General features: G+C 35.4%; 1 protein-coding gene and 1 long non-coding RNA gene across 7 annotated transcripts; one reads left to right on the top strand and one right to left on the bottom strand.

Annotated features, from left to right (window-relative positions):
* Window positions 1–21,974: 21,974 nt before the first annotated feature.
* On the top strand, window positions 21,975–42,654 carry LOC127092831 (myosin-9). 5 transcript variants are annotated; one of them, XM_051031722.1, is made up of 27 exons: window positions 21,975–22,388; window positions 23,504–23,632; window positions 24,875–25,018; window positions 25,125–25,270; window positions 25,345–25,501; window positions 26,376–26,434; window positions 26,910–27,069; window positions 27,147–27,296; window positions 27,411–27,547; window positions 27,638–27,784; window positions 27,924–28,025; window positions 28,534–28,591; window positions 28,678–28,779; window positions 30,524–30,561; window positions 34,118–34,244; window positions 34,336–34,506; window positions 34,607–34,738; window positions 35,028–35,137; window positions 35,621–35,681; window positions 35,954–36,131; window positions 36,380–36,594; window positions 36,677–36,781; window positions 37,084–37,458; window positions 40,689–40,828; window positions 41,414–41,476; window positions 41,587–41,658; window positions 42,125–42,654. In XM_051031722.1, exons 1-26 carry the CDS (start codon window positions 22,386–22,388, stop codon window positions 41,648–41,650), a joined length of 3,273 nt encoding a protein of 1,090 aa, XP_050887679.1. In that variant the 5' UTR covers window positions 21,975–22,385; the 3' UTR covers window positions 41,651–41,658; window positions 42,125–42,654. The 5 variants fall into 5 exon arrangements, 4 of the variants coding, with proteins under 4 accessions (XP_050887679.1, XP_050887680.1, XP_050887678.1 ...); XM_051031723.1 differs by having other exon boundaries at window positions 41,404–41,476; XR_007792313.1 differs by having other exon boundaries at window positions 41,404–41,658.
* Window positions 42,655–66,637: 23,983 nt separating this feature from the next.
* On the bottom strand, window positions 66,638–68,806 carry LOC127092530 (uncharacterized). Of its 2 annotated transcripts, XR_007792200.1 has the most exons (3): window positions 68,356–68,777; window positions 67,481–67,549; window positions 66,638–66,956 (listed from the first exon to the last, which is right to left on the bottom strand). It is a non-coding gene; the product is annotated as an uncharacterized LOC127092530 (long non-coding RNA). The 2 variants fall into 2 exon arrangements; XR_007792201.1 differs by lacking the exon at window positions 67,481–67,549 and having other exon boundaries at window positions 68,356–68,806.
* Window positions 68,807–72,089: the final 3,283 nt, after the last annotated feature.

Here is a 72,089-nt window from a genome sequence, read left to right as displayed (position 1 = left end):
CAACATTTGAATTTTTGAGTACAAGTGTTCAAGGAAACAAGAAAGAGCGAAATAGTTGTCAAAGATTCATCATCTTCATCTTCAACAGTTCAAAATTCATCAACTGCACACAATAACTTTTGATGCGATTTGTGATAGTTTGAAGGTGATAAGGTTCGAGGTAGCGATTGAAGAATCGAGTTCGAGTTGAAGTCTTGGCAGGTTCTTTCTTGAATAAAACCATTAGGGTTTTATCCTCCAATACCGGTTTGCGTTTGGGGGTTTTTGGACGGGTTGCTTCATTATCATTCAGCTGAGCGAAGGTAACTGATAAGAGAAAGTCTTCATCAGTTTAGTAGCGGAGTCGGTGATTGAGCAGTGAAGAATCCGGGTTTGATTCGTTCGTGTTCGTGATCAGCCGGGCCAAGGGGTTGAAGAACGGAAGGTTCATCAACGAGCGGCAGGAAACGGAGGTCAAACATCAACAATCAAAGGTCTTGATTCATCTTGAATCAAGGGGCAAGGAGAAGAAGTATCATTCAACATATTGCGAAATTCTGTTGTTTACATACTCTGCACTCCTTGTAAAAACGATTAAACATCACAGGTTATATCTATTGATCATCTCAATTCTATTTTTAGAATTGAGGGCAGACGTACCCCGAAGCGAGGACGGCGGGGGAACTGCCTCATCAAATCTCTGTCTTCTTTAATTTTCTGCACAAGTTAATTTTCAGCTTAAAATTTAAGTGATTTTAGTTTAAGCAATTTTCTGACAAACATTGATTTAAGTTGAGAAAGTGTTGCAAACTGTTGTTGGAATACTAAGTACAATAACATATTGTACTAGGATAAATCGAAACACTTACTCAACTCAAAAATCACTTGGAGTGTTTGTGCACACCAAGTGTTTGTAAAATTGCCTAAGCCAAAATTGCCTTAAGTTTGCATTGAGTTTCAAGTTGGTATTTTGATTCATTGGAACTAGGCTTGCAAATAAGTGAACTATATAATTGATTATGCTTTGTGTGTAGTGAATTGTATCTCTTTCAATCAAATATCCATTAGCTTAACGCATATCCGGTTTTCCAATAACGGTTCGTTTTTAGACTAATTTTCCTCGGCCGCTTCCGCACCTAAAAACATTTTTAAAACCAATTTTTCTTTTAAATTGGTAGCGCCGACTAAAGTTTTTAATTGGGATCTATTCAACCCCCCCTTCTAGATCCGTGCCATAGTCTAACAACGGTTTTCCCCCAAACAGGAAAATGGCCCTCGAACAAATTGTCAAGGATCTCCAGGCTCAGAATGCTAAACTCCAGGAGATGATCTTGAACTTATCCAAGGGGCAGGAGGAACTAAAGGCTCTCACTACGCCAAAAACTGGAATAGACAGCGCCCCTTAGAGGGCGCTTTATTACAAAAGCGCACTCTAAAGTGAAGAGAAAAAATAAGGAGCGAACAACTTGAATAGACAGCGCACTTTAGAGGGCGCTTTTGTAACAAAGCGCCCTCTAAAGTGAAGCGAAAAAATAATGAGGAAATGAAGGGACACCAATAGAGGACGCTTTATTGAAAGCGCCCTCTAAGGGTAACCTTAGAGGGCGCTTCTAAAAAAGCGCTCTCTATGTCCATGTACATTTCCAGTTTATAAGGCGCTTTTTGGAAAGCCTTAGAGAGCGCTTTTAGAAGCGCCCTCTTAGGCCCCCTTTAGAGGGCGCTTTTGTCACTAAGCGCCCTCTAAAGTGAAGCCAAAAAAAAATGGAGGGACAACAATAGAGGGTGCTTTTGTGAAAGCGCCCTCTAAGGTTACCCTTAGAGGGCGCTTTTGAAAAAGCGCTCTCTAAGTCCATGTACATTTCCAGTTTAGAAGGCGCTTTTGGAAAGCCTTAGAGAGCGCTTCCAGAAGCGCCCTCTTAGGCCCCCTTTAGAGGGCGCTTTTTTTAAAGAAGCGCCCTCTAAGGTCCCCTTTAGTAAACATTAAAATTATAACATATACTGCATGTCTCTTTATTTTCCCTCTCTATAAGCTATTTCGTTTACGTAACTGGGTTTTCTCTCAACTGCGATTACTCTCTACTGCGATTACTCTCGTCCTCCGTTCGTTCTCCCTCCCTCACCGTCATCGTCGCCGTTCGTTCTCCCTCCCTCACCGTTCACGTTCACTGCGTTAACCTCTTCCACCGTCACTGTTCACTTTCTTCTCCATCGTTACCGTCACCTTTAAGGTATTTCTCTTCTCCATCGTTACCGTTCACTTTCTTCATGTGTTTGATTAGGGCATTTTCTAAACTTAGTTTTTCATTTTGTGCATTATGTTGATTAATGTTGTTTAGGGCAAACTGAGTTTTTTATTTCTGATTGAAAACTGATATATTTGAAGTGTGTTTGAGCTTGTGCTTGGAAGTTTGATGATTATGGATGCAAGTTTGTTCATGTTCCAAACACCATAAGTTTGCATTGGTCTTTTGCATGCAGTAGGTGTGTGTGAGTAAATGTGTATGCAGTAAGTTTGTGCATGCAGTAAATGTGTTCACGTATTGAATCATTGTCTTACTTGGGTCTTATTGAATCATTTCTATATTACAGATAAAATGGCTAACCAAGACGATACCCATGCCGCGAATGAATCACGTAATAATGTTGAAAAAGAAATCAAACGAGGATTGACTGTTATGAAGTCAATCATTCGTGCAAGAGACAAGGGTGTAAAATTTGAAGTACATTGGAGTGCTGAAGACCAACTAATTAAGCCTAACGGTTCAATGTTGGCAAGTTACATTGGTTTCCTTGTTCGCCAACATATTCCGATTACATGTGATAATTGGAGAAGTCCGGACTTGAAGGTTGGCAAGGAAAAAATATGGTCGGAGATACAGGTACTTACCATATATTGTTATATGTTTTTTTTGTTGACTATTTGTTAACCATATATTGTTATAATATTACTTTATAATAACACACTCCATTTGTATGTTTTTTAGAGATCCTTTCACATCGATGAAAGCCGGCAAAAATATTGTATTCAATTGGCCGGAAAAAGACTCCGAGGATTTCGATCCTTTTTGTGCAACAAATTTCTCAAGGATGAGGAAGGAAAATTTGTTGAAGGAGAACGGCCAATGAAGTATGCCGAGATTATTTCAGCCGATGAATGGGATAACTTTGTCGCCAAACGAAGAAACGAAAAATTCCATGTAATGTCTATTAATTATGGTATTATACAATTGTTAAGTTACTTGGTTCTAATATGCCTTAAACTTTTTTATCCAGGAAATAAGCGACATAAATAGGAAAAGGGCATCAAAACCCGCGTATCCGTACAAAAAAGGGCGTACGGGTTATGCACGGTTACAACAAAGAATTGTGAGTATATTCAAATGCTATGAGCTTATACATTGTCACAATATGTTATAATTGATGATCTTATAATCTAATTCAATGTGTAGCTAGCCGAGGAGAAAAGTGACGCAACATCTCTTCCGGACCACGTATTATGGAAGGTTGCTCGGGTTGGGAAGGATGGGGTTGTCGTTGAAGCGGTCCAAAATGTTTATGACGAATGTGTAAGTATATGTAACATTATTTCTTTAATTATATCGAAAATTTTGTTAGACATATAATTCATTTTTAATCTCCTCTAATAATATTTCAGGAGACTTTATCCCAAACCCCTTCAACCGAGGTCCAGGATTGCAGGAGCGTACTTAGTCGAGTACTAAATGTTCCTGAGTATTCCGGTCGTGTGAGGGGTAAGGGTTTTGGTGTGACTCCGTCGTCATTTTATAAAAAAACAAAAACAAAAAATCCTACCAACAAAGAGGTGATGAAGACCTTGGCGGAGTTAAGGGCACAAGTACTCCAACTGCAAAACGAGAATGCAAGGTATAGAGAGGAAAGGTGCGCTTCCGAGGCAAAAGATACTAGTGACCGAGCTAGTATCAATCATCAACCGAAATTTCCCGAGGTAATTATATATGTTATTATGAAATTAAAATAGCACTTTTTTACTTGACACATATACAAGTTAACAATAACATTTATTATTGGTTTAGGGCATTTCACCTTGTCAGCTGTATCTATCGTCACCAACTTATCGCATGGTTGGCAAGGGAAAAGTGCACAATACTTCGGGTGAATTACTTCACCATAATCCCCTCCCGGTGGGATTTATGAAAGTTTCGGTTGACCTCGTATTAGATACGGACGCCCGTCTACCATTACCCGACGTTGTTTCAGAGACAACGTTGATGCAAGATGCAGTCGGATCCTTTGTTGGTTGGCCGTCAGATCTAATTTTCCCTGATGCCGAGGTATATATGTTCTAAATGATTATGAATATTTAGAATTCACATTTCAATTCAGCTACAATTATGATATTTAATCAATCCTTATTACATGGTAATGTTAGACTCCTACAAGACCCACCCCTAAAGCTGGTAAAGGGATTTCAAGACGCATCGAGTCGGTTGCATCTCAAAAAGAGGTACAAATATATATACCCATTGAATTATATACACAACGATTCTTTTGCATCACAAAAAGTAATGATTTATTTTATATGAATTTTTAGGTTCCCGGTCGAAAGTTGAAAAGCGATGGTAAGGATATTCCAACGAAGGATATTCCAACGACGGCCGGGACAAAATCTCAAATTATGATGCGTCTTGAGAAAATGGTGGAAGAGTCCGATATTATGGACGGGTCCATTCGTAGTATAGATTTTGATGAAGGTGTTTTCGGAAAAGCTCATTTCGAAATAATTGGAAAGGAGGACATGCAACAACTTTTTGAGCACGACGAATTGGGCATCGCTATCATTCATACATACATATGGTACTCAGATCAATCTATAATTTACTTAGTTGAACAATTTATTTACACATTTCAATGAGTAGTCTAATATTTATTATGTTTCTATTTAAGGTATATGTATGACAAATTGATGCGGGGAACTGAATTGTGTAACCGTTTCAATTTTATTGCTGCTTCCCGTGTCAACGCAACGTTAATATCGAAAAATCCAACATCCGTAAAGAATGATCTAGTCGATAGATTCATGGCGACCGGCGATAATACTACACGCAGTTTGTTTTTTTTACCGTTTAATTCTGGCAACGGGTTAGATTTTCTTTCTAATAATTTCATTCTAATCTATGTATATCTTTTACGTAGAAAATTTTCATTCATCTAAATTTTTGTTTTATTTTACAGTGGCCACTGGGTGTTGGTTGCTATGGATCTTTCGAGACTAATAGTGTATTATCTCGATTCGTTATCGGGTGATTGGAGTAAATATCCGGGTTTGAAGAAGACGGTTGACACGTAAGTGAAATTCTCCTAAATATTCCTGTGTATTTCTATATTTAATTATGTCTGTCAGATTGATCTCAATATACGTTTTTATTTTGTTAGGGCAATACTAAAATTTAGATCGAAAAAGAATTACCGCATTAGGAAGGACATTACCTGGGTCAGAGTTCAGGTATATATTAAGTATCTTATTTTTGCTTATAATAGTGTTTGTTTTTTTGCTTATAATAGTGTTTGTAAGAAATTAACTATATATATATTGTTTGTTTTTCTGTGTAGTGTCCTCAGCAAAATAATTCGGTCGATTGCGGATTTTTTGTATTGAGATTTATGAGAGATATCATTGCATTGAATCGTATAGACATCCCAAAAATGGTATGGAATAATAACTTAGGGTTTATTTTAATATTATCGGATAACTAATCTAATTTGTTACTAAATCATGAATATGTTTTATTCTCTTAATTGTAGTACTTTGAGGAATACAAATCTTACTCAAGAGCTCATTTGGATGAAATGAAGGATGAATTGTGTCAATTCATTGTTGATCAAAGAATCATATAGCTAGGTTGTATATTGTTGTACATATATGTATGGAATGTTGTTGTTGTATGTTGTTGTTGTATATATGTTGTATATTGTTGTTGTACTTTTACTAAATCATGAATATGTTGTTGTATATTGTTGATCAAAGAATCATATATTAATGTTGTATATATGGAGGATTAATGTTGTATATAAATGGATTCATGTTGTATATATCAATGGATTAATGGTGTATAACATTGGATTAAAGGATGAAATCAATATGAATTTTACACTTTTGCAGCATGCGAACAGGTTACCAATTAAATATCCACTGTTTTTCAAACAAATTTTTTTAAAATAACTAACACTTTAGAGGGCGCTTTCTGTAGGAAGCGCCCTCTAAACACTTTACATTGAGAACTTTAGAGGGCGCTTTGTCCAGAAAGCGCCCTCTAAACACTTTACATTGACAACTTTAGAGGGCGCTTTCTGCAGAAAGCGCCCTCTAAAGTGTTAGTTATTTTAAAAAAATAAGCGCCCTCTAAACACTTTACATTGACAACTTTAGAGGGCGCTTTTTCCAGAAAGCGCCCTCTAAACACTTTACATTGACAACTTTAGAGGGCGCTTTTTCCAGAAAGCGCCCTCTAAACACTTTACATTGACAACTTTAGAGGGCGCTTTTTCCAGAAAGCGCCCTCTAAGGTGTCCCTTTATGGACCACTCTAGAGGGCGCTTTTTTCATAAAGCGCACTATAATGTGGGCCTTTAGACAGCGCTTTCTCCAGGAAAACAAAGCGCTGTCTTTACCTATGCCAGCGCCAGATTAGAGGGCGCTTAAAAGCGCTGTTATAGGCCAAAATAAGCGCCCTCTTTTCCCTTATTTGGCGTAGTGTCTATTGCTCGAGAAGAAAGACAAGAAATCTGTGAGTCACATTAACCCGAGAAGAAGGCAGTTTACGAAGATCAATATGACTTTAGCACAAGCACTGCAGGAAGATGCTGATAGCGATTGCGACTTGGATAACTGGATTTTCCCAACAATTGGTGGAGGACTCAATAATTGGAAGGCTGAAGACACTATCCTGATTTCCTTTAGTCAGGAGTAATTGTTATTGCTTATTTTAATGTATTAAATTTTGTTAAAGGTTTTGTCATTTTTATAAGCATATTCACATTCAATAAATCAATGGACTTTTTGCATTCAAATATTGCGCTCTTTATCTTTCCTGTCATCTTTCAAATAAGCTATGTTTTCTTGCACACACTCACGTGACAAATCGCAGATCCATATCCACTCTGGATCCTGTTGATAATAATTCTGCTACTGTTCATTATGACTTTAAAAATCCGATCTACCAAGCCGAGGATGGAAGTGAGGAAGATTGTGAAGTACCTGAGAACTTTCCAGACTGTTACTGCAAGAAGAAAAGACCATACAGCCGCAGGAATAATCAATTGAAACTGTGAATCTGGGTACTGAAGTAGACAAGAAAGAAGTCAAAATAGGAGCAGGCTTGGAAAACGGTGTCAAAGAAAGATTGAGTCGGATGTTACGTGACTATGTAAGAGGTTTTCGCTGGAAAAATCAAGAGATGATATGGAATGATGAATGTCAAGAAGCTTTTGACAAAATCAAGAAGTATCTCCAAGAACCTCCAATTCTGATGCCACCAGTTGAAGGAAGACCTTTAATCATGTATTTGACCGTGTTAGAAAATTCAATGGGGTGTGTGTTGGGGCAACATGACGAGTCTGGTCGAAAAGAGCATGCCATGTACTACCTTAGCAAAAGGTACCGACTGTGAAACAAGATACTCACAGCTCGAGAAAGCTTGTTGTGCTTTGGCTTGGGCTGCTCGCCGACTAAGACAATATATGTTGAATCATACCACTTTATTTATTTCTAAGATGGATCTTATCAAATATGCATTTGGAAAACCTGCTCTCTCCGGAAAAACAACAAGATGATTACTAAGCTCTGCACGCAGTTCAAAATAAAACACCATAACTCTTCTCCGTACCGGCCAAAGATGAACGGCGTCGTAGAAGCTGCTAATAAGAATATTAAGAAGATTATACAAAAGATGACAGTAACATACAAAGACTGGCATGAGATGTTACCATTTACTCTTCATGGTTATCGCACTTCAGTACGCACTTCGACAGGGGCAACTCCTTTCTCTTTAGTCTATGGAATGGAAGCCGTCTTACCTGTGGAAGTTCAGATTCCCCCTCTAAGAATCATGACAGAGGCAGGTTTAGACGAGGATGAATGGATTCAGACTCGACTCGATCAGATGAATTTGATTGATGAAAAGAGACTTGCGGCTGTTTGTCATGGGCAGATATATCAGAAGCGCATGACCCAGGCGTTTAACAAAAAGGTCAAGAGACGGGTGTATCAAATCGGCGACTTAGTTATCAAGCGTATCATTCTACCACAAAGTGATCCCAGGGGCAAATGGACTCTCACATACGAAGGGCCATTTGTAGTTAAGAAGGTATTCTCTGGTGGAGCCATGATACTTGCTACGATGGATGGCGAAGACTTCCCACATCCCGTGAACGCAGACATAGTTAAAAAAATACTACGCATAAAAGAGATCCGCTAGGTCGACGTACCTAGGCAAAAGTAAGGGCATCCCGGCGAACCAAAAGGGTTCGGGCAAAAATTAGGGATAAACATGTAAAAATGTACACCCGGCAAGTCAAAAACCGGAAAAGGCGGCTTGGGCAAAAAAGGGTATCCTGGTGGACTGAAAACCTGAAAAGGCGGTCCAGGCAAAAATTAGGGATTAAAGCGTATGATTATGTCCCGTTCTCAGTCAGCTTCATCCAAGTTCAAGGGACTGAACAAGCCAATCACTTCTATCCGACAGCCGAAGATGAGATGCTTGAAGACATAATGACAGTAGTGGAATTAAAATCAATAGGACTTTTTCTTCATAGCTTTTTCTTTGTGTTCTCGACAATTTCCTCTTACTAGGATTTCTGTTTCCTTGTACTCAAATTGCCTGTTTATAGGCCCTCTTTCAAAATCAATACAATTTTGTTTCCAAAAAAAAAAGCTTTTGTTTTACTTTTTCTGTTTTGTTTGCGTAAACGTCCATTGATTTAATTTGAATTAATATATGCATTTGAATATGATCGATGTTTACCAAAAACGCATGCATAAAATAGAAATAGCGATTACTACAAGACTTCAGGATCGAGGAGAAAGTCTAACCATGCTTTCCAATGAATCCGGTTGCTAATTCTATTCCCCAACAAAAACCAACTATTTCCTAGAAGAGGTTGGCATCCCCAGACAGACGGACCATCTCCTCCATCCCCCATCCAGGCTCTGTTAAATATTTCTATCATCAGACATAAATCAAGTATCCTCAGCTAAGAAAGGGTCATCGATACAAGTATCTCCAACCAGAAGATGGGGATTTATTTTCCCCAGGGAGTCGCCAGGAAAAACTTTTCAGACGCATAATTCATTCATTACATCATTTCACAGCATACGCATGCATACATTGTTCGCATTTATTTTCATAAGCATAAAACATCTCATGCATCATGACATGGCATGAGGCTAACTTTGTTTTTCAGGTTAATTATCCTGCTGATACAGTCAAAACAAAGGTCCATTCAGACGGACATCTGTATCAATTACATTCAAGATTCAACTACATCTCTCGGATACAATCCATATGAACATTCATTCTGACAAGCACTCTGATGGTGGCATCTTTAAGTCCACCCCAGATATTCATTGCAAATACAACATATACAAATACTATCAGATATAGCCTAGCGTACGGTTCATTCTGACTCAGCTCAACATATGACTCCTTCAACTCAGATACGATCTAACGTACGATCCATTCTGACCTTCAACTACTCCAATACGGTCTAATGTACGACCCAGTTGGACCTTCATCCCTCAAATGCTACCTAGCGTATGGTACATTCTGAAGTGTAGTCTAGCGTATGACTACCCCTTTCGTCATCAGAAACAGCCTAACGGACGGCTTATTCTGCAACTCAGATACGATCTAGTGTATGATCCATTCTGATCTTTCATCCCCAGTGAAGTCACCCGCGTAATGGACGACTCAGTCGGCTACTCAGATACGATCTAGCGTATGATCCGTTCTGATCCTTACCTCTCCAGATACAGCCTAACGGACGGCTCATTCCGCAATTCAGATACGATCCAGCATATGATCCATTCTGATCCTTTATCCCCAGCAGCGCATGACCCATTCTGATCCTTATCTCATCAGGTCCAGCTCACCCTAGTGGATGACTCATTGCACGGTCTACCGTACGACTCAGTATGACACCCATGCCTTCAGATATGGTCTAATGTACGACGCACTCTGAAGCTCTCATCATCAAACTTCCTGGGTGGCATCTTTAAGCCCATCTCCATCAAGACTAACTTTTAATTAACAAGTGCAAATTTTTGGGGCATTCTAAGTGTTCAATAATCTTCCACCTCCAGACCACGAATGGCGTACATACCATTCTAACTCTCTCGGTTTAAGAATATTGAACAGGGGCAGCTGTCATACCCCAAAATTTGCCCGTTAATTTTGCAAGACATTTTTTAAGGCACTCCAACTCATTACTCAAGGCATTGACCTTAAAAGAACAAAGACCCAGCACATAGATGGCCAAATCCAGAAAATGGCCTAAACTGGCTTGCTCGCTAGGCGAGCCATTCCTTCGCCTAGCGAACCCTTCGCTACTCCACTCGCCTAGCGAAGCTTGCGAATACCAGAAAATTCTGGGCTTCATTCTGAGCCCATTAGGTCACGAAAAAGCATTATAAATACCAACACTTCAGTCAGAAAAAGGAGAAAAAAGAAGACAGAGGCAGACAAACAGAAACCCTAGCAAGGAAACCCTAATAGAAGCAACACAGCAAACCCTAGAGGCTAACCCAGAGAATTCAGAGCAACCCTAAAGGAAACCCTGAAGGAAACTCATATGCACCAAGGTTACCTCCGCCCAACTCAATCCGACTTGCCAATTCAAGGTTGCAATTCATTTGCAAACAGGTTTGCATTACTATTACCGCTTTATGTTCTTAATTTACATGTGATATTATAATTGAATTCATAAATATATTTGAGGTTTCGCATGTGGATATAAATATGCCTGAATATCTTGAATGTTTAACCATGTAATTTCTGTAATGGATGCCATAGGGCGTGAAGCTTGCTGGAATCGTACTGTTCTAAAACCAGAACCCGCAGCCGCTCGCTAGCACATCGCCAAGCGAGCATGTAGCGAGCATTCGCTAAGCCGTCGCTAGGCGAGGCAGAAGCGAACGTGACAGTCGCTGATTTTTTCGTTCTGATTCTTGCCTATCTGATCTGTTTTATTGTAATCATGCAGTATTTGCCTAACACTATTTCTATTGTGATGCCTTTTGTTGGGTGCAACTCTTGACTGCACCCTGATTTGGTATTCTGACCTGTTTGCTGAATTTTGTAAGGGTTCACATACTCCCGGAAAAGGTAGCTGGCTAAGGTATTCCACTTTATTTGTGGGATACCCTTGTGGAGATTCATCCTAATTACCTAATTGATTTTAATGTGGAGATTCCTCCTAATTACTTAATTGATTATAATATGGACCTAATTACCTAATTGATTACAACTACCTAATTGATTATAAAATATTGCCTTTGAACATGTGATCTCGGACCTCTCTTTGTTGCCTCACGATATTACGGTATTACGGTCATGTCCCGCGAATGTGGGGATACACTTAGCAAAGACCCTTCGATTAAATCATCATGTCCCTATAAAATAAATCATTGTCCCTCGGATGTTGCCTGCGAATATATGATTTTGTCCCTCGATGACCCTTCGGTGTAGCCTACGGTTAAATGATGATCGTCCCTCCGAATGCTAAGGTATCCTTACAAATGTTGCCTTCAATGACCAATCGATGACCCTACGATGTCCCTTTACATCCAAAGGGATAAGATTACTTACTTCTCAATAGTAAGGACAGTTTTACCCTCATAAGGATAGGAAAGGCCCATAAAGACCTTGGGTAGGTATAACTCCTAAATGCTGGATCACAACTCAAAATACTTTTCACACCTCACACTTTGCAAAACATCTACTAGAAAATCACCACTTGGTATACATTCATACTAGAATCATTACCAAGTTATATTTTCTAAACAGCTTTCAAAGTTAAACGAGATAAATACTTTGTATACATTCGTACAAGAATCATTACAAAGTTAAACTCTCTTTTCAAAACATTTTCTAAGCAATTCACAAGCACTTTTTTTTCAGACAAGGAAAATAATATAAGTGATCAAGCAATTAAGAGCCCATGGATAACCATGGATACAAAGGGTGCTAACACCTTCCCTTTGTATAATGTACCTCCCGAACCCAAAATCTAATTAAGGTCTTTCCTGTTCTTTTCCGCCTTTCCTTATTGGATAAAAGAAAAGTCGGTGGCGACTCTTGCTATCCGCGACATTTGCTTTCCAAAGCAAAAACACACGAAGTCAGTTCACCGTATGACAGGGTGTCACACATTCATAACACACATGACCTGCTCCGTAACACGGGTTTCAACAGTAAATTTCAATACACACATTTGTAATAAGGATGTTTACACGACATCCTACTTATCTGAATCACACCTAGGATGTTTACACGACATCCTTCTCATCTGATCGGTACTATATATTTACAAAATAAGACATTCATAACTTGTCACTGCATGCTCACTTCCATTTAAAGTATCATTGCAGCGGAATTACCATCACAATTATGGAAGATAAAGCAAGTAATAACATCTAGTCTCAACTTCAATTGTAATAACAAAATAAGATAGTTGTAATCAATCGACTCAATATCTTAAGAATTCTCAACAACAAAATTATTCTTATGACTTCAACATAATCAGACATAAGGAATAAAATAAGCATTTAACCCAACCCGATGTTACATGATCAGAGCAAGGTACCACTAGTAAAAATGAAAAAATAAAGAAGTAATCCAAGAGCTACCTTCTACTTACTTCAGCAATACTACTCTTGAGTATCTGCACGATGCCCACGTAAATGCAACATTCAAACAGAAGGGGTGAGAATTCATTTCAATAATAATGATATAGAATGAAGAATAGAGTACAACATCTACATAATCATGCACAACAATATATCGCATTCTTACATCTAAATCATAATCAACATCATACATGACAACATCTCAATTATCGTCAACATCATCCGAAACCATATCTCAATTATCATTAATATCATATGCAACAACATCTCATCCAACAACACATCAACAACAACCAATACAAATGCAACACTTATGCAATGTACTCAACACCGACTCGACACGCATGTGGTACCAAATATGAACACTCAGGTTCATCTCACTCCATGATCCCCACCATAGGATTGATTCCCTCTTGGAACCGGAGCACACCAAAATCTCTACCATCACTACAGGTAACGCTTCACTAATCCTCCCATGATAGGAATTACCTACTCGCACTCGATCCATCACAACAGGATCGAGGCTCATCAAAAATCGTTACCATCAACATAGGTAACACTTAACTAATCCCTCATAATAAGAATTAGCTACTCGCACCCGATCCATCACCATAGAATCGAGGCTCACCAGAATTGGACTGACACTCATACACCAAGATACATGACTCTCAAATAACATGCATTACACACAACAAGGTTCACCTAAAGGATCCCTACACACATCTCTTTATTTATGCATCACATCATTCATTATGCAACAACCAATTCATGCTACCACATGAATAATATCAATAAACAGAAGCAACTCGTAAACATCTTAACATCATCGACATAACAACATAATTATCACACCACGATATTATAACAATGCAACGATTCATCAACCAAATGTATAAACCAATAAATTTATTAATATACTAGGCATGGTAATATTATTAAAACATCTCAACAATCACTATAAATTTATAGGTATGAGCATTAGCTTTCTAACGCTTCAAACGACATCAAAATTGGACTTACAGAATAAAAGTTATGACCAAAATCGTCGGGATATGTCAACAATTCATTAACCGAACGTATGAACAAAAACTTCACCAACACAGTATGCATATGAATAATACTCAAACAATTCACATATCACCATTACATTATATCTATTAGAGTCATATTTCTAATGCTTCAAACCCTAACCCAAAATGATTCACCAATTGAAAGTTATGATCAAAACCATGCACGAAGGCATTACTAAAAAGTTATTGTTTTCTAAAATTTCCAACACAATTTTCATCTTCTTCAACCCCAAAAACGTCCATGAAATATTCACCAAAATTATTTTATCCCTCAAACAAAGTTATAGCCCTTTATTTCAGATATTCAACGCTTCAAACAACACTCGATTTTGACTTATGGATCAAAAGTTATGGCCAAAACGATTTCGACCGAAAAACATAAAAAAAGCTCGCGATTGGGACGGACAGAATGCACATTTTTCTGTGTTTTTCATCGTTGGAGGCCTTCCGGCCCTCCGATTTAGATTCCGTAAAAAGGAAAATGTTCAGAAAATTACAACTCATGTAATATTCTAGTTATCTAAAGTTAATTTACAGTTTTAACATAATTAAATCATTTAATCACATTTTTAAGATTATGTCTAAAACCTTTGAAATTGCAACAATGGTGAATATAGATTCAATCATCAAAACACAAAAATACACGCATATAATGCACACGAAATTCATCATATAATCATCACATAATAACCATCATAGCATCTCAATTCAAAATTATGAATCAAAACACCTAATCCTAAGGAGGTTAAGTGTTCCTCCATTTTATCCTTCTATCACACCCTTTACTATTGAAACAAGTTCTCACCCTTACCTTAGATTTTCCAACAAGATGCATACTTCAAGCTCTAACAATGGAGTTTTCCTTTAGCCCTAACCCTTGCCTCTTCTCACCACAAAATTCTATTTTACGTAAAACCTTCCAAACTCTCTTACTAACCTTTTTATCATTAACCTAATCCCCCCTCAATTAGAAACTTCCACCATTACCCTCACTTATCATCTTATTTACCACCATACCCCTCTTGACTCTAATTTTCTTTTAATAAAATAATACTAATAATATTCTTCTTTTTCTCCCTACTATTTCTACTCTTCTATTTTATTCCAACCAATTAAATAAAATAGTTATAGGCTAATTATTAAAAATTCTCATTATCCCCATTAAATAAGTAAAATAACTAAATTTCATTATTTAATTAAGATGCTCATATTCTAGTTATTTTATTATTTATTTAATTGATTCGAATAAAACACTATTTATTTCAAACACTAATTAAAATTTCAATTAATTATCAACAACTATACCAAACTCTTACTCCCCCATACTTCTATTTCAAGGATGCCTACCCCCACAATCATATACAATTAATTTAAAACATTCATTAATCATATAAAAATCTAAATAATTCAAATTAATTAATTAATTAAATTCGGGGTGTTACAGAGGTCACACCTCATGGTTTTGGTCGACATGTCCATATTTATGGACAAAAGTGTGACCTATGTCGACGCTATTGACCTTAGACACTTCATTGACTTGGAGAGGATCTACAAGTATAATTGGGATGCTTCTTGTTTTGTGTACCTTTACTCCAAGTTAGCAGAAGGTAGTTTATGGAAGACGAGACAGTTGACAAGAAACAACTGCCTATTTAAAGTATTTTTTTTTTTGCATATGTACTGGTTTTAATTTCATAATACATATGATACCCATTTACTAATTTTCATATGAACCATTTCCATGCATGGATCCACCAATATTTTTCACGTCTCTCTAGCTGGGCATATGTGGAACACTACTCTAAGGCTTTGCCATGTGCGTGCTCGATCATCCCGCTCAGAGGGAATCAAGTGGTTGAGTCATTCTGAGTTGATCTTGACCTATTGTTCCAAATACTATTTACTTTATGTCGTACACTGATCACTATGAAACACGACCCTTGGAGGTGATATCCTTTTACTCTTGATGGTTGACCTGTGGGTCTCGACTTATATACCCCTATCTATCTAAGCGAGTCTTACGATAGTTCGGGTATATGTATGGTATATCTAGAGACCCCAACGATGTTGTTTCTACCATTCTCCCCTACATGGATGTTGATGGGATATTTGTAGAGTACCATGATCATATGGTCCCAGAGGATGTACATCATGTGATAACTCATTGTCTATAGAGTACGATATACAATTAAATCGAATGGTTAGTTTCAAGTACTAATCCTCTTTTGGTTTCGTGGTCTCTCAAGCTTCGGTTCTCTAGATCCTGCAATCAGCAGTCTGTTAGATCTTCTTGATTGGTATAAAGATAAACTAGTCATCTCAAAGTTCAACTCCTCGAAAAGAAAACCTACAAAACCCAAAGAAAACAAAAAGATCTGCAATAGGTATGAAGCTGATTCAATCTACTCAACTTCCAAATCTTCACATTCCTCTGAGCCAAATTTCTACAAATCAATGGGGTGGTAGCTAAGGAAAAATACATGTATCAATAAAAAACTAATGTCAATTATCTGTCCAATATCAATTCCTCAACAATTGAGCAACAAAAAGAAGAAGATGAAGACTATTGTGTATGGGATGAAGATGATATCAAAGAAGAATTTAAAGATAATCAACTTGCAATCGCTGGAAAATTCCTATCCATAAAGCCTATGCATAAGAGCTCCATATCTACTAGCCTAGCTAATAGTTGGTGCGATCATAGCAGAATTAAAATCAAGGAATTAGATTATGGGTTTTTCCACATCTTAATGGAAAAACAGGATGACATTAAAATGATTTTGAAAGGCAATCCATGGATTTTTAGGAATGTCTGGTTTTCAGTCAAACCATGGAACCAGGATTATTTGGACCAACAAGCTCAATTCTTTAAGGTTCTTGTAACAATTTGGTTCAGTTCTTTCAGACAACCATTTTATCTGATTCGTGTAAGGCTATAGATTTTAAAAATTGGACTATGGGAGGTGATTGTAACTTGATTACTATTGCTAACGAGAAAGATGAGGGTAACCCTATCGACACTAGGCTTTCTAATAGATTTATTGATACCATTAATAATTGTAACCTTAATAATATAGGTTTTTCGGAGAACATCTTTATGTGGGCTAAGCAGGGAAACTTCATCCAGGTTAGACTGGGTATATTTCTTACTTCCCACAAATGGATGGAGAATTTTAATTTTTACTATAATCATCATTTACTTTGTCATGCATCTGGCCATAGTCCTATCTTACTTCATTTTAGCACTCATAATCAAAACAAATATTCTTACAACAATAAAAGGAAGAAAATAAAATTTGAAATTTTTTGGACAGCTAAAGAGAAAAGTAAGCACACTATCAATCAAGTGTGGAGCCAAGCTAATACATAGTTGACCTCTAAGCATAACCTCACTCTTAAAGAGATTGATGATTGAGGGAGAGATAGATCACCATATAATGACTATGCGAAGATAAGTCATAACTAGGGATAAGTTTGAGAAAAACACTCTTCAAATGACCACTCTACATGCCATCTGCGTTGTAGTAAACGAGGAGGACATAGACGTCAAATATAAACAATAATTGTCTCTTCCTTTATATTTTGATATTAACATTTTGAGATTTTGTATTATGATTCTTTGTATTTTAAGAACATTGGTGTATAGTTTACCAACAATTTTTTATATTAGAAAAAAACATACACATATATTCAGTTTAATGATATTACTAATAGAGATAAACATAATGTATCATTATTACCATTACACTACCATACTAATATATATATATATATATATATATATATATATATATATATATATATATATATATATATATATATATATATATATATATATATATATATATATATATATATATATATACTAGCGTTCAGACGGGCACTCCCGTGCCCGTCTGTCCGCTCTTTTTAATGCGCACAGCAGAGAAAAATAAATGTTTATTTTTTTATGAGGTTTGTATTGTACGTCATATTAAAAATAATATTACTACACTTTGAAAATGATAGACAAAGATATTCAAAATTATATTGAAGCATGCAAAGTACTATTGATATTGTGTAATCAATGACGTTCTTTAAAAGGAATGCCGAACATGAAATCTTTATTCGAATAAAGTATTTTCCTTTTCATTGCAATTATTTTTCATAGTAAACAAAAAATGTAAGACTCTCAAAATAATTTTTTTTAGAGAAAAAGATAGTAAAATTAATAGTAAGTAGTGTAATATAGTTTTTTTACCTTATAAAGATTCAAATCAATTCTTCATACACTATTTTATTAATACATTCTTAAGATTTAAAAAACTACAAATACATAAAGAAATGTCATATCATCAAAGAATACATTCAAAATATATCTCAGCTAAGTAATGTGGGATCAAGAAAATCTAATTTGAGTCTGTGGTCATTTCCAAGTCTCCTTATTGCGCTACACCGAGTTTTTGTTTTTACTCCCGTGCCCGTTTGTCCACTTTTTTATTGTGCTTACGTGTGTATATCTTTTATGATGTTTTTCACATATGTCCTGTTAAAAAAAATATTACTTGGACACATTTCATAAAAATAAAATTAAGATGATATATATATTCACTTTTAACATGTTTTAGTAAATTATGATTTAAATTTGATAAATCAACATTAAAAAAGGTGGAACACCTCTCTCTCTCTCTCATATTTAAGTAATAATTTACTGCAACATATTGAAAGTGAATATATATCATCTTAATTATATATAAATAAATAAATAAATAAATATTCCTATCTTTTTCAACCAATTTTATCTTTTGTATTATTAAATTTCTCCCTATTTTCATTTGAATATCTATTTTTATTTTCTAATTTTTTTTCTAAATCTATTATTTTCCTTTCATTTCACACTATTGACCAACATTATAAAGAATAACAGCAAAAATGTTGCAAATATAATCGGTATTTAATTCACTTACAATAGAGTGTCGGATGCTAAGATGGCCAATAAATCTATGAAACATCATTAAGAAAGAAAGTATTTGCATATAATGTTTTGATAATCATGAAAATAATAAATAGTACATAATCAACGCTATAAGAAAAACATCTGATAGTCAACAAATCCATAATCTATCATCTTCTGCACCACCATATCTCGAAAAACACATCTTATACACCACCATATCTCGAAAAGCATGTCAAAATAAGAAATGATCAAATAAACTTCTACAAACTTCTACGTCCACGTCTTGCTCGATCCTACTTGTCTCAATTGGGAAATCTGCATTAAGTTTTTGAAAGACGGTAATAAACTTCTGAATCACTAAATCCAATACTAAGAACATGCATTTTTTCTTCTTTTTCCCTTTCAGTTTCTCTCTAAATTTTTAAGTTTTAATTTTGTTTTCGATGAGTGTGTTGTGGATGGTACTCATGATATGAGGAAGTTGAATATTTTGATTAGTAACAGTAATCCATGAATAATGGGTTGGTTGAAATAAAGATATAATTGGAATGAAAATAGGTCACTTCAAAATATCATATCCCCATTATAGATAGTTATAGATACAATAATTAGAATTTATTAGAATTTAAAGTAAGATGTCATAGGTTCTCTGAAATACTTCAGTGTTAAATTCTAGGAACCAATTTAATAATGCAAATGACATATTATAATAATTAAAAATCATATTGTACTTCTAAGTCGTTAAATTCTAAATTATTTTAAATCATTTCCTATTCTTTTTCTTAGCATCATATCTCTCATATTATTTATCTTAATTTATAATATCTCTTCTTAATTTATAATCTCTCTCCGCCTTTTTAGTATGCACACACGCAAAACGATTTTCTGTCCATAAATCTATTTCGATTTTTAACTAAATAGAAAAGAAAGGCGGGAAATTGTATGAATCAGAGTCAAATATAGATAGAAAGATTTGTAGTAGAAAAAATATCTCAAGATAAATGTCATTAAAATGACAAATAGTAATCATTAATCATCTATTATGTAATACTATATACTTTAAAAATCAGAAATATAATAATGTAAAATAAATTGAACCAACAAACTTAATGAAATAATAAACTATATATTTTAGCAAATTTGATAATTATAGACATGTTATATTTGTTCTTTAAAACAATTAATGGTAGAACTTAAAGAAGAAAATTGTGAACATAGATTTAAAAATATCATATAATAAAAATAAATAAATCATCAATGAGAATATGTAATAGTTGATCATTACACTGAATCTCAAATAAAAACAAAAAAGAAAACATGGGCATATCTGTCGCTATCATCATAATGAGTTATTTTCTTGTTGATCATCGTACTAATGTTAAATTTGATCAATGTGAAAACATTGTCATCTTTGTGGTAACATTGTGAGAAATTGAGAAAAATATATGTCGTACAACCATTAATGTCACAAACATGAAAGATCTCTCCTGATAATATCAATGTGTTGGGGGTTGACAACCATATTCTCCATTTCTCTTGATAATGGCTTCCATGTTGATATCACTGAAAATCCAAAATCTTCCCTCTTTTCCTTCTCTTTTTTCCATCTCCTTCCCTTTTTATCTCAAAAAGTTATTTATAAGTTCATGTCCAATAAAACAACACATAAAGGGAAAAATTAGTTTCTCATATAACAACACAATTTTAGTATAAAACATAAAAATTAACTAATAATTCCATATATTTTAATAACAATTACGGTAAAGTAAAATGAAATATAATAATTAGAAAGACAGAAAGAAAAAAAACTTAAATGGTGAAAGTAAAAGTTCAGTGCTAAATCACTTATCAATTATAGATAAATCATTTCCCAAATTTCTCAACTTTCCTTCTTAAAATCAACTTTAAAGCAAGTACGATGGTTTAAATAATATGAAGAACTCAGAGGGAGATAAAAATCAAAAGGAGAGTGAATTGGGATATAGGCAAACCATTTTAGATTTTACCAAATCAGTTAAAATCTGAATACAATACAAAAACATAAACTGAACAAATTTTGTTAATAAATAGTAATTTTGTAGATTCAAGTGGTAACTACCAAGAAGTTATAATGATGCATTATTTGTAACTGCTAAATGGAAGAACATGGAGGTTATATTGTTGTAAATTCAAGAGGTAACTACCAAGAAGTTATTATCACACAATTTTGTTTTATTATTTATTAAAAAATTAAAAGATTAAATAAGGGTAATTTTGAAAAAAATAAAAGTCACTCCAAAACATTGTATCCCATTTATATATGTAGAGATATAAACTTATATTTTTGTGATAATGGAGAAAAGCAAAATAAACTTATCTTTATGTTTGTGTTTTTCAATTATTTTAAATTTTTTATGTGAAGTTTAAAAAAAACATTTTTAAGAGCAAATATATATGATCATATCTTGCAACAATGAGGTGTTTACGTTATTAAAAAATCGGTCATTACCGTTACTAAAAGAAACTATTGTCAATTTAAAAAATATGGTAAGAGGTTATTAAAATAAACTATATTGGAAGTAAAAAAACTGCATATTAGAAAGTTACAATAGAAAATCAAAAGTAAGATAGAAATATAATAGAATAAAAAAAATACTATGTTGATTAAGAAAGAGATAAAATTAAAAAAAAAATAGAAGAGGATTTTTAACTTATGTCATCATTCAACCGTTAATGAAAGTTAATAGATATTTTTTTTTTTGTGAGAGATGGAAGTTAGTTTATCAATTGGTAACCAACAAAAGATATAAACCACTCAAGTTATTTATAAAAAAGATAAAGGGTAATTTTGGAATAAAAATAGGCCACTCCAAAAACTTGTATCCCCTTTATATATAGTTATATATATATATATATATATATATATATATATATATATATATATATATATATATATATATATATATATATATATATATATATATATATATATATATATATATATATATATATATATATATATATATATATATATATATATATATATATATATATATATATATATATATATATATATATATACCAATATCAAATGAATATTTCTTATTTATGACAATAAACTCACAAAATAGAAATATATTCAAACTCTTAAAGTCCATGCACCACGGAGAGGGAAAAGTGCGAGCCACAAGAATATCCACAAACATGGCGATTTTGCAGGAGCTTCTGAGATTTTCGCTTCCACCCCTTCAACAATCCTCTAATCGCGCAAAACACAGACAAGCAAAACTCCTGCATTCATTCGTCTTCTACCATCAATCTCATTTCGCCATCTTTGAATTTTTTTCTCCCATTCTCCCGCAATTTTCCTCCATCGAATCCAGATCTGTTACCAACGTCGATTGTTGCACGTTTGCGATACTTGAATTGATGTTCAATGTGTGTCCCGTTCCCATTGATGATTTCAATCCGTTGAAAATGTACCTGCCTGGTACTGTTGGACGGTGATTCCTGTTCAGCTTAGGTTAATACTCAGGAAATGGTAATTTTGCTCTTACTTCTTCCGTATCAGTTTCTGCATTAGACATAATGAATAGAATTAGCAGTGAAAATGTATCTTAGGTCCTATTTAGATTAACAACTAATTTGCTGTTTTGTCACATAAGTGCTTATCGTGAAAAACACTTATATCTATAAGCTATTTCTATAATAGAAGATAAAATAAAGTTATTTGTTTTCGTATACACTATAATCTGTTTTTATAAGTTATTTTTAAATACATAAACAAAAATGTTAAAAGTAACTTCTGAACAATGTGATAAGCTGTTTTCATACTTTTCACGAAACTTATGCCATTAGATAAACGCAGATAAGTCATTTCGAATAAACCCTTAGTTAGTTAATCTTATGATGCATATGTAGATGACCTCAGCTTCTTTTCACAAGTTCCTCTAATTTGATATATGGATGTTTTGTATTGATTTCGAATTTGTTTTAATAATTTCAATGTGGGGTACTATAGAGTTTCAAATCATGATGTTATAGGCAATCAAGCCATTAAATGAGTTGTCATGGGAGGGGGAATAACTTGTTATAATTTCTGCTTTACATGGTAGCAACAGGGCATTCAGATGTGTTATTTGGCTGTTAAGAATTAGTTTCTGCAGTGCAATGTAATTTATGTTATGATGTAGGCATTTATCGTGCAGTGATGTATTTGAAGTTTGAGTAAAATTTCAGTAGAAATAGTTTTGAGCAATTCATGAAAATGAAAAGGTGTTGACAGAAGACAAGAGAAAGATAAAAAAAACTTAGAGAAAAAGACTGAGGTTAATATGGGAACCCAATCCTTAGTCCCTACAAAAGATGATTCAAGCACAGCAATTTGACCCTCTTTTTCTCTGCTGTTGTGCCTATAGATTTATACTTCTGTGTGTTGATAGAATGTTGTTTTATGTAGACAAAATGGAATAATATATAGATTGTTCTTTTCTTTATATACATTTCTACAAATGATTGATTAATTATCTTGGAATTTATATATTGTTCTTGGTTCTACATATTTTCCTCTCCAAGAAATAGAAACATAAATGGTTTTTTTTCAAATATGTTAAAATCTAAAAACATTCTTAATAGTTTTGATTACAAATGATACAGGGCATGCCCGAAAACATAATTGTTGGTTCTCACGTTTGGGTTGGAGATCCAGAATTAGTTTGGATTGATGGAGTAGTACTGAATATTAATGGAGAAGAAGCTGAAATTCAAACCAGCAATGGAGACAAGGTAAGTTGAGATATCCTCTAGATTAGAACCTTTCAGTCTTATGTTTCTAATCATCTCTAGTTCCACTTTATGATGGTATAGTCTTAAGAATTGAAATACTCACATATAACCTACCTCTTATCTAAAATACTCAACATTTTATTCCTTGTTAGAATTTCCATTGATTTTGGCAATGAAAAATACATATTCAAGGACTTTTAAACTGTTGGAATTTTCGCTTTCATTGCAGTCCGCCACTAGCCACCCAATTGCGGAAATTGGGTTGCCTTTATTACAGTTCTCGATACCTTCATTGTGTTAGGTGTGAAGGGGTGGATTTAGTTCCAAATTGCCTAGAGATATGACGTTTGTAGTAGTATTTATAAAGCTTGGGCAATTGTCACCCTACACGCCGGTTTTGTAAGGTTGAGTTAGGCCCAACCCAAATTCTAAGATAGTATCAAAGCCTATCCAAGATCCATTGGGCCACTTGTTATTAGATTTCCTCTACCACACCACTTGGCTCACGCTCTAGATGTCTAGTCCCGAGTGTGAGGGGTGTGTGTTTAGCGGCCCACATTGGACGAGAGAGGGCCTGGACATATGTTTATAAGTAAGGACAATTCTCACCTTACAAGTCGGTTTTGTAAGAATGAGTTATATCCAATATCAAATTCTAAGATGATATCACAACCTATATCCTAGATCTATTGTTGGGTGTCCTGCGTCGTCCACACTTTAAGCTCGCTGGGCCCAAGTTGGAGGGGTTGAGTTGGAAATTTCGCTTTCATTGCGATCCACCCCTATCAGCCAAATTGAGACATTTGAGTTGCCTTCTTTGCAGCCTCCAACACCTTCATTATGTTGGGTGTGAAGGGGTGGATGAAGTCCCACATTGCCTAGATATATGGTTTGTATAGTGTTTATAAAGCTTGAGAAGCCCTCACTTTACAAGCCGATTTTGTAATATTGAATTAGAACCAACCCAAATTATTAGAGAAACCGTTTTAAGGCAATGCATGTTAGAATTGTATTACTTCTCACTTCTTAAGAAATAAGAAGTAAAAGTCTACTTCTGAAAAGCAAATTAAGAAGTGGTTAAAACATTAATTTGAACATTTTTTAATGTCAAAAGAAAGACACTATTCTTTATAAGACTAAGAATGCAATTGACTTTACTTCACATTGGCAACACTGCTACTAACATTTGTTGTCATATAATGTGGATTAATTATCTTTAATTTTTACATTCATGTTTATTAGGTAGTATCTCGATTGTCAAAATTACATCCCAAGGATACAGATGCTCCTACAGACGGAGTTGATGATATGACCAAGCTTGCTTATTTGCATGAGCCAGGAGTGCTGTATAACTTGGAAACTCGATACATGATCAATGAAATATATGTAAGCACGTTCAGTTTGAAATCAGTGTGTTAATCTTTATGGAAGACAATGATCTACATCCTGAAGCTATGAGCATCTCTTTTATAATAATTCAATATTATGGCAGACTTATTCTGGAAATATTCTTATTGCGATCAATCCCTTTCAAAATCTTCCACACCTGTATGAAGCTAGTGTAATGAAAAGATACAAGGGAGAAAAAATGGGAAGTTTAAGCCCACATGTTTTTGCTATTGCTGAGGCAGCATATAGGTGAGTTTGCTCTGCTTTTACTGTCAAATTAGTTTTGTCAAATGGTATTTTTATCAATTGTTTTCTTAAATAAGGGCTATGATTACTGAGGAGAAGAGCAACTCTATTCTGGTTAGTGGGGAGAGTGGTGCTGGTAAGACAGAAACAACCAAAATGCTTATGCTTTACTTGGCATATTTGGGTGGTCACACTGCATCAGAAGGACGAACTGTTGAACAACAAGTTCTAGAAGTAAGAAGGTTATCTAACTCTGGATTATGGTTGCTACTGCTTCTACATGTTTCGTTGTGGCTCATCCCAAGGCATATTGTTTATACCTGCATGCTTGCTCTTTACCAAAGTAAGAACCACCTAGTGATGCCTGAAAAACATATAATCGAGGATACTTGAGAGCAATAATTAAGGAATCTTTAAACAAAAAATAGTGAAGACTAAATATTTAACCAACTAATGAGTGAAAAATAAAAGGTGAAAAGAATGTATTCTAATGTGATGATATTAGGCTTAAATAGGATGCAGTTTGATCATGATTTATTTTCATTTTATTCATTGATAATTTAGTTAATTTTTAATATTTCCCGGGACCTCACACTGCTGCATCATTTAGGAAAACAGGTAACACAGTTTCTTATGAATTTAACAAGTTCAAGATGGATTTGGTCTATTTTAGAACTTTATACTATCAATTTACTATGCAAACTGACAGTAGAATAATGGGAAGCATACCATTGTTCAAGCACATAAGACTGTCTAATATAAATAATTTCAAGAGAGATTTCAAAAATAGACACGTCATACTTTAATAATTTCTAGATCTATCTAGGTTGCATTTTGATCATGCCATAAATTAGTTCAAGCCCCCCCTCTGGTCTTTTCACCTTCTTTTTTCATATTTTATAACCGTCTTTGTATTCTCTTCTTATTTAAAACTAATATATTTGTATAAATTAAATAAGAAACTAATCATATTTTCTGATTATGAAATAATATGGTTCTGAATATTTTGATTGCCTTTCTTTTGTTTTATTAAGTTGTGCTTTTGTAATTTATGTTGGTAAATGTTATACTCATGATTCGTCACAATTTTCAACTCGTAATGATGCAGTCAAACCCAGTTCTTGAAGCATTTGGTAATGCCAAAACAGTTAGAAATGCCAATTCCAGGTAAAAAAATTTATAGTTGTGTTCTAATGATGCTTTGGCTTTTGAAATGCTACATAATGTGTGTGATAAGTATATACTCTAATATATGTATTTTCTAGAACATTGTACCTACATTTCCTTGTACGTGATTTCTAGTATATCATTCAAATTTTGAGTTTTATCTAGCATAGGTGAAACTTTTTGTATACTTGATTCATTTTTTCTTCATCCTTTTAAACTTACCATCATATACTTATTCCTATACTAGTACTCTTTACTTTGTTGAGTTTTATTGGGAAAATCATAGTTGATCATGGAAATAAAAATGGGGATATTTCTCCATTCGTTGTCAGGATCCATTTCTTCATTTCATGCTATTTATTTTCAAGATCAGAGAGAATCATCTAACATAGAAAAGGTTCTTGCTCATTATAAATTAGTGATTTCAACAAGTGGCAGTTTCACATTTACTTCTGTTTGTTTTATTTTCCTGCAGCCGTTTTGGAAAATTTGTTGAGATACAATTCGATAAGTATGGACGAATATCCGGTGCAGCTATTAGAACTTATCTGCTCGAGAAGTCTCGTGTTTGCCAAATCTCAGATCCGGAGCGTAATTATCATTGTTTCTACCTTCTCTGTGCTTCTCCTCCTGAGGTAGGCAAGTCAAAGCATGATATTCTCTATTGTATAAATTTCTTGACAACATTCTGAATTTTAACTGCTATTGTTAGGAAAAGGAGAAATTTAAGTTGGGAGATCCGAGATCATTTCATTACCTTAATCAGTCCAGTTGCTATGAGTTAGCTGGTGTTAATGCTGCTCAAGAGTATCTTAGCACCAAAAGAGCCATGGATATTGTGGGAATCAGTCAAGAGGAACAGGTACGACTTTGACCTTTGTTAATGATTCTAATATTTCTTTTATCTACCTATTGACTTCTTTAAACAACATTTTATGTAAATTTAGCAATATATCCCCTTCCTACTTGCTCTCAGGGTGCAATTTTCAGACTTGTTGCTGCTATTCTCCATCTTGGAAACATTAGATTTTCAAAATCAGAAGAAACAGATTCATCAGTTCTAGCAGATGAAGATTCCATGTTCCATCTCCAAACAACCGCAGAACTTCTAATGTATGGCTGAGTTTTTACTATTATCATTGTGCAATATCTTTCTTTATATCGATAATATTTATTTATGCATTGAATTTATTCTTATTTCAGGTGTGATCCTAATGCTGTGGAAGTTGCACTTCGTAAGCGTGTGATGATCACCCCAGAAGAAATCATCGAAAGAAGCCTTGATCCTCTTGCTGCAACAGTTAGCAGGGACGGTTTGGCAAAGACGTTATATTCTCGTTTATTTGATTGGTAATATGGTTTGTCACGTGTATATATAAAGTGTGAAATGTCTGATTATTGCTATTTAAGTTTGAACGACTTCTTATTTCACTAAAGTAAGAGTAAACAAAAATGTCAATTACAGTTATCTGTTTTTTTGTATGTCCAGGTTAGTCCAGAAAATTAATAACTCCATTGGGCAGGATCCTAACTCAAAATTTCTCATTGGTGTTCTTGACATATATGGCTTTGAGAGCTTTCAAACTAATAGGTGAGAATAGATCATATTACTGTGAATCTGTGATCTTACAAGCACACACTTACACAGGGTCTCGTACATTCAACATTCATCCAGTCATTCCTAGTAATATACTGTATTTATGTATCTTCACTATCCTTATTGATCCCGAGCCTCTTTATATTCTTAGGCTGCTCGAACTCCCTTATCCTCAATATAATACTTAACCCTCAATATCATTGACTTTTTGAATTAGAAAAGATGTATTTGTAGGATAAGTTTTGCTTTGGTAACTTCTGAAAATAAGATAAGTCTGGCAGCATCTAAGGTGTTTCCCCATAAAAAAGAGATCATCAGTCTTTCTCTTATAGATAAATGTCGGATGATAAATTGCAAATTGTTATGATTGAAAATTGATCACATTTTTTTCTAAATGAATCAACGACGAATAAAAGAGGGTCACTGGTGTACCCTTTTCAATGAAGTACACCTTAGACCCATGCAGATATACCCAGGCTAATGTTTAATTTACTCTTGGCAGTTTTGAGCAGTTTTGTATTAATTTTACGAATGAAAAGCTGCAGCAGCACTTCAACCAGGTATGAGGTTAGTTTTTCATATATTTGACAATTTCAACTGTCACTTTTATCTTGACACGCAATCTGATGTTGATGATGTCCTGCAGCATGTGTTTAAGATGGAGCAAGAGGAATACACCAAAGAAGGGATTGAATGGAGCTACTTAGAATTCGTAGATAATCAAGATGTACTAGATCTCATTGAAAAGGTTTCTACAAACTTTTGATTTTGGCTTAGTATCTCTTAATGGAACTTACAAAAATATAATTTGTAGCTTTGTATTTTTTACTTATCTTTTGAAACTGAGGCAAAAATTACTGAGTGCAAGGAGCGTTACCACGGGGCAATTTGGGTCAGCGGCTTAATTAAGCACTTATTGATTAAGTGCTTATCATGTGAGAGCTTATGTATAAACAATTTTATAGGCTCTAGCTAATAGTTCCACCAATGTTTATGTCATAAGATAAGCCTAAATAAGCTCCCCAAATTTAGTACAGACCTAGTGAACATTTGAATGAAATGATTTAAATTGCTTGAATGAAGTTACTCTCAACCTTGTTATTTATAACCGATTGATTACAGTCAAATCTACAACTAAATCCCTTGATTATAGGGATAAAACCAACTAACCTAATCATATAGATATTTACGCAACAAACTATAATTTAAATCTAATACATATCTTAACATTCCCCCTCGAGCTAAAGCTTACCAAGTCTGGTTTATCAGTTAGTGATTCTTGTGTGAGAAAAAGTGATTCCAGTTCACAAGTGAAACAAATTTCGATATAGTTTACACAACTGCAACAATAGAATCATACTCACCAGGAAGAGGTTCAAGAACAAGTTTAATTTGATCACGATGTAGAATAGAGAATCATTGAATGAAATCAGAGTTAAAAGAGAGCGAGAAAAGAGAGAGGATTATATTTAGATTCTTGAATGTAGAGTTAGTTAGGAAGCTTTACATCATAAAATATATAGGTAATTGGAGTAACCAACTAAAAGAATTGAATTATGATTATAGGAAAGGAAACCCAATTCTCATTTCAAGAGGAAGCTTAATCTCTATTCCTAATAAAAGAGAAACTTGTAAGGAGTTTGAGCAAGTTATAAAGTTTGTCTTCAAGAGTTATTGAGTGATAGAGTTATGATAATCCTCTTCAAATGCCTCAATTTACGCGACTAGGGGCGGACCGCAATGAAGGCGGAAATTCCAACACCCCCCCTCACGCTCGGACCTCAATGAGGCCAAAGTGTGGACGATGCAGGAAGCCCAACAAGAAATCTAGGATAGACTCTGATACCATCTTAGAATTTGGATTAGGCTTAACTCATCCCTACAAAACCAGCTTGTAATGTGATGATTGCCCCCATTTATAAACACAACACATGCCATATCTCTAAGCCATGTGGGACTAAATCCACCCCTTCAAACCCAATACAATGAAGGTGTTGGAGAATGAAGACAAGCCAAATGCCGCAATTTAGGCGACTAGGGGCGGGTTGCAATGAAGACGGAAATTCCAAGAGTTATGTTTTTGTTGGTATCCTAATGTATAGATTAGAATATATTATGACTTAGACAAAAACTCTATAATGCATTTTGACCAAGTAATTTTTTATTATTCTAAATTGATATCATTATAATTATATATTAATGAAGAACGATGAAAGGGTCTTTCTTTATCAATGAAGGCTCTAAGGAGGGTTATCCGATGCCGGCAATGGTATTGGAAAGATTCAGGATTTTCTGTTAAGTATTAACCATATTGTAGTCAAGACATATGTGATAAATGCTTCTCACATTATGATTTTTCTATGAGTAGAAATTTTGTTTTTAATATCTGAAGTATATTTCTCTTGGAATTGGATTAGATATAATTCTCATATTTTTCTTTTCAGAAAGTTAAAACTTATAACGCATATATGTACGAATTTATTATTTTGCAGAAACCAGGTGGAGTTGTTGCTCTGCTTGATGAGGCTTGGTATGCACATTTTGTCCCCTTATATGATATACCATATATGTATTTGTATTGGGAAAAGAGATAGCAGATTAGAGAAATGGGAGGACTTTTGGGCTTGTATAATCTAATGTTTTATCGGGTTGGCTTACCAAGTGGTAGAGTAAGCTTCATAACTTTACCATACATTCTATCGTTTGAATTAATGGTTACTGTTTAAGTAAATGTGACTCTAAGATGTTTGCAAGTAATGGGATACGACAAATTGATATTTGGCAGTAATAGGAATATAGGATTTGATATTTTTTTCCATATGAGGTGAAAGAATGTGATGAGACACCGAGTATGGGCCTAATCCCAACAACGAAGATGAATAAGGAAGTCACATAAGAATTGATGATGCGGTGGTTATTGGTGGGAATGCAATGTCAAGGGGGGTAATTTATTATGTGTTTTCAGTTAGAACCTTAGAGGTTTGGGCATAGAGAGAGTTATCTCTTCTATGAGGAACTTAGATGTTGGATCATAAAAGGTTTTTTTTTTTTTGCAATATTTTTCACCTTTTATCGAATACTAATACTAATACCATTTATTATGATTTTGGATCTATCAATTGGTCCGACCTGCCAAATGCTCGAGTGGGACCCAGTATTACTGCTGGAGATGGACAAAAATGTGTGCCTAGAAAGTGGATCTGCTAGACTTTACGAGGACATATCTAATTTGGGTGGACCATTAGGCTGAAAGGTTCTTCCAAGAGCAGGAATTTCACTAAGATGATGAGTTGCCATGGCCATTCATGAGTATTAAAGGTGTGGCCATGCTTTGGTTATAGGGGTAATGTAACGTAGTTGTAAGGAGAAAGAATCACAAGGAGGAATTCATTATATATATTTGGTTAGAACCTTAGAGGTTTAGGAAAAGAGGGAGTCATCCCTTCTCTAAGGAGCTTAACTATGGGATTGCAAAGGGGTTTTCTTTTGTAATAGTTGAAGAGAGTCTGGGAGTGTCAGAAGCGTCGATGGGTCAGACGTCCGAAACCCAAGAGACTTTGACACTAACATATCTATCTAAAATCTTAGAGATTTATGCATAAAGGGAGTTATCCCTTCTCTAAGGAACTTAGCTGTGGGACTACAAGGGCTTTTTCTTTTATAATTGTTGGGGAGAGTCTGAGGAGCGTCTGAAACGTCAATGGTTAGACGTCCGGAATCTAAAAGACTTTGACACCACATATTTATCCAAAACTTCAGAGGTTTATGCATAGAGGGAGTTATTGCTTCTCTAAGGAGCTTAGTTGTGGGATTACAAGGGGTTTTTCTTTTGTAATTGTTGGGGAGATTTCGAGGAGCGTCAGAAGCGTCAATGGACCAGACGTCTAGGATCCAAAAGAGACTTTGACACCACATTATCTACCCAAAACCTTAAGGCAACGAGAGTATGAATCTTTTCTCTTATATATCTAACATTTTCATCATTTCTAGTCATACTTGAATTCAACAATCTCCCTCACAAGTTTGAGTCACCCACATCACTAGGCTTGATACACAAGGGAGTTATCCCTTTTCTAAGGAACTTAGTTGCGGGATTACAAGGGCTTTTTCTTTTGTAATTGTTGGGGAAGAGTCCTGGGAGCGTCAGAAACGTCAATGGACAACGTCCGGAACCCAAGAGACTTTGGCACTACATATATATCCAAAAATTTAGAGGTATATGCAAAAAGGGAGTTATCCATTCTCTAAGGAGCTTAGTTGTGGGATTATAAGGGTTTTTCTTTTGTAATTGTTAGGGAGAGTCCGACCAGACGTCAGGAACCCAAGAGACTTCCACACTACATATTTATTCAAAACTTTAGAGGTTTATGTATAGAGGGAGTTACCCCTTCTCTAAGGAGAAGAGTTATGGGATTACAAGGGTTTTTTCTTTTGTAATTGTTGGGGAGAGTCTGGGGTGGGTCAGAAGCGTCAATGGACCATACGTCCAGGATCCAAGAGACTTTGACACCACATATCCATCCAAAACCTTAAGGCAACGGGAGCATGGATCTTTTCTCTTATATATCCAACATTTTCATAATTTCTAGTCACACTTGAACTCAACAATCTCCTCCACAAGTGTGAGTCACCCACGTCACTAGCTTTGATACACACTAGGATTCCACTTCTGCTCCCTCACCGAACCTAACCATAGATTTTATACCATGTATTGGGGAGAGCGCCGAGAGTGTCAATGGTCTAGAACCCAAGAGACTTTGACACCACATATGCACCCAAAATCTTAAGGAAATGGGAGTATGAGTCCTTTATTTTATATCTCCAACATTTCCTCTATTTCTAGTCGATGTGGGACTTAACCACTCACTTGAATTCAACAATCTCCCCCACAAGTATGAGTCACCCTAATCACTAGTCTTGATCCACACTAGGATTCTATTCTAGTCCCGCTCCCCCCACCAAGCCTAACTAGTAGCAAAAATAAATCGAAATGTAAATCACAAACAATGAACATGATATTTTGTGACGCAGTTCGGCCAATCGTGCCTACGTCTAACTACAGAGCAGTTGTAGTTCCATATTGTTATTTGAATGAATTAGAGTTTAAGCAGTTGTATACACACACGCGGTCAAGATTACAAGTATCTCCTGCTCCCCTGCCCCTCTTCTGTGACTATGAGCTATATTAATACACACACGCGGTCAAGATTACAAGTATCTCCTGCTCCCCTGCCCCTCTTCTGTGACTATGAGCTATATTAAGTAGTCATATTTCTTATCTTCTCATTAATACTAATACCTTATATCGTGGTGCCCGAGGAGGCACAAGGCTACTTTCCGAGATGGAGGACATTTGGGCTAAGGAAATGGAGCTGCTAGACTTTGCAGGGACATACCAATTGGGTGGACCGTTAGTACTGAAAGGTTCTTTGAGGAGTAAGAATTTCCCTATGATGAGTTGCAGTTGACATTCATGAGCATGGAAGGTTGAAGCCATACTTTGGTTTTGTTTATGGTGGGAGAAGCACTGTGGGAGGAAGAGTTCAATGTTATTAGTCGGCTTCTCAAGCTCATACTTGAGGACAAATATGTTTTTCTAGTGGCAAGCAGTGATAGGACACAGTTTGGCCTAAGCCCAACAACTAAGCTGAATAGGGAAGTTGGAGAGGAATTGATTATATGGTAGTTTGTTGGGAGAATGCACTGATTTTATAAGGAGAAGGCATGAAAAGGCAAATACATTCTGTATTTTGATTAGAATTGTATAGGTTTGGGCGGAGAGAGAATATTCTCTTTTATGCGGAGCTTAGCTGTGGGATTACAAGGGATATTCTTATGTAGTATTGCTTTTCTTTTCAATCAATAATACTACTACTGTTTCTTGTGAGCTCGGGTTTGATGAGAATGTGTTAGTTTGGTTTCTTGTTCACTGGTAACTTTTCCTAAAAACAAATGTAAACTATGTTAAAGGTTGTTTTATGATAATTCATCGAGTATTTAATTATTATTTTGCAAAATTGTTCATGCAGTGTCTAAACTTCTTATATATATTTTTTTGTATTGACATGGTCATTGTCTACATGCAGCATGTTTCCCAAATCAACTCATGAAACATTTTCACAAAAGCTTTATCAGACATTCAAAGATCACAAACGCTTCATCAAACCTAAATTGGCACGCTCAGACTTCACTATTGTTCATTATGCAGGGGAGGTGAGTTTGATACCTCATCGTGCCTATGCAAGGTACTATTTTCACCATGTTTTTTTCCGCTTAAATCTGGTATTTGTTCACTTCTTTTCAGGTCAAGTATCAATCTGAGCACTTCATAGACAAAAACAAAGACTATGTTGTTCCCGAACATCAAGACATGCTAAGTACTTCTAAATGTTCATTTGTATCTGGCCTTTTTCCTCCACTCTCTGAGGAGACAGCCAAATCTGCTAAGTTTTCTTCTATTGGTTCTCGTTTTAAGGTATCTAAAATATGGTTCATTACCTTGTCAAAAGAAAATATGCTATCCGATAAGCCTTACCACAATTAAAAGGTGGATACTGTCGTACTTATTTGTGCAGCTACAATTACAACATTTGATGGAAGCGCTCAATCTGACAGAGCCCCACTATATTAGATGTGTGAAGCCGAATAGTCAATTAAAACCTGGGATATTTGAGCATATGAACGTCATGCATCAATTACGTTCTGGTGTAAGTAGGTTTTGAAATTAAGTTTTTCCATGATTGCTCATAGGGTTGGACTACAGGCTCTTCCATTGCCTCTTTACATTCTCTACTAGCTAATTAATTTCCTACATTTCTTTCAAATAAATAGTAATTTTGTTTGGTCAAATCTTAATTTTATCTGTCTATTTGTATTTAATTGACCATAATTTGCTATTAAAGTAGTGTGACGAATGTGAAGGAGCAACTATAAGTTCCAGTAGCCCTTTCTTTGAACTAGCATTTGTAGAATTTATCCCCATCGTTGATTTTGTAGGGTGTTCTTGAAGCAGTGAGGATTAAATGTGCTGGATTCCCCACTCACAGGACCTTTCAGGAATTTTTAACTCGACTAGGCATTCTTGCTCCAGAGACCATTCACGGAAAGTAAGTGTAACTTAATGCTTATTTTAGCCAAAGTTGTTTTGTAGTTCCTTCTTTTGGTATCTTTCTTTGCCGGGAATCTTATAAATCGCTCCAAAAACAACTTAAAAATCAAACAAGATAGGATCTGAAGCAGAATTTTATGCATATGAAAATTCACAATGTAAAAGGAATATGTTAAGTGTGAGATATGTTATTCACATCAACCATCTCACATTGGATAATCCTTAGCTGTAAAAATAGAAACGTCTTGGTAGAAGAAAACATTAACTATGGTTTAGTACTGTTGAATTTTAAAATATTCTAACAGTATTAGAACATTAATTAAATTTTTTCTGCATGCAGATGAATAATGTTTTGTAGCATATTTTGTCCCTGTATAATTTTAGCCACTTTCTTTATATCCAATATATCTTGACACCATTGCTTTCTTCTCTGGCATTTATCTGGTTTCTCATCCTGAAAATTATCTGCATCTGCGTGTAGCTTCGAAGAAATGGAATCATGTAAAAAGATTTTAGAGAAGGTTGGGCTGACAGGTTATCAGGTAGAACTGGAATTCTTTCGAATTTAATTTGTTACCACCGTCAAATATTAGTAAACTTTGAATTTGTTATCCTCTAACATTAAATTTACTGTCATTTAAATTCTCCCGGTGTTGTCTGTTAAATTTTTTTCTGGTTCTTAAACATTATTTGGGGCATGGAAACTACTCATGTTGAAAAATGTGTGTTCTAACTCACATGTTAACTGGAACACTTTTTAGCAAGATGCTCTTCACGGTGAACTGAACTTTTCATAATCGTGCTAATTTGGCAGATAGGAAAAACAAAAATATTCCTTAGAGCTGGTCATATGGCAGAGTTGGATGCTCGGAGAGCATACATGCTTAGCAGTTCTGCAACAATTATCCAAAAGCAGACTAAAAGTTATTTTAGCCGGAAAACATATCTTACACTACGAAAGTCCTCTATCTTTGTACAATCTATTTGCAGAGGTCAGTTATTTGTATTTTACAACTGTTCTTATGGTGCTCGTAATATCTGATTCACTGAAATGATTACATCACAAGGACTTTTATAGTTTTGTCCGCACTAACATTTTTTTTTGGAAAAGCTTTTTCATTTCGCTCTACTGCTTCAATGGGACACTGAAGCATAGATTTAAGAAGTTTTACATATAGAATTCCACAAGCATTCATCCAGTCAATATATTCCTGAAATACCTGATTTTTATGATATTTAGGAGAACTGGCACGAAGACAATATTATCACCTGAAGAGGAAAGCAGCTGCCATCAAAATTCAAACCAATTCACGTGGAAGATTTGCCAGAAAATGCTACTTTGAATTAAGGATTTCTGCCATTGTCTTACAGACAGGTTTTCGGGCTATGGCTGCTCGACATGCTTGTGATAAATTGAGATATAGAAAGCAAACTAGGGCATCAACTATTATCCAGGTTAGATCTGTCATTGTAATGTAAATATGTTTTTCCAAAATATTTTTGTGTTGCCTGAAGTTTTAGGAATGAAAAAATGCAGTCCTATTGGCGGCGACATAAAGCTCTCATTGACTATCAGAACCTAAAGAAAGCATCAGTCATTTCACGAAGTGTCAATCACTCCAGCGATGAACATGAACAGAAGGTTCTGTATAATATTTACTCTTGTTAAATTCCTGTGTTTGCTTTTCTTAAATTTCTTGTCTTGATAACTATTATTAGAAACTAGTAAGCTTTGTAATAGGGGAATATGTTAAAACTTAGGTAGACTACTTCCATTTTGCTAAGAAAGAAACATTAGTAGGATTCCGATTGTCTTTGGTCTGTAAATGACACTGACAATAATGAATTTATAAATACCTGGAGAACCCTCTTTTAGCATAATTGTCTTGATGACCATGCTGCTGACATAACTAAATGAAATGGTTTGTTATCATAAATTGCTAGATTGCCGAGATATCACCGGAAAATGAAAGTCCTTCCGTGGAAAAATCTTCAAATTTATTACATGAAGAATCCTCAAGTTCTTTCCAAGATAATGAAAGCATTGAAGCTATCAGGATTTTCTCTAATCCCCTCAGAGATACTGAAAGCAATGAAGCTAGTATGGATATCTCTAGTCCCCTCCGAGACACTGAAAGCAATGAAGCTATTAGGGATTTATCTAGTCCCCCCAGAGACACTGGAAGCAATGAAGCTATTAGGGATTTATCTAGTCCCCTCAGAGACACTGAAAGCAATGAAGCTACTAGTGATTTATCTAGTTCCCTCAGAGACACTGAAAAGATTGAGGCTCTTTCTGCAGAAATAAAAAATTTAAAGGTAAACTTAGTTTGTATATTACCTTTGTTAGAATGTGTAATTTCCCCCCTCCATAATATCATTATTGCATATTAATAATATTTCACAGCATCTTAGGTTATCTGATAGAAACTCAAAATTCAGATAAACGGAAAATGTATTACTGATTGAAATTAAAACTATTATAGAGAGGAATTCCTATAATCCCAGAGCAAGTGCTCCTCAGAGGAGAAATGATTCTCACTTTGCCCAACCCAAAAGGTTTCTAACCGAAAATACACATAATGAATTCTCCCTTGCTATCGGTGTCCGTATATAACCACCCTTCCCCCTTCTGACATAAGCAATTATAATCAATTCTCTATTAAGCCTTTCTATTGGGCTAAGGCCCAAATACAGTATCCAATCGCTACCGACTGCTAGAAAAATAGCCTTGTCCTCAAGGCTGAGATAAGAAAAATGGCGTGAATAAATTTGATCATTTCTAGCTACTTGTGTAACCCTGGCATGAGTAGCTTGCAAGTCACCAAAGACTTGTGCATGAACATTTCAACAAGACAGCTACTGTTACAATGGACAGAAAGGGAGTAACTATGACAATAGGTAAGTGCCATTGCAATACAAACTCTTGAAGCTTGAAAGAAACCTCTGAAGCTTGAATTCCTCTTGTACCCACTACTTGAATTCTGATCTGCTCTAACACAAAGGGACTGAGTTGAGATGATTTTGTTCCCAACCGGAAGGAGGATAGCCGCCGTCGATTGTAGAGGGCCCGTACCTTGTAATCACCATCTGGTGGTTCTGGTGGTGGTGGGATCATTGCCAGGTCTCTCACAAATATACCAGGGCATGATTCAAACGGAACCATCACCGGAGGAAGCTGAGATCAGTAGCTCCAGCGGAGGCTGTGACTCTTCCACTAGATCCATAACTGTGTCCAATTTTTCTTGCTCTTTCAGCCTAGGTCTAGTTGTATATGTAGATATGAACTTTCATTGTGCTTCGTTCATAGTCTTCTCTAATGCTGACCTTTGGACAATCAGCGGAGGTAACACGCGCCAAGGAAGATCCACCCTAAATAGACCATTGTTTTGCGGTTTCAATTCGAGAAGGATCGTTGGGAATGGATTTGTTAGTGGCATACTCAACAAAAGCTGCAAGTTGTGCACTACTTGTTCCTCCGTGTTGTCTGGTTTCATTCCTTGTTTCTTCTCCTCCTCCGCGTCTTCCTTTTCCGGTATCACCTCTCTTTGGAACTCAGTTTCCCGACGGTTCTTTAACTTATCTGTTACCGGAAACACGTCCCAACCAGAACCGATATTTCGGTGGGAACATGCCCCAAATGCTTCGCCATCTCTGCCCTCAGCAATTGACGAAACTCCGACACAAACGATACAGATTCCTCCAATCTTCCCATTCTTGTTTCTATCGCGTCAATTCTCACAGCCATTCCTGCTTCTAACACTTCTACTTCCTCAATCATCTTGAATGGCATCAATGCTGGCTCCCCCTCGAGAATCTGGCAGTTTCCGATGGTTTCCGTTTATTATATTCTATTCTGTTTTCCTCCTTTAGCTAAATCGTTCTTTATAGCTTCAACATGATATCAAAATCACACCATCCTCTCTAACTTGTTTTTTAATCATTCCGTTGTTGAGTTTACTAAAATGTTGAACTTTATTGTAACAATGTCATTCCATTATCTTCATGATTCTATTCTTCCCACCACGTCTGTTTGTTCTCTTCTCTTTTTGGTACTATTTTTCATTTTCCATTTCTAGGACTGCTGTTTTGGGAAAGAAACCAAGAAGGGTAAGTTTACTACTTTTCTGGCTGAATCAGTCCGGTAGCCCACTTACAATCTTACCAGTTGACTTTTCTTCCTGTGGATGATCATTCTGTTTGGCCCCACCGTCCTCAATCCCAGACACCCTTGCCCTGTCTATGTCACAGATGCTGTTTGGCCTCTGTCTCTAGTCCTACTTGTAGTCTGGCGTTGTCTGCTGCCCCTGATGATCTAGCATCTTAGTAGGCTTTAATTTGATGGCAGTGTTAAAATATCTCATAATATCATTATCGTGCCTTTAGATTTTTCAGAGCACATAATATTTTAGACCATCTAAGATGATCTCTTAAGAGTGGTTCACATTTTATTAAGTATTTTTATTTGTTTCTATATTTAACTATTAGTATGAATATTTATTTGTGCTTTACCTTTTGTAAGATGTGCTTATACATCATATATTATTAATACACTTTATCACTTGTGTTTTGTATTATTAATATATTATCTATAGTTTCAATAACTTTCTCAAATTTTTGAAATTTAAGGGAATCTATAGTTCTAAACCTCTTTGTTATTATTCTTCAGATATTCGTAAAATATTGAATTCATAGTGTTCCAGTATGAAATAGGAACTGTTGTTGAATTACATGAAAATATCTATATAAAGTACAATAATGTTTTTGTTGTTGAATTCTTTTACAAATCATAGAGGCGAGATGAAAATAGTTTATATTTAGTTTGATGTTAAATTAAATCAAAGTTTTACGCAAAATTAAAGTAAGTGTAGCAGAGATGAGGATGTTGTGTTGGAGGTGTGGTATGACTAGAAAGATTAAGATTAGAAATGAAAATATTAGAGTGTTGGGATAACACCTATAGTAGAGAAGATGGTGGAAAATAGACTTAGGTGGTTTGGACATGTAAAGAGAAGACTGGTAGATTCTATGGTAATGAGAGTAAATCAGATGGAGAGAAGTCAAACAACTAGAGGAAGAGGAAGACCTAGAAAGACTATAAGAGAAACTATTAAGAAAGATCTCAAGATTAACGATTTGGATAGAAGCATGGTTTGGATAGAACACTATGACGAAAGTTGATCCATGTAGCCGACCCCACTTAGTGGGATAAGACTTGGTGTTGTTTTAGTAAATTAAAGATGAAATGCATGCATGTAAGTGCAGAGAGGAGTAAAGCCAAGATCTGATATATCTGTCCTTGATAGTTTGTGTATAATTGTAGTTAAGAGTCAAAGAATGTGTGACGTAAGACTTAAACCTATAAAGGCAAAAAGAGTTCTTCATAGAATTGAATCAAGGATGAAAGTGTTATTCAAGCATCTTTTAATAATCACATGGTCATCAATGATACATGTAATCTCATAAGCTATGTTTATTACAGGTTTGACATATGTTTTTAGTTGTACAATTCATGCTTACCAAGTGTTATCTGATGTTGCATTTCACAGGTCATGTTGAAGGAAGAAAAACAAAAAACTGATGAATATGAAAGGAAATATGTAGAAGCTCAAGGATCTAGTGAAGAGTTACGCAAAAAGTTATCCGAAACTGAAAAAAGAGTATATCAGCTTCAGGACTCATTGAACAGGTAGTATTAGTATTATTCTCTTGAGGATTTCCTGTAATCTTAAAATTTTGATTTTCCAATTGCAAGATCCAACAATGCTGGTTAAATCATATAACAATCATACTTGTTACTGACCTATCAAAACTACAAAATATCTGACGATGTATAGACAATCCTATCTTAAGAGTACCAACAAAATTGGAGTACATTAATTGAAGGCAATAATCAGTTAAGGTTTATTTATTATCTATGTTAGTAAGATAGCATTGGAGTTGACCTTCTAGAAATCTTGCTTTACATGAGGAAGTGAGATAATTTTACATATAAAAGATCTGCTTCCACAACCATAAGAGTTTGCTGGAGTTTATATAACTAATTCTACATTTTCAGTATTTGTTGGAAAGAGAATGTTCATTGTGCTATATTGTATGAATCAAGGAAATAATATAACGGGGAAATAATTGTTTTGGGTTTAACTGTCGTTACAACCAATGGATTTTTATTTTTTACTTTGTTGGCCTTTTATGGACGCTATCCGATTTAAATTATGACTTTTAAAACTGAATGCTATTTGATTAATGCTAGATCTGAATTAGTGTGTATCAGGATGATATCTTCCATGTCAAGTCAAGTTGCCGAGCTGAAGACGATCTTAAGTACTTCATCAAGGTTGAGTTCAACTTTTCGGCCTATTGCTAGAGTTGATGTTGCTTCCAGTAACTCTGATAGTTCATCTACAGACTCTGATTTCACATTTCCTGCACCTGTTTCAAATCCAGAACCAGTGTCTTCTGCCGACTCAAACGCTTTTCAACTAGTAGTTCAGGATATTACTGCCGGTGAAGAATCAGGTCAGTCCAAATTTCATCACAAATGTCATTGTGCTAGTTATCTATTGAACTTAATTACTGTGTGAGGAGGAAATAGTTTGTCAGAAGAATAAAGCTACCTAATTTAAAGATCATGTCATGTGTATTATAAATGGTAGTTTCTGAATAAGAATACAAGTACTCTTTGAGACCTTGGCAGCATTTAGTATGGGTTTTACTATCACAGATATCACAGATAAGGTAGTGAAAACATGATTTAATTGCTTCATATATATGCATTTGTGATTATGTAATTTGCTGATGGCCATAAAAGATAAAAGTAAGAATGTAGCTTGAATTTTGGATTTACTTATGTATATTCTTGTGATTAACTATGATGTGATTTACTGTTTGCCCTTATGATATTCACAGAAAGACGAAAATAAGATGCAAAAGGCAATAATACAATATCATATTTCCCCCCTTATTTTTATGGTTATATTTTCAGGATCTGAAAGTGAAAAAGAAGGTTCGTTTGATGATTTCTTTTAGTAAAATGTATGTTTCTTCGATCTGGCTTAAATTTTCATTTCCTCTAGTCTCTGGGGAAACATCGAAGAAAGACAGAGAAAGGGATGGATGTGGAATTGGATACGCACAATCACTCCTTCTGTTACACACCCTGCGTACAAATTTGTAGATACAAGGTTCATCCCAGGAGTCTGTAGATCAGTGAGGTAGAGATAGCAATAAGAGTCAACCAATGATGAACTTGTTGATCCGTGTTTCGTCTTGTTGTCATTGTTCTGAGTAAAAATCTTACTAGATTCATTAAAAAAAAACAAAATCTTCTTAGATATCCAAACTGACACTTATTGTGACAATTTTGTATATAACAAATTTTATAGTTTAATTTCCCTTGTTGTAATGCCATCTATACAGCGCTTCATCTTGATATCATTTCCCCTTAGACGACATTGCCAACTGAATTGATTCTTGTCCCTGGATTTATATTGGGTAGAATTTTCTGGCTTTCTTACGCGGTTGCATGTTTTGTCATTTTATTGCAGAGCATTGGCATGAGAACGATCAGGTATGGATGTAATGTGGAATTACTTATCAGTTGAAGTAGTGAAAACATCGTAAATAAATCTTTTGTTTGTTGTAACAAATTTAGTTTGTTCAATATTTACTTTTTCATTAGTATGCGTACAGTGCAAGTGATCATCTGAACACCGATTTGCAATTACAACAAACTAAAGATGATAGTTGAATCATGTTTTAAGTTTTTCGCAAGCCAACTCTTTAGGTTATCTTAATTTTGTTTTTTCTGAATTACAAAATGGTTGATCAAGGTCAATTTGTATAAGCACTTTCATAATGAAAACTTATAATTTGGTTGGACATACAGCTTACTTAAGCTCTTACTACTGAATAAGTGCTAATTACTGTATAAACGTTTATACAAGAACTATTTTTATGATCAAATAAAAATTATAGCTAAACTAGTTTTATATAAGCTCTCTTAAATAACTTGTAAACACAACTTAAGTTTATATATCAACCATTGGGATTGGTATAAGTGATGAAATGTGCAAGAGATTAAATTGTAATAATAACAAATTAATGAATGTAAGAACGTAAGCACTTGAAAATACGTTTATGCAAACAACTTAATCAAAGACATTTTTAGACAATGATTAAACACTCATTAAGTACTAATTATGATATACATACTATACTATATATAAAATTATGTAAAATTATGCAAATTATAGAGATTAAACTTATGTGTATGCGTATAGAAGTGTCATACTCCAATTTTGTCCCGACATTTTTAAATTTTCGTAAATTTGATTTCATTTTTTAATTTACATCATATGCACAACATGACATACATTTCATCATGAATAATATCTAAAATCTAAAATATCAGTCGGAATAAATTATTGAATATACAGATAAATTGGTTAAATCATTTCTCAAGAGCGTGCAAATAAGCGGGTAAAAAGTTTCAAAATTAAATTGCATACACCAGTATTATTGATCTACGGTTCGTGTAGTTTAACCTGGTGTGCTCGTTATATTTTTCAGCGACTGTTTCGGCTGCGTTTTGATCCGCCGGAGCCTTTTAACCGATGAAAATTTATTTCGAAATTAAGAGAAACGCTGTATTTTTTCAATAAGTATATTTCGTGCCGATCATTTTAGTGCGTCCGATTTAATTTTTTCAAGACCTTGGGAATTTCAGTAGTCAGAGACACCTATACTTCCTCCTATTATCCTGATGTACACGACGCGTGATTGATCTTGAGTATTAGTATTCCTTTGCCAAAAAAAACATGGCAAAATTTCATGCATTTGCATATCAGCAACATGCATTGCATATCATCTTCCAGAAACAAAGAATTTACACCATATTCTACCTTTTGTCCAGTAACGCTGACTACTCGACACCGGTACGCGACACGCCGCAACTACAAGATGACACTCGAACAACTTGAGGCAAACCAAGTTTTGATGAGGACAGACATTGACTCCATGCAGGCTAAGATGGATCATTTGCTTGAGACCGTGTTGCTCCTAGCTCAAAAGGAAAAGGATGCTGAGACTAGCGCCAAAGGCAGACAAGTTGCTGCTTAGTTTGGATCACCATCGCTTAGCATCCCTGGGGTGACTGACCTTGATGGTAACCCTCCCCATCCCAGATGAGGACCGATCCCTACTCCGGTCCTAATGGACAATGTGAACCCCCATGAGCATTCCGCCACATCTACTCGACATGGATCCATGATGGGTGACGAAGATCAGTATGATGCTTTCTTCATGCCACAACCTACCAAGCCTGCTGTTGGAGGCTCCTAGACCCATCTGTTGAGAGACTTCACGCTTTGGAAGAAAAATTCAAGTCCTTGGAGGTTCACACTACTCCCGGTTTTGGCGCTGTTGACATGTGCTTGGTAACAGGCCTCGTGATTCTGCAAAAATTCAAAGTCCCCGACTTTGACTAGTACAAAGGGATCAGCTGTCCTAGAACTCACCTCAGAGCTTACTGTCGCAAGATGGCTGCCCACATCAGCAATGACCAACTCTTGATTCATTACTTCTAAGATAGCCTCAGTGGGGCATCCTTGGAGTGGTACATGCAGTTGGAGAGAGGACATGTCTACTCATGGAGAGACCTCGCTGAAGCCTTCCTTAGGCATTATCAGTATAACACTGATCTAGCGCCCAATCGCACCTAGCTACAAGACATGAATCAACGCAATAATGAATCATTCAAAGAATACGCCCAGCATTGGAGAGAGCTAGCAGCTCGTGTCCAGCCTCCTTTCCTTGATAAAGAGCTAATTGATATGTTTATAGGGACTCTGCATACCCAATACATGGAGAAAATGATAGGATCCAGCTTCCCAACCTTTGCCGAGGTTGTCTCTGTGGGAGAACGAATTAAGAGCCAGATCAGGAAAGGAAAGATACCTTGCGCCGCCAATGCTCCAGGAGGGATGAAGAAACCCTATCCTAATCTCCCAAAGAAGCCAGAGGGTCAGACCAATGCCATAATGGGAGGGGGAGGACATAGAGCTCATCCATACGTTCCTATACCTTGCCATCAGGTTACCGCTATTATACCAACACCATATCAATAACCATATCAACAACAATATCAGCAGCCGTATCAACAGCCAGCTTACCAGCAGCCACATCAAACTCAACAGCAACGTGCTCCGCAACAACGTCAACCTAACCAGCAGAGGGCAAGGAGGCCAGAAAGACATTTCGATTCTTTGCCAATACCATACAGCAAGATCCTTCCCTATCTGCTAAAGGATGGATCTATCGTCTTGAAGGAGCTAACACCTGCAACTCCACCATATCCGCTAGGCTATGACGCTAATGCTCACTACGAGTATCATATGGGGCCCCCAGGACACACAGTGGAGAATTGCAAGGCCTTCAAACATAAGGTTCAAGACTTGGTTAACAATAAGGCAGTTTCTTTCCGCCAGTTAGACCAAATGTTGCGGAGCAGCGTGAAGCTCGAAGATAAAGCTTCTCACCGGTCTGAACGAGCAGAGCAATTCCTAATGAAGAATCAATAGATGAAGGCGTGTTTTCTTTGAATAAAGGCGATCATTATGCCATTGTTACCTTTCCGCGTTCTTGTAATTTGTTTTTGTTGTCTAAGTACTGTATGCCTTAAACATTGTTATTTGTATTTGGTCTTATTAATGGGATGAATATGCATGTTCTGAATCAATCTTTCATATTATTGCATTTACAAAGCACAAACACATACTTTTCCACTTCACCTTCTTTATCACACTATTGTTAGTAAATGTTGGAAGGAGGAGGACGAAAAAAAAATACTCATAATTGCTGATTGTATGCTTTCGGATAGAATCCTGCTAATGATGTACAAGCATTGTTTCACATCCCCAAACACCGGATAGATAAGGAGTTAATCCCTAGTCAACCACTTCGAGCCTAGAAGTATGAGTTTCTTTCGGATCTACAAAACCCTTACGCTTAACCTGGGGCAGGATAGTGTTCAATTAATCTGACTACACGTTCGAATTACAAGGTAAAATATCCCATATAAGGATCAACCGCATGATATTTCTTCACACACATCCTGAAGTGTCGAAGGAACCATGTAAAATCCAAAATTTATGACAGTTGTTCTTCAATGACCAATGACTTGGCAGTCACAATTTTCCAAAAAAAAAAAAATCAAAGAAAGAACCCGCTAAGTCCAAAACCCTAAAAGGAGACTTAGGCAAAAACTGGGGCAATCCCGATGGATTAAAGCCTCAAAAAGGCGGTCCAATGCAAAAATTAGGGATCAAAACAAATATCGAGAGAGACCATGAAAGTCCTCAACAAACAAGATTCAGTGGCCACCATACCCAAATCAAAGGGTCACCAATATCCATGAGGAACAAAATAAGATGACTGTCATTTCAAGGGATATTGCACTGCTGAACTCTCGCAAAAGTAAGTGTGTGTCGAATTAACTGAACGTAGGATTGGAGATCATCATGAAGAAGGGGTGGGTTAAAATAAACTTTGAGCCTTATATCCTTTTGTTTCAATAACCGTGAACCAAGCCACGTTACAACCTTCAAAAGACCTAATTGAAGTAGGGTTTATTCTGAAAGCATATTACATCAAGGTTGCGTAAGCTGACTCCTAAAGATTTGCTAACATTCTATTCTCACTATCTCACTCACACGCTAGCTAAAATCAACACCGCGTGTGGACTCATGGTCCACTCGTCACACACTACCACAATAATCTAAATGAATGATTGTTTTTCGAAACTTGCATAACTATTGCATTAAAATCACCATTTCCGAAATGAGCAATTCTTAAACCGCAAGTCAATACTTGACATCAGGGAAATTCCAACAAGGGGCAATTCAAGTGGTACTTGATCATTGGTGCCAACACGAATCAGGGGCATGGCATCTTTTGATTTATGTTGACTTAAGAAGTAGTCAGTGTAAGACAAGTCTCCAGGAAACAGTTGACCACGAAAGAAACACTTCAATACTCATCCCAATCAGGGGAAAAATACCCCAAGGGTACAGTAAAAACCAACTCCCAAAGATTAGTTGATTAAAGAGAACCGTCTCGAGGGATGGCTAATCAGGGGCAATCCATTGCAAGATTTAGACATTGGAGGAAACAAACTCAGACCATGTCATGGAATAATCATTCCTAAAAGGTTTCCTTTTAATAAGAATTTCTTTGAATACCCTACAGGCTGGGGCAAGATAAGTTGCAAGGGGCAAGTTCCCTCCATATCTTCAAGTCAGACAGACTGCGTCAGACACTAGAAACTGTTTGAATTCACAAAATGTCAAAAGTTCACGCCGGTACAACATCATACGTTGACAAAAATCCTTGGGGCACATCAAAAGCATAGTCATCACGCATTGATCATGTCGCTATGCTCATTAACAGGCCATCCAGACCCATCAAAAGAAGGAGTCGAGATCGCCTGAGAGGCAAAAACACAATGTATCAGCAAGAGATCAAACCTGGGGCACTAAGAGTATCCATTTATGTTGTGTGTTCGTCGCATCATCAACTACCGAGTGTCGGGAAGTCATATCCTTCACCAACCAATAGTCCAATCCACATCGACAATTTAAAAAAAAAACCCCCAAAGTCCACCTTGTTGGCACCCACACAAAAACAAATATAACCAACATCGGTATCCAGAAAATACATCGCCTTTGAAAAGGGGAGGCCAATCCTAAACGAACCAATCATTCTTTTCATTCAAACATGCATCACATGCATCATATGCATCACCTCATACATATCATTTATGCACATAAACACGAATCAAGATCCAAGGTTTAGTCGTAGCCATCCAGACGAACCCTCAGTTGAGTCATTGTTATTTTCTCTGAGTAAGTTCCTACCTTGCATTGTTGGGTTTTCCCCATTGACTTGCATCCTTTAACCTTTTGTTGTAAAGATGTTATCCTCAGCTAAGTCAATTAATGTTTCTTTGAATTCCAAGTTTGTCTGCTCCTCATTGAGCGTTCCTCATTGAGCTGTTTCCTTTAACCTTTTGTTGATGGAAATTACATCTTTCAAAGAATATTGTTCTGCAACCTTTTGTTGTTGGTATCCCCAAGCAAGTCTTACCCAGCAATGTTCCGATACTACCCAAACAAGTCGGGTTATTGAACTTTGTCAGTAGCTTTATTTTTCCAATGGTTTTTCTTACTATCATCCTTCTGGTGAGCGTCCCTTAAGAAATAAATCATCTCCCTATTTACGATAACCGCTATCCTTTTGGTAATGGTAAATCCTTGACGTTTGTGATCTTACCGTCATCCTTTTGGTGTCGGCGATCCTTGAAGTTTTGTCCTAACCTTCATCCTTTTGGTGAACGGTGACCTCTGTGATTATTATAGCTTACCGTCATCCTTTTGGTGTCGGCGATCCTTGTGGAGATAGGGATCCTTTCCAGTTGGGTTCAACCATCATCCTCTTGTTGATGGCGATCTCCGTTGTTATGTCTAATCATCATCCTTTTGGTGATGACGTCCAGTTCAATCTAAATATCATCCTTTTGGTGATAGAGGTTATGGAGTTTTGTTTAAGCTATCATCCTTCCGGTGATTGTGACATTGGGAAAGTTCAATCCTACTGTGGTCCTTTTGGTGTCAGCGATGTTCGAAGGTATTATGACCTAGTATCATCCTTTTGGTGGTAACAAGTTTTGTTGTTTAATCTTACCTTCATCCTTTTGGTGATAGTGATTGTTGACTTATTATCATCCTTTTGGTGGTAACAAGTTTTGTTTTGATCTAACCGTCATCCTTTTGGTGATGGTGATCATTTAAGCTGTTATGACTTATTATCATCCTTTTGGTGATAACAAGTTTCGTTGTTTGATCTTACCTTCATCCTTTTGGTGATGGTGATCATTAGAGTTATTAACTTATTATCATCTTTTTGGTGGTAACGAGTTTTGTTTTGATCTTACCTTCATCCTTTCGGTGATGGTGATCATTGGGTTTGTTGACTTAGTATCATCCTTTTGGTGGTAACGTGTTTTTTTTGGTTCAATTTTACCTTCATCCTTTTGGTGATGGTGATTGTTGACTTATTATCATCCTTTTGGTGGTAACAAGTTTTGTTGCTTGATTATACCTTCATCCTTTTGGTGATGGTGATTGTTGACTTATTATCATCCTTTTGGTGATAACAAGTTTTGTGTGTTTAATCCTACCTTCATCCTTTTGGTGATGGTGATTGTTGACTTTTATCATACTTTTGGTGGTAATGAGTTTTGTCGCTTGATAGTACCTTCACCCTTTTGGTGATGATGACTGTCGGCTTATTATCATCCTTTTGGTGATAACAAGTTTTGTTTTGATCTTACCTTCATCCTTTTGGTGGTGGCGATCATTGAGGTTATTGACTTATTATCATCCTTTTGGTGATGACAAGTTTTGTTGTTGTATCTTACCTTCATCCTTTTGGTGATGGCGATCTTTGATGTTGATAAGTTAACTATCATCCTTTTGGTGGTAGTTTTGTTATTATACTCTCGGTAGTGGAAAGCTTTATCAGAATGACCATCATCCTTTTGGTGATAGAAATCTTTGAATGGTATCTAACTTTCATCCTTTTGGTGATAGCGAGTTTGGTTGATTGATCTTACCACCATCCTTTTGGTGATGGCGATCTCTGTTGTTACTACTGTAACCATCATCCTTTTGGTGATGTCTACCTTTAAAATCTTGGTTTATCCATCATCCTTTTGGTGATGACGATCCAGGAAATCATGGTGAATTACTATCATCCTTTTGGTGATGGCAATTAACTCTACTGTCATCCTTTTGGTGCCAGAAAACCCGTTCAGTTTTAGTCCCACATTTGTCCTTACATCAAAAAGACCTTTGCATGATTTGAGTGTCGACTCGAGGGTTGGCCTTTGATTTGACGTTCTAACCCTAATACCTTGGTGCTGTTAGAATTCGTTGCATTTCTCCATTGCGTTCCAAGAGACATAATTTGGGTCTTTTCGTATTTAATTACCTTCCACCACGAATGTATGAAGACTGTTATCGTTCTTACCTTCTAGTTCAAGTTAATTAAATAGGGGCAGCTGTCAAACCCCAATTTTGTCCAGGCATTTTTAAATTTTCGTAAATTTGATTTCATTTTTTAATTTCCATCATATGCACAGCATGACATACATTTCATCATGAATAATATCTAAAATATCAGTCGGAATAAATTATTGAATATACAGATAAATTGGTTAAATCATTTCTCAAGAACGTGCAAAATCAGCGGGTAAAAAGTTTCAAAATTAAATTGCAGACACCAGTATTATTGATCTACGATTCATTTAGTTTAACCTGGTGTGCTCGTTATATTTTTCAGCGACTGTTTCGACTGCGTTTTGACCCGCCAGAGCCTTCTAACCGGTGAAAATTTATTTCGAAATTAAGAGAAACGCTGTATTTTTTCAATAAGTATATTTCGTGCCGATCATTTTAGTGCGTCCGATTTAATTTTTCGAGTAAAATTTTGCCCGACTTATATTCTTTTTTATTCGTTTTAATTTTATTCTTTCGCCAAAATATTCAGATTAAATAAATAGGATTTTTTCGTGTTCTTGTTTTACTTTTATCGTGTGTATTTAGGAAAATGCGAATTTTATTTGTTTTGATTGATTTAATTTGTTTTAAATCATTTAAATTACCTAGAAGGGGGCATTATAGGTATTTTAAAATTGTTTGTGTTTCTTTGAGTTAATCTGAACTATCGAGTCGAATTGAAGCATTGGTTTAGACGCATTATCCTCACTTTCTCTTATTAACCAACCAAAATATCTCTTTCCTCCATCATGGCCACGTATCCTTATCTGAAGGATAAGAATGCCAGCTGTACCGAGGGAATCCCAACGGTCCACTCTCTCCACTCAATACCCATTCACGAGGGAAGACCTCTCTCGTTTTCCTCTCTCTCTGGACGATCAAAAAGGGAAAAAGAAAAAGAAATTTGGAGGCTTCTTTCAATGAGGAAGGAAAACTTTTCCTCTAAAGACTCTCTCTCTCACCATTAAAAAAGAGAGGAGCGAAAAAGAGAAAGAGGGGCGCGTGTCTCTTCTAATTCGAAAACGTCACACCGGCACCACCGTATCACCGCCAGAACAACCAAACTCACCTTCCTCCGCCTCACTCTCCTCCAACGTGGCACCATCCTCCATCACACCTCAATCGTCGCGCCGCGAACAACCCCTCACCATACTTCCCTCACCGACGCGCCTTCACGCCCCACCGCAGAAAACCACTCCCTCGCCGCCAACACTCTAAACCACCACAACGTCGCCAACTGTTCCTTCTTATCCTTCACCATATTCACCTTTTTCTTTTAACGCCGCTAGCGACCACCCAACCACATCTCAATTCCTCCGCTCAAATTTTTTCGGCGACAATCATACACCACCACCACAAATCTCCACTTCAACCAACCACAACCAAAACCGCCACCGTGAACACCTCACCATCACCATCTCATATTCTTCTTCCCCACAACCTCACCAGAAATCTCCACGTCCACCCGACGCTCCACCATACATAAACACCCATACGCCCCTTCGCTCAGTTTCACACCACCATCACAACATCACTTCATCTTCCTTCACTGTGGTAAAACCCCAATCACCTTCAAAGTCATTTCTCGCCCACCGAATAACTTCGCTCTTCCTCCATACAATACTTCACCTCTGATTCGCCTCACATCGCCGACAACACGCAACGACCACCGTCCACGGCGTCATCTTCAACTCCTGTTCACTTTGATCCGTTCTCCCATCAACTCACGTAAATAAGGAAACGGGCGTCGGTAACCTCCAAACCATTATCTGTACATGTTTTGCTTTATGCTTGCCGTTGATTGATATGCATTAAATTTTGCTGCACCGATAAGCTAATTGCGTTTTCAAGTTCATGAGCATTAGATTTTGCTGTTCCTTCACATTGTTGATTGTTATTTTTTGTTTTGAACTGAAAGGAAGCAGAGGGATTTTATGAAGAAGAAGAGATGAGTGTTAACATTTTTTCTAATGGCAGTTTAGAGTGTTACTTCAACAATATTAATCTATTTGGGGGTTTAGAAATTACTTGAGTTGTTTTCGTCTTGCAGGTTTAGGCTCTTTAACTCACACACATATGGCTTGTTATGTGCACCCCTTTGTTACTTTTTTTCTATTTTAGATTGTATTTTTTTCCTCTCTATTTTGATTTTCTTTGAATAGCCCAATTCCTTGTTATTGTTGCTATTTGTGGTTTGGTAAATCGATTATTGGATGGATTGCGATTTAATTTCGTAATGTTTAGATTAGGATAATGAGATATTGATATAACAATGCAAAATAAGTGTAATGAATAAATATTGGATTGCTGTTTAAAGACCATTGCGATTAATCAAATTTTTGATTGATGGATTCGATAATATCATATCGATATGCCGCCCAAATGCCAATATATCAATAGAATATATTTCACCGTGTTTGGATTTTGTAAATGACATTAATCATGTTGTCATCTTGCATAAACCGGTTTGAGCACACCGATTCGGTTAAATAAAGCGATACCGTCACTTAATTTTCTCTTTTTAATTATGATAAACTAATTAATTAAATTTTAACCAATTAGTTAATTAATATTAATTAATCTTAATTAACTTGATTATTTGATTTAATTAAATAATTTTGATTAATTTAGTTAATCAATTTAATCAAACTTTAATCAATTAATTTTGATAATTAAATGTTGATCGACTTCTTTCGTTCCAATTCATCATTGATTCAAGACCATTTTTAACCATTAAAAATCACACAATTCTCGATTCAATGTCGAGACCATTTCCATACCCGTGTAAGTCGATTGCTTTTAGCATCACCATCAACCTCACATAGCTTACCCTTAGGCTTTCTTACAATGAGACCTAGTCGGTTATTAATTAATCAAGTAGATGATTGATACACCAAAATAATTCAATTAATCCGCAAACACATATTCAAATCTCGACCCAACATCGAGTATTTTTCATTCAAATTCGATTAAGATACTAAATCACAATTAAAAACCATTTCATAAAGAAATGAAAAGGGAAATGATTTTGAGCCTTCAACTTCTCTCCTCAATTGTTTGAATACGAGTTCTCTTACTCGGTTAATCAAATAATTGTCATTTCTAACTCGCTTAAGCATAATTAAATCAAAACATTCTTACAATAAACTAAATGAAAGGGGGGATGGTTTTAAGCCTTTAACTCCTCTCCTCAATTGTTTGAATACGAGTTTTCTTACTCGATCAGTTAGACAATTGTCGTTTCTTTACAAACCTTAAACCAAGATTAAATCAAATTATTTTCATAACAACTAAATGAAAAGGGAGATGACTTTGAGCCTTCAACTTCTCTCCTCAATTGTTTGAATATAAGTTCTCTTACTCGGCTAGTCAAACAATTGCCATTTTTCCACAAACTCAATAAAAATAAATCATTTTCACAATGAATTATACGAAGAGGGAGGTGGTCTTGAGCCTTCGATTCCTCTCCTTCAATGCTTGGAGATGAGTTGTTTTACTCAGCCATCCAAGCATTTGTCATTTATATAAAAGCACCTCAACCATATACAAACCTATTTTCATAATCACTCGGATGAAAAAAGAAAGTGGTCTAGAGTCTTCTATTCCCTTTCCCGATTATTAGGATACGAGTCGTCTTACTCGACTATCCGAGTATTCGTAATCCCTTCAAAACACATTAACTATTATCTAAACCTTTTACAATAAAGGATGAAAATGGGGATGGTCTAGAGCCTTCGATTCCTCCCATCGACTATTAGGATACGAGTTGTCTTACTCGACTTTTCGAGTAATCGTCATCCAACAAAAAAATCTTAACACATCAAATCTATCTTTCTTCGCCCACGTGCGATCATAACCAATCAAACAAAATATTCAGCATATTAACTCAACTTGTCATCCCCGCGTGACCAAAACTCTTTTAAAAAAGAACACTATTTAATCATTTCTAACGCGCACAACAAACTAGTGTTTAAGCCTCCGCCAAGAGTAGACAAGCCAACGTTTAGCCTTTAAAACGTGATATAAACGGTCGTTCACTAAAAGAGACTAACCAGTCGTAGTCCCTGAACTACGAATGCTCTGATTTCCTTATTGCACCATAAGGATACGTAGGCACAAGATTGTGAGATCTTGACGAGCACACTAATAAAAAACCTCCATTTCCCCCTTCTGAGGTTTCCATCCATTTCTTTTCAATATTTTTATCACTCGAAGAAAACAAACAACATTAACTAACATTCAAACCGCAAATTAAACTAAAAGGTTCCCGTTGAGTACAACGGACGTGAGGGGTGCTAATACCTTCCCATTGCATAGTCGACTCCCGAACCCGAATATGGTTGCGACGACCATTATTCTATTTTTCAAAGGTTTTATCGATATTTTCCTATTCCTTCATTGGAATAAATAAAGTTCGGTGACGACTCTGTTCGAACTAAATTTTTCCGCATCCATCGCAAGGGATCGCATTTTTTGAGGTGCGACAAGAATGATATCTAAAATTATGTAAATTATAGAGAGATTAAACTTATGCGTATGCGTATAGAAGGATATATAAAATTATGCAAATTATAGAGAGATTAAACTTATGCGTAATGCCATAAAGTTATGGGAAAAAGTGATTGAACGAAGACTAAGAAAATAGACTTAACTCACTAAAAACCAATTTAATTTTATGTCGAGGAGGTCAAACATGGAAGTGATCTATCTATTAAGACAGGGGATGAAGCAATATCAGATGGACCAAACAAGATTTGCATTTAATTTTTATTGACTTGAGAAGGCATATGATAGTGCTTAGAGAGATTTTATGGAAAATCATAGAGAATAAATGGATTAGGATTGTATATATTCGAGCTATTCAAGATATGTATGAAGGGGTATCGACTAGCATCAGACACATAGGCTTGCATCGAGGTTCAACCCTAAGCACCTACCTTTTGACTTTAATTTTGGATGTACTTACGAAGGACATCCAAGAGATAGAACCGAGATGCGTGTTTTTTTGCATATGATATTGTCCTACTTGGAGAGTTGAAGGAGAATTTAAATGAGAGGTTAGAGTCGAGCTTTAGAAACACATCGGTTTTTCTTAAGCAGAAGTAAGACGAAATATATGAAGTGTAAGTTCATCAAAAGGAGAACCATTTTTAACATAGAGATGAAAGTTGGAGACCATATCATCCCATAAGTCATGTGGTTTAAATATCCTAGGCACATAATATAAAATGAGAGAGAAATAGAAAAGGATGTAAACCATTAAATTCAAGCTCGATAGTTGAAATAGAGGAGGGCTTCAAAGATTTTATGCGATAGAAAGGTATCGCTCAAGTTAAAAGGAAAATTTTATTGGACTGCGGTAAGACCCGTAGTGTTGTATGAGACAAAATAATAGGCGCTTAAGAATTAACACGAGAATAAAGTAAGTGTTGTAGAGATGAGGATGTTGCGTTGAATGTGTGGTAAGACTAGACAAGATAAGATTAAGATTGACAAGATTAGAGAGAGTGTTAGAAGTAACGTATTTAGTAAAAATGATGGTAGAAAATAGGCTTCGGTGGTTTGAACATGTAGAGAAAGGATCTGTAAATTATGTGGTAAGAAGAGTAGATCAGATGGAGAAGAGTCAAATAACTAGAGTTTGAGGAAGACCTAGGAAAACTAATAAGGCAAGTTATTAAGAAAGATCTCGAGATTAATAATTTGAATAAAAATATGGCCCAAGATAAAACATTATGGAACAAGTTGATCCATATAACCGATCCATTTAATAGAATAAAGCTTGATTGTTGTTGTTGTTGTTGTATAAAATATTCCTATAGTAAAATAAAACAAAACAATATAAAACAAAATAATATATTTACTAGTTAAATCTTTTCAAATAGGCTCTCTATAAATATATTGTCATAATTAGGAAACTCGGAAAATTGTTATGAACTTTGGTTTTTTTAATGACAAATAAAATATATTAATAAGAAAAAATAACATCTTACAACATAAACAAAAAAAATATATGAAGTGCCAGAAGCAACTAAAGAAAAATAAAATACAAGCATAAAGAAAAAACACAACAAACAACAAAGCCAAAAAGAAAAAGAATTAGACTCGACACAAACCACAACTACTATAGAATCACTTTACTACTCATAGGATAGATCTCAAGCCATCCAAATCCACCATCAATAGATCAAATCCCAACAAAAGAGGAACTGAAGATCCACCACCACACTCTAAATTAAAAACACTCTCAAAACACTATAGGTGCATATAGAGGATATAATTCTAAATCCAATCAATGAAGACCCATATCTACCCAAATACCATTTCCAAACTAAAAAGTACTCTTCTCTTGCACCTCTATCGCTGTCTTTGTGACCCCATTAAAAATAACATCATTTTGGCATTTCCAAATAGACCAAATTAGTGCATTCCATACCATAAGGTAACCAACCCTATACTTAACCCTACCTCCCAAAGAAGGAAATATTGAAACAACACACTAAGATCCTAATGAATAACTACCAGCCACCTAGAAATTCGATACCACGCTGGCACGACTGTCATACCCCAAAATTTTCCCTACTTTTTTCAATTTTGTATGGCTTATTGATCATATCATCTGTATAATTCATATGTCCTAATCATTCATTTACATTAGTATTTTTCAAATAACATCATTGGATTCAAATGTTTCTTGTTATTTAAGATACAAGACACTAAATTGATTTGCAAGCTTATGATCTTGTTGTTTCATCTTGACATTATGGGTTGTGGACATGATCTTATTGTCAGGATCTTGGTTTTTGGGTTAAGTCCTCATGGGAACCCAAAGATTTGGTCTTGGATGTATGATTATTTTAGTTACATCTTGGCATTGAAGTTTTGGGATTTATTTCCAGGCTTTGATTCTAGTCAATCATGGAGAGTTAACCCTTGTAATCACCATTTCCATTTTCATCATCGATCGTTGTTGGATTTATGGCATGGTATTCATTCAAGAGGCCTGATGAAAGCAAGATTTAGGAGTGCAACTTCCGTTAGATATGTTTTGTATGATGTCAAAACTAGGATACTTTAGCGTAAATGTATATTGGACGGTATCCTCTGAATCTCTATGTGCATCTTAGCATTAGGAAGCATAAAAGCATTTGGAAATAATGTGGGAAAGGTCTCATGCATCAAACATGCATGAAAAGCCAATTCATGTGAAAAATAGCACCACAGGTCGACACATAGAAGTATAGGTCGACCTATGGAATTTGTTTTTGGCTATAGGTCGACAATATAACTACAGGGCGACCTATGGAAAATTTTTCTTAGCTATAAGTCGACACATGAAGTCTATAGGTCGACATATATGTTGCTGTATTAAATTCCGTGGCCTCTATTTCATGTGCTGAGTCTTCAGGTCGACACATAAGGAGCACATAGCTGCTATAGATCGACACATGACCTTGGACAAGTCGACCTATGCATCGAACATGTCGATACATAACATGTATAGGTCGACCTATCCAACTTTTTTCTTAAAAATTTCATATCTTTCTATCCTTATTTGCATTTCCTTTTGCCCTAAATCATCCATGCATATAAATACTCCATACATGCATCATTCACTAGTAAGGTTTCTAGAGTGAGTAAAACCTACATGAATCCAGAATTTTAAAGCATCTCATTATCTTTAATTCAATCTATGCATACACAAAATCAAACAACACATAATCATTTTTTGATTGGATGCCATCTAGATTAGGATTGATAACATCCAATTAGGTTTGTTGTATAAAGAATATTGGGTTACGATCTTTGAGGGATTCAAATAAAAAAACCAGTTTGGGGTTTTCCTTCAAGATCTTTAGGGTTTGAAGGTTTTTGTCAAGATTGTGCAACTCGGATCCGATCGAGTGAAAGCCTTGAGACTAGGTGTGTCGGCAAGGGAGTTGCGTGAAATGGTGGATCGCATTAACAAATCTTGGGTTCAACAAGTGTACGCTTGGGATTAATTCAGTCGGGTGAAATCCTTGATCCAAGGAGGTTGTGCAAGGAAGTAGCAACAACAGGTGAATTGAAGCGACATTATTGGTGAATTGATCAAGCTTTGATCAATGTTTTTGGATGTGCTAGAGTCAAAAACAAACCTAGGGCTTGTGGGATTTGATTTCTCATCTCTTGTATTGATACTTTTGCAAAGTAATATTTATTATATTAATATCTCAATTCGAATTCGAATTGAGGTTAAACGTACCCATAGCGAGGTCGATTGGGGAACTCCCTAAACAAATCCTTGCATACTATCTCTCTCTCTCTCTCTCTCGTTTATTTTTTGGTTCACAAATTTTTAATTACTTTGATCTCTTGATCAACATTGTTTGGATAATAGCTTTTGAATTATTTGTTAAATTGTGTTATTGTAGTAATCACTTACCATGTGGTAGTGATTGGTTTTTTAAGAACTACAAACACTATACTAATATCCAAACTTTATTGATTGCACGCAAAATGTTTGACAAATTGTGTCAACTAGTCATTAGTGTGTTGTTGACATTGGAGATAGATAGTTATTATAGTAGAGTATTCAATTTAGTGCTTGAAGTATTGATAAATCAACTTGTGAATTATTATCATACCATTGGTACTCATACGCATATGCGAGTTTTTCAATAGAATGTTTGGTTAGAAGATTTTGGATCCGGGAAATATTTTAAACTTGCTCCCACGCCATAAATTTTTCTAAATCAAAGTTTTAAATAAAATTTTAATTTGGGATCTATACACCCCCTCTAGATCTAGGCCTATCGTCTAACAAGTGGTATCACGAGCTCCGGCAAAAAGGGTGTATAATAGATCACCTATTTTCACCGGCAAAAATTATGGCTATTGGAAAGCTTGTATGTATATCCATATCAACCCCGTTGATAAGGGTGTATGGGACGTCATTCCCAATGGTCCTAATCAAATTACAATGACCAACGGTGAAGATGTCATCGTACAAAAACTGGAAAATCAATGGAATGATAATGATAAGAAGTTGTGGTCTCATGATTGAAAAATATTCTCATATCCGCATTAGGTGTTGATGAGTATTATTGTGTCTCTCATTGTGAAACCGTCAATGCTATGTGGGACACATTAGAAGTTGCCTATGAGGGAACTAATGAAGTCAAACAAGCTAGGATCAATACTTTGAACCAAGAGTTTAAACTCTTTCGTATGAAGCATGGTGAAACCATTGCCGACATGCAAAAGATATTCACACACCTTATTAATAGATTAAATTCTCTAGGTAATCCTATCTTCAATGCTATTACTAGTAACAATGTTTTAAGATGTCTTAATAGGGAGTGGCAACCCAAGGTCACCGCTATCAAAGAGGAAAATGATCTTAAAACACTTGATCTTACTACTTTGTTTGGTAAATTAGAAGAACATGAGCAAGAACTCACTTGCTTGGAAAAACATGAAAAAGAATATGAAAACATGATGAAGAAAGAGAACGATAAAGACAAGGTGAAAGAGAAGAAGTCCATTGCTCTAAAGACTTATAGTTTCAAGTCCTCAAAGAATGAGCCTAGTGAGTATGAAGAAAGGGATGACAAGATCGCTAATGATGATGATATTGGGTTATTTGTCAATAGATACCAAAGGTATATTTGGAAGAACAAGGTCAAGCACTCCTAAGGAAACTTAGCAAAATTTAGAAGGGAGTCCAAGTCTTCAAAAGATAATGAGAATAGGAAAGGTAAATTTAGAAGCTCTTGTTAAAATTATGGTGAAATTGGTCACTATAGACGGGAATGTCCCATGATTAAGAAATACAAAGAAAGAAGGCATCACAAGAAGCCTAGTAAATCTAGAAGAGCTTTTGTAGCTTGTGAGAGTGCAAGTGATTCCTCAAGCAATGAAAGCTCCACTTAAAGTGTAAAATCAGCCTGAATTTGTGTTATGGCTAATGGAAGGAAGAAGAAGCAAGTAAGTCCTTCTAAACTTGAGCTTAATAGTGATTTATCTTATTCTCAATTACAAGACGCTTTTGATAATCTTCATAGAGAAACATCAAATGCTTTTAAGAAACTAGCTTCAAATGAAAGATATATTTTTGCAATTAGAAGCTAAAGTATTAGAATTTGAAAGGAAGTTGGAAGCTATTAAGAGATCTATGATAAATATTCAAAGTGACAAGAATATGTGTGAAGAACCTTCTAGGTTTGGTTGTGAATTTTGTCATAATTGGCAAAAAAAAGATAAATGCTCTTCAAGTCAAATTAGACACAACTTTACAACCTAAAAGTGCATTTGCTATTGATCCTTCTAAGTATGAAATATCTTTGAATCATTCATACAAAAAGCATAATTTTTAAAAAAAGGATTTGAATGGTAAAAGCATAATTCATCATAATATATCTTGTCATTATTGTTGCAAAAATGGTCATACTAGTGAAAAGTGCAAATTTAGGAAGGTGTTATTTCCTAAAGGAGTCTCTCAATGGTTGCCTAAATGCAACCTTGATTTCACTCACTTCCAAGGATCCAATTAAAATTGGGCACATATTTCCTTTGTTTAATTCTACAGATTGAATGTCTTGAATCTACCGAAAAGATTTGGTATCTTGATAGTGGATGTTCAAGGTATATGACGGGTGACATATCGCTTTTCATTGATTTTGTGCCAAAGAAGAAGGGATTCGCCACTTATGGAGATAACAACAAAGAAGCTATTATTGGAAAAGGTAGTGTAGGTAATTCCTCATCTACTACTATCTCTAATGTAATGCTTGTTGATGGTATTAAACACAACCTTCTTAGCAATACCCAACTTTGTGACAAGGGTTTTGAAGTCACTTTCACTAATACTTGTTGTTTATTTGAGCATAATGAGAAGAAGGATTATGTGTTTAAGAGCTTAAGAGTCAATAATACTTATATGCTAAATTTAGATGATATGTCCTTGGTTATTACTAAGTGCCTTGATACCATGAGTGGGAACTCTTGGTTGTGGCATATGCGTTTAGTTCATATTAACTTTGACTTACTAAACAAGGTAACCTCAAAGGATCTAGCCATTGGTCTTCCTAAAATTAAGTTCACAAAAGATCACCTATGTGAAGCATGTTAAATGGGGAAGTAAACGAAGGCCTCTTTCAAATTAAAAAATATTGTTTCAACATCTAGACCTCTCGAATTTCTTCATATGGACCTCTTTGGTCCTTATAGGACCAAAAGATTAGGTGGAAACTATTATGTCTTGGTTATAGTTGATGACTATTCTAGATTTTGTTTCATTGGGTTATGTTTTTATCTAGTAAAGATGAGACCTACCCGACTTTCCAACAATTTTCTAGATTGTTCCAAAATAAAATGAATTTGAATTTTTTTTCCATTCGAAGTGATCATGGAGGAGAGTTTAAAAATCTTATTTTTGAAATGTATTGTGAGAAACATGGCATCCAGAACAACTTCTCGACTTCTAGAACTCCACAACAAAATGGGGTTGTGGAGCATAAAACCGAGTTTTAGATGAGTTAATGAGGATGATGCTTAATGAAGGTAATTTACCAGAGTACTTCTGGGCTGATGCTATTAGCACGACGTATTATGTTTTGAATAGGATATTGGTATGTCCTATTCTAAACAAACCCCCTATGAATTACTTAAAGGTAGAAAACCTAATGTTTCTCACCTTCATGTCTTTTGATGTAAATGTTTTATTTTAAACAATGGAAAGGACAATCTAGGTAAATTTGATGCTAAAGCTGGTGAGGGTATCTTCCTCGGATACTCACAATCTATCAAGGCATATACGGTCTATAACAAAAGGCTACTTATTATTGAAGAGTCCGTTCATGTTTCTTTTGATGAGTCTTTTGTAAAACATGTTGGGAAGGGTATGTCTTTGTATGATATAGGTGTATCTTCGCATGAAATTCTCAATGAAGTCAATAAAGGGATCGATCAACCTCAAATGGATGAAAATGAGAAAGTAGAAGATGATGATCACGAAGAGGAAAAAGAGGAAAGTCCAGCTAAAGTAGACAACCTTCCTTTGTCTTGGAAAACATCCAAAGATCACCCTATTGATAATATCCTTGGAGATATCACAAGAGGCGTGACAACACGGTCTAAGATAAGTAACTTTTGTTATCACTTCACTTTTGTGTCACATATTGAGCCTAAAAATGCTAACGATGCATTACTTGATGAGTATTGGTTCATGGAAATGCAAGATGAGCTAAATCAATTTGAAAGGAATGAAATTTGAGACCTTGTACCACGTCCAAAACATCATCATGTAATAGGCACAAGATGGGGTTTTAGGAACAAGCTTGGAGAAAATAGAGTGATAACCTGAAATAAGGCCCAGTTAGTCGCTCAAGGGTATAATAAAGAGGAGGGTATTGACTATGAAGAGACTTATGCTTTGGTCGCCCGACTTGAGTCCATACACCTTTTTCTTGCCTTTGTTTGCCCTAAGAACTTCAAATTATTTCAAATGGATGTGACAAGTGCATTTCTAAATGGTTATATTAATGAAGAGGCGTATGTTGCTCAACCTCCCGGTTTTGAAAATCACGAGTATCCCAATCATATTTTCAAATTAAAACGCACTTTGTACGGTCCTAAACAATCACCTATGGCTTGGTATGTGCGACTAAGCAAATTTTTTATTAATCAAGGGTACTTAAGGGGGAAAATTGACACTACTCTTTTTATTAAGCGCCATGAAGATGATACTCTTCTTGTACAAGTATATATTGATGAAATTATCTTTGGATATACTAATATGCAACTCGTCAGAGAATTTTCTAAGCTTATGCAGGGAGAGTTTGAAATGAGCCTTATGGGAGAGCTAAATTACTTCCTAGGTCTGCAAATCAAACAACTAAATGAAGGCACATTTGTTTGTCAAACCAAGTATTGTAAGGACTTACTAAAGATATTTGACATGGTTGATGTAAATTCGTGACACTCTGATGACTACGAATGATAACTTGGAAAGGAACGAAAATGGTAAGGATGTGGAAGTGAAGAAATATAAAGGTACGATAGGTCCTCTTCTATATCTCAATACATCTAGGCCAGATATTATGTTTAGTGTACGTATGTGTGCCCGATATGAATCGACCCCTAAGGAATCTCATCTCAAAGTCGTCAAACATATTTTTAGGTATATTCACGATACTTCGAATGGGATTTGGTATTCCAAAGGGAGTGATTGTATCTCAGTTGGTTACACTGACTCCGACTTTTCTGGTTGCAAGTAGAATAAGGAAATCACTAGTGGGATTTGTCACATATTTTCAAATTCCTTAGTTAGTTGACATAGCAAGCAATAAGTTTCAGTTACTTTGTGTACTGCCGAGGCGGAATACGTAGCGGCCGATAGTTGTTATGCTCAAATTTTATGGCTTAAACAACAATTACTAGACTTTGATATAAAACTAAGTTGTATTCTGATTTTGTGCGACAACACTAGTGCCATTAACCTAACTAAAAACCCGGTGCTACATTCTCGTACTAAGTATATTGAGATTCTTCATTACTTCCTATGCGATCATGTTGAAAAAGGCGACATCATTTTTGAGCATGTTGATAGTAAAAATCAATTAGCCGATATTTTTACAAAACCACTTGCGCTCGAGCCCTTCTTTAACATTCGACGAAAATTAGTAATTCTTGAAATCTCAACACTTTCCTAAATGTTATGTTAATGAACATTGAATATATCTTGTCTATCTAACATTTCTTGACAAACATATTTCATAAGAATGCATTCCTCATCATTTCTCAAGCAAGGTATTATTGTTTCATTTTCTGTTTTTGTGTATTAGCCTTCTCTTTTCACATGTTATTTATGGTTCATATGATTGATGTTCTTGACATATAATATAGTTCATATATGATCACTTACAACAATGTTTAATTGATGTATGTCAATTCATATGCTTATAGTAACGTTATGCTATCTTCATTCTCCTTGAAATATAGTATTTGGTGCATCGATTTTTTATCTATTTTTCTCATGATTTATGATTGAACATGTTACATTGTTAACAATATCCTTGGTTGTGTGTCATTGTTATGTTTTCATCTATGTTTTTGGTTTGTGTAGTGGTACTTTGTTTACCGCCTTGTTAGAGCACATGCGTGTGCAACATTTCGGGAGCACAAAAAACATATGTTACATAATCATATCATTTTTTTGGCATATCAAGTATTTTTTGTTCGCTCTAAATACTTCATTTTTCATGATTGTGTTGTGTTTATGTGGCATACGTTGTGATAATTTGTTATATTGTTGCATTATTATCTTGTATTTATATTTACATTTCTCTTTTCAATATACAAATTATTCTATGTGAGTGCTATCATATTGATATTCTTATCTTTGCAAAATGCTTATGTGTGTTATATTCGTTTATGCGTGATTTTAGTTTCTTCTTATTGTTTGCTTCGCTTTTTTTTGATGTTGTCAAAGGGGGATAAGTAAGATGAATATGAATGAATTTGTAGGGTGCATACATTCAGGGGGAGATTTTCATTGCAAATGCATACACATCGTCTCAAGTTTTGACATCATAAAAAAGGGGGAGTATGTGAATGCAACTTCCGATAGATGTGTTTTGTATGATGTCAAAACTAGGATACTTTAGCATAAATATACATTGGACAATATCCTCTGAATCTCTATGTGCATCTTAGAATTAGGAAGCATAAAAGCATTTGGAAACAATGTGGGAAAGGTCTCATGCATGAAAAATCAATTTGTGTGAAAAATAGTAGTATAGGTCGACATATAAAACTATGGGTCAACCTATGGAAAATTTTTGTGGCTATAGATCGACACATAGAACCACAGGTCAACTTATGGAAAAGTTTTCTTGGATATAGGTCGACACATGAAGTCTATAGATCGACACATATACTGCTGTATTAAAGCTTGTGGCCTCTATTTCATGTGTTGAGTCTTCAAGTCGACACATAGGGAGCACATAACTGTCATAGGTCGACACATGACCTTGGACAGGTCGACCTATGCATCGAACATGTCGATACATAACCTGTATAGGTCGACCTATCCAATTTTTTTCTTCAAAATTTCATATTTTTCTTTCCTCCTTTGCATTTCCTTTTGTCCTAAATCACCCATGCATATAAATACTCCATACATGCATCATTCTCTAGTAAGGTTTCTAGAGTGAGTAAAACCTACATGAATCCAAGATTTCAAAGCATCTCATCATCTTCAATTCAATCTATGCATACACAGAATCAAACTACAGATAATCATTTTTTGATTGGGTGTCATCTAGATTAGGATTGATAACGTCCAATTAGGTTTGTTGTACTGGGAATATTGGGTTGCAATCTTTGAGGAATTTAAATAAGAAAACCAGTTTGGGTATTTCCTTCAATATCTTTAGGGGTTTGAAGGTTTTTGTCAAGATTTTCCAATTCATATCCGATCGAGTGAAAGCCTTGAGACTAGGTGTGTCGACAAGGGAGTAGCGTGAAATGGTGGATCGCATTGACAAATCTTGGGTTCAACAAGTGTGCGCTTGGGATTAATTCAACCGAGTGAAAGCCTTGAGACAAGAAGGTCATGCAAGGAAGTAGCAACAACAAGTGAATTGAAGCGGCATTGTTGGTGACTTGATCAAGTTTGATCAAGGTTATTGGAGGTGCTAGAGTCAAGAACAAACCTAGGGTTTGTGGGATTTGGTTTCTCATATCTTGTATTGATACTTTTGTAAAGTAAGATTTATTATATTAACATCTCTATTCAAATTCAAATTGAGGGCAAACGTACTCATATCGAGGTCGATTAGGGAACTCTCTAAACAAATCCTTGTGTACTCTCTCTCTCTCTCTCGTGTATTTTTAGGTTCATAAATTGTTAATTACTTTGATCTCTTGATTAACATTGTTTGGATAATAACTTTTGAATTCTTTGTTAAATTGTGTTGTTGTAGTAATCACTTACCATTTGGTAGTGATTATTTTTTTTAAGAACTACAAACACTATACTAATATCCAAACTTTGTTAATTGCACGCAAAGTGTTTGACGAATTGTGTCAACTAGTCTTTAGTGTATTGTTGACATTGGAGATAAATAGTTACTATAGTAGAGTATTCAATTTAGTGTTTGAAGTATTAATAAATCAACTTGTGAAGTATTATCATACCATTGATACTCATATGCATATCCGAGTTTTTCAATAGAAGGTTCGGTTAGATGATTTTGGATCCGGGAAATATTTTAAACTTGGTTCCGCGCCATAAATTTTTCTAAATCAAAGTTTTGAATAAAATTTTAATTTGAGATCTATTCACCCCCCCTCTAGATCTAGACCAATCGTTTAACAAGGTTCAAAAGAACACAGGATTTAAGGCTAATTCAAATATGCCAGGTTTCTTGAAAAACAAGTTATACATATTCATATCTTTTCGTTTGAAGCCATTTTTCATCATCAAAGCATCAAATTTCATCACAAAAGAGACATATTACAAAACTTTACACAAAATTACACTTTTTGAGCTATAACTGACTTTGGTCAACTGTTGACTTTTTGGTCAAACAATTGACCAAAATCAACTTTCTAATCCTAAACCATATCCCATATTTTTCTTCATCCCATCTTTGACTTCTTGAAGTAGTCCAATCTTTTCCACATGCTATGAATTGCGAAACCTTCATCCATTCCCTGTAAAATAATTCATACACATACGCAATCAGGAAAAACCAAGGCAACATGATCACACTTACAAGGAAATGTATCAAGGACCCAAAACATGCTTATTTGAATCCCTAACTAGGTAACATCATAAGTCACTCAAAGCTTCAAATAAGATCCACTAACATGCTAATTTTCCTCATAAATACTTCAAACCTCATGATGGCTCAAAGCTTCAAATAAGATCCACTAACATGCTAATTCTCCTCATAAATAGTTCAAACCTCATGATGGTTAATCCAAGTCTAGTGGCATAGCAAGTTCGATTAATCACTAGTTAGCATTTCCTGAACAATGCCATTCTACAATCATGGTTCAGTGGCAACCCAAAAATGACACAACAAGTCCTAAGCATCCAAAGATAACATACACTAACATTCACACATAACAAGCTTAACTAAGTGCACAAACATGTATGTATCACCATTTCACCATTTAACCTCAAACTGATTCAATTCAAACATAACATAACTAATTGGTTTTTCCAAACTTACACAATATAATAACAGTGCCATTTCAAGAAAACAACAACCAAGCTCATCCTTTTCCCTTTTTATAACAGCCTGCAAATAAAATTCCATAAAGTCATGCATAGCCATGGCAATTTGGATAACATTTCGTAATCTAGCTCTATCCTAAGTCAACATGAGTAAACTAAATTAACTAACAGTCTCTAAGTTTAACTGATTTTTCAAATTCATTTTAATCTACTATTTTCCTAACTTAACAAGTAAGCCACATAAACCAATCTTAACACCATGAAGAAAACAAATTCGTTGACCAATTTCATGACAGATATCAAGTTCATTTAACTAATCATGTTTCATAAGGACTTCCATTTGAGTTTCAGGATTAACTTTCAACTCCATAACATTTATCCTAACTGATTTCATCAATTCATACAACTAACAACTAACACTAACTGATTCATTTCAACACCTCATAACTGAAATTAACCGATTTTTAACGATGTTAATACACTTTAACAACATTTCTCATGAGAATCTAACTGAACTAACACTGCCCTAACAAAATTGCCCGACTTTCCCGATTCAGTTGCAACATCAACTTTTATAAATTCAACTTTTATCTTCAATCACGAGGGGGATTCATAATTATTCACCACTCTACCACTCAGTAATCATAATCACCATCATCTTTCACAGAAATTCTCTAAATTCCCCATGTTCTTCGTTTCTCTTAATACACTCTCTTTGAGTTCTCCCTAAATTCTATCATTGACCCCTCACTCTCAAGCATATAGAACAACACCAATAAAAAATAGTGACGAATAACCCTACGAACTAAATAATGGAGAAGAAATTTGGAAACTCACGATTGAAGCAAAGGAATCAGGGTGAGGAATTACCTGGGGAAATAGAAGGCTCGTGGATCATCGTTCTTAGCATCGCTTCGTGAAGAGCTACCAGAGTTACTCCGACAGACAAGCCTTTCCACTTTTCTTCTCTAAGTTGCAGCTACCACGATATAGTGTGTCTTCCATGGAAGCAAACCCATAAGGTTTGGTCTCCGTCTCACTCATTATCTACGTTCAACTTATGATTTCAGTCTTTAAGGTTCATATATACTTTGGTTCTATTTGCCACTTTGGTTAGGAATTAGGTGGTTTTGATACAAGATTTAGTGAGAGGACTTTGAAAAGAGTCATTTGGTGGTATAATCTCATGGTTTGGGCGAACTCATCCACCTCCGGCGTGGCGGAGTATGATTCCAGCAGAGGTAAGAGAGAGACTGAGGTAGCTGAACCCCTATGTAACCTGTAAGACCCCAATTTTGACCCTAAGATCCCTCATGCAACTTTATCATATGCATAAGTATTGAGATCATATCTTGGCATCCTTCTTACCCCTCTTTCATTGGGTTTGTTTTGGGAGAGATCACCAAACACCATGTGATTGTATCATACTTGTATATATATATATATATATATATCATTTTACTAACCAAAATACCAAAAATATATCTTTGTATTTGCATAACTCTTTTGTAGGTAGGACATGGTCCCCATTGGTCTATCAAGTTCATATCTAGGGTTTAAGACCCTTATGTTTAAGAGCACGACCAATGATTGATCCATAATGTCTCTAAGCATCATAGTTTGTTCGTATCTACATGTTATTTTGGTCAAGTTTTCTTCAAGAGTTTGAAGTTGATTTGCCTTGGAAACCCTAGTTTGTTTGGGTATCCTAACTTCTTCAGTAAGATTCTTCACCAATTGATAAAATTTGTCAAGGGACACTCCAAAATTCATCATATTATGCATATGTGATCTACCATGAGCCTAAAAAGTCAAGAGATTGCAAGTCAACAAGTTGGTTGATGGTGGTTGGCCAAATGGATTCATTTGATCAAAACTGTGTCTCCCTAGACCCTATCTCCTACAATTTCTACCATATGAAAATGATTACAAGAGAAAAGTTACTCTGAATGACATTCCAAACAACCTTCATGTTGAAGTCTAGAGCTAATTTTGCTTGGAAAACCATTTTCTATGTTAAAACATTATATGTCATTTTGTCTAAACCCTAATTTGAAAGTCAACTTCCGAAGGTCATAACTGGCTCAATTCTTATGAGATGAAAGATTTACAAGTTGCACAATCAAATTAAATATGTCTACTTCAACTTTGATGTTTGGAGTTAAAGCTAAATCAACTTTTATGAGCATGTGATATGAGGATACGTTAAAGGTCATTTTGGACCAATATCATTGAACAAGTAATTTTCCTCAACTTCAAAAATACCTAACTCTATCGTTCTAAATCCAAATGATATCAAATTGGTGACCATTTTGAAGTTCTTTTAAAGATTTACAACTTTGATTAAGACACTTTTCTCATTTGGAGCTCACATAAAAAGTTTAGTAAGGTGGAACATGTAGGTATATGGCTTGACACTTAGAAAAATTTTCAACATGTTGAAATTTCCAAACTTCCATCTCAAAATTCACCTTGATCCAAGTTCCAAATGGAAAAGTGTTCAACATAAGAGTTATTCCTCTTGATCTAAGATTTCCAAAGAGTCATATTTCATTCATTTTGGACCAAGTTTGTTAGGGCTGCGCATGGTTTTAACATGCCTGCATCATTGGTGGAAATCAAAGTTCAAATGATCACATAACATTGACTTGCCATTCAAGCTTCATTCCAACCTCATTTCAGATGTATTTTGATCTAATTGGATTGCTTCATGGGCTTGTACATGCCCATGCAAGCTTGTGCATGACATTGCCAAATTTGGAAGGAAATTCAAGTGTGCAAATAACACTTCAAAATGCTATAAATATAGACCCCCTGAGCTCATTTGAAAGGATCCTTGCGCGACAACTTTGCCCCCTCTCTTCAAACCCTCACAATTCAAAGGAAAGCCTAATAATTTTCACTTGAAAATTGAGTTTGAATCTCACTGTTTGGAGATTCAAAAACTCCAGGATCCAAAGCTTCTTTCCATTCCTAATGCACTCATGCAAGTCATTGGAGCAAGATCAAACAAGAATTATAGCAAGGAAGAGCAAGTTCTGCACATCATTGAAGGTATTTTTCAGAAATTTTCTTCTCTTTGATTCTCACTCAATTCTCATCAGTTCTCTTGGATTTTTGGTTGTCTGAAGTCCTACCAATATAGGCAAGAAGATTGAGTTGCTTTGAGGTCAAATCGAAGCAACTCAGTTGACACACCTCAAAATTCAACTCCTCATATCTTTCTATATATGTGGAGTTAGTTAAAATTGAGGTCAGATTCGTGCTCTACGCCATTTTTTATTTCATATCATGTCCTCCTTTTTCATTTATTTGATGGTGATGACTGAACCAGTCCGGCGAGGTTCGCCTGAGAAGGTGACTGGAGGTTTAGCGTCGGTGATGCGTTGGACAGGTTCTGAGCCACATGATCAATTCAAAATGTTTTAATCTCGTGCGTTGCTTGTAAATAGCATTTATGTTACACGTTGACTAGTGACTATGGTGGAAAGCGCACTTGTGATCACTTGATATGCCACCTCAATTAATGAGGGAGATCAAGTGGTCCACATTTTTTTGTATTTTTAGATTTTCATTTTATTCCTTTTATTTTCATTTATTAATATTAATTTTAATATTGACCCAAAAAATATGAGAGTTTCACCATTTTTTTAAATAAAATCCTTTTTTATATTTTGAATTAAAATTATTTTTCTGGATCATTATCAATATTTTTCGTGATTTAATTGATTTTATGATTATTTTTAATTGTTTAAAAATACTTTTAAGTCTCTAAAGTTCTGGTTTTTTTTCTCCAAGGTCCTTTGACCTTGTTTGACCTATGATAAATCTCATGGCCATTTCTTTGGTGTTTTGATGAGGTTTTAGGAATTTGACAAACCATATTTAATTTAATGCATTATTTTTAGTATTTTCAAATTGAATAAATGCCAAATAATTGTGTTGAGCCATTTTGATTGTTTGTATAAGTTTGACTTGTGTTGTTGGGCCTTGGTCAAGGTTGATTTGACTTTGTTAAGTTAAGATCATTGGATTTATGGGATTAATGGAATGTACATTCCATCTCCCAAAAGGAATGAATGATCTTAATTTGGTAAAAGTCCTCCTTTGTCAAATTTGAGTTTTGATCCATTCCCCTCCCTCTTCATCTCATTCCCCTTCTTTATGCATTCATATCATGGTCCTATGATATCTCCATATCCTAAGGCTAGTTGATTGCAAAATCAACATAAGTATGGATGAGATTAGGCCACCACTTTTGCATATTCTTTTTGTGTGTGGTATGTTTCATGAGCATAGTCCATTATACTATGTCTCTAACATGCATTAACACCAAGATTCTATTGCTCGACCTTAAATAGTTGTGACTTCTACATAAGTCCAATTACGATTGCTTAACATAGTGCTAAATTTTGACACAAAAGGCATATCATTCTAGTTAGTGAGATTGTAAGTCTCCCAACTTTCATGGTATTGCATGGAAACTTGGCCTTTTCTCCTTCCTTTGGAAGATGTCTTGGTTCAAGGATCCATGCTTGTGATAAGTGGGTTGAGTGTTCTCCAAAGAATGACTTAAAATAAAAAGCAAAAGAAATACTAACTTC

This window comes from Lathyrus oleraceus, chromosome 6 (assembly GCF_024323335.1).
Source record: "Lathyrus oleraceus cultivar Zhongwan6 chromosome 6, CAAS_Psat_ZW6_1.0, whole genome shotgun sequence".
Taxonomy (NCBI): Eukaryota; Viridiplantae; Streptophyta; class Magnoliopsida; order Fabales; family Fabaceae; genus Lathyrus; species Lathyrus oleraceus.
Note: the sequence above shows the minus strand (reverse complement) of the source record. Positions and strands in the feature narration are given on the sequence as shown.

Coding starts and splice junctions, on each gene's coding strand:
- LOC127092831 (XM_051031721.1), top strand. Junction 34,507..34,606: donor CTATTGGTTCTCGTTTTAAG/GTATCTAAAATA, acceptor TTATTTGTGCAG/CTACAATTACAACATTTGAT. Junction 35,138..35,620: donor CCAGAGACCATTCACGGAAA/GTAAGTGTAACT, acceptor ATCTGCGTGTAG/CTTCGAAGAAATGGAATCAT.